The 70,422-nt window shown below is 47.0% G+C and overlaps 1 protein-coding gene, 1 long non-coding RNA gene and 1 other non-coding gene across 7 annotated transcripts; 1 reads left to right on the forward strand and 2 right to left on the reverse strand.

The window, feature by feature from the left end:
- The first annotated feature begins 18,121 nt into the window (after positions 1-18,121).
- Uspl1 (ubiquitin specific peptidase like 1) lies at positions 18,122-51,748 on the forward strand. Of its 4 annotated transcripts, XM_028878068.2 has the most exons (10): positions 18,122-18,325; positions 21,206-21,371; positions 21,903-22,031; positions 29,340-29,961; positions 34,156-34,269; positions 35,775-35,904; positions 39,507-39,632; positions 46,197-46,354; positions 49,752-49,922; positions 50,363-50,487. In XM_028878068.2, the coding sequence occupies exons 2-10, from the start codon at positions 21,276-21,278 to the stop codon at positions 50,383-50,385; spliced, it is 1,569 nt and encodes a 522-aa protein (XP_028733901.1). In that variant the 5' UTR covers positions 18,122-18,325; positions 21,206-21,275; the 3' UTR covers positions 50,386-50,487. The 4 variants fall into 4 exon arrangements, with proteins under 4 accessions (XP_028733901.1, XP_028733898.1, XP_028733900.1 ...); XM_028878065.2 differs by having other exon boundaries at positions 18,125-18,325; positions 49,752-51,748; XM_028878067.2 differs by lacking the exon at positions 21,206-21,371 and having other exon boundaries at positions 18,243-18,325; positions 49,752-51,748.
- LOC114699149 lies at positions 32,191-51,445 on the reverse strand. 2 transcript variants are annotated; one of them, XR_005089830.1, is made up of 4 exons: positions 51,433-51,445; positions 47,625-47,689; positions 41,346-41,350; positions 32,191-32,208 (listed from the first exon to the last, which is right to left on the reverse strand). It is a non-coding gene; the product is annotated as an uncharacterized LOC114699149 (long non-coding RNA). The 2 variants fall into 2 exon arrangements; XR_003735476.2 differs by lacking the exon at positions 51,433-51,445 and adding an exon at positions 50,546-50,555.
- A 7,203-nt stretch (positions 51,749-58,951) lies between the features above and the next one.
- Trnan-guu lies at positions 58,952-59,025 on the reverse strand. Its single transcript has one exon. It is a non-coding gene; the product is annotated as a tRNA-Asn (tRNA).
- Between the last annotated feature and the right edge of the window lie 11,397 nt (positions 59,026-70,422).

Consider the following 70,422-nt stretch of genomic DNA (forward strand, 5'->3'; position numbering starts at 1 on the left):
AAAAAAAATTTAAACAAAGTTAAATAAATGGGAAGAAGTAAAGTATAAGCAATTCAGGACTGGGGGCTGAAGTTCAGACTGCTATGGATAGGGTGTCTGTGTTCCCCCAAGTTCCCATGTGGAACCCTCATCAGAGGCCAGAGGGAACTGAGCTGTCCTTCTCCAACAGGGTTGGCAGCTTCTGAAGCAGAGTGAGCCCTCAGCAGGCACCCATCTGCTGCTGTTTGGATGCCCCCATCTCCCAGACTGAGCGATAAGTTTTCGTTGTTCCCCAGATAGTCAGTGTTTTGTTATAGCAGCTTAAATGAACTAGCACGAAAGTGAAGCTAGACAACAGGCTGGACAGGAAGCAGGGTCTTTTTTTTTATTTTATTTTATGTGCATTGGTGTTTTGCCTATATGTATGTCTGTGAATGTACCAGATCCCCTGGAACTGGAGTTACAAACAGTTATGAGCTGCCATGTGGGTGCTGGGAATTGAACCCCGGTCCTCTGGAAGAGCAGCCAGTGCTCTTAACTGCTTAGCCATCTCTCCAGCCCTTAACCAGGTATTTTAATAGAGGGTAAACTGTCAAAATTAGTTTGAGTGTTCTATCACAGGATTATTTTTATTAAAATACATATATTCTTTTTCCCTTTTCTTTTTCAAGACAGGGTTTCTCCGTGTAGCCCTGACTGTCCTGGAATTCACTCTGTCAACCAGGGTAGCCTAAAACTCACAGAGATCTGCCTGCCTCTGCCTTCCTGGGATTAACGGTGAGCACCATCACCCAGCTAAAATACATACATACATACATATATACTTTATACATTTTTTTTAAAGAAATAGTAGGTCTTTACTAACAGAAAAAATATTTATATCTAATGACTTAACAAAACAGACATTTCCTATCTCTGAATAAATTTATGGTTCTTTTTAAATTTCTTTCAGGTACCTTGGTGCCTTTTAAAATCATATTTCTGAAAACATAAACCCACAGCTTCATAAGAACCTACCTAGCATGTATAAAGCTCTGGGATAAATTTATAACACTGTTTAAAAAAAAAAATCAAAGCTGGCTTGGTCGTATGCTGTATTTAAATTTAGTTACTGTATTAAAAGAATAGCGCACACCTTTAACCCCAACACTTAGCAGGCAGAGGCAGGTGGATCTCCACAAGTTTGAGGCCAGCCTGGTCCACATAGCGAGTTCCAGGCTAGGTGGGGCTACATAGTGAGATCCTATGAAAAAAATATATATAACATAAGATTTAAACAGGTAACTATTACATTTTCTTTATTCTTATGTTGAGAATGCCAGGAACTTATCAACCTTTCTAGGCAATACAACTTAATTTGAAGAATAACTCAATAGTACAACCATACTCATTTAGCGACACTATGTTTATAAAAACATAGTTTTCAGTGGTATTCTTCCAGCATATTATGAGTATCTTAACTGCAGGCTTATGTTTTAGTATTTTCAGTAGCCAGTGACATTTCCCAATGAGAACCAGACTCATGAAGGAACTGAGGACGCCTTAGTCCTTGGATGAAACGAACTCCGGAAGATCCTGCCACATGGAAGAGTCTAGAATAAAGCCTGTGTCACCACAGCACGAGAAGTTGCCAGATGGCTGGAGAGCCAGCTCAGAGCTTAACAGCTCTGGCTGCCCTTGCAGAGGACCCGGATTTAGTTCCCAGCATCCACATGGTGGCTTAGAACCACCTGTAACTCAGTTCTAGGAGATCCGACCCTCTCTTTTGGCTCTGTGGGTACAGGCTTGTGCATATTGTACACATGCATATGTGCAGGCAAAACTCATTCACGTAAAATAAACAATCTTCCAATTCAGCTTCTTTCTATTTATTTATTTATTTTGGTTTTTTTGAGACGGGGTTTCCTTGTGTAGTTTTGGTGCCTGTCCTGGATCTCACTCTGTAGACCAGGCTGGCCTTGAACTCATAGAGATCCACCTGCCTCTGCCTTCCAAGTGCTGGGATTAAAGGTGTGCACCACTGCTGCCTGGTTGAGCTTCTTTTTAAAAGGTTGCCTAGTACTCAGACTTAATTTTCTCCTAGAGCAGAGAGACGGCTCAGTGTCTGCAGCCACGCCTGACAACTTGAGTTTGGTGGAAGGAGAGAATCAATTTCTGCAAGCTGTCCTCTGACCTCCTCCACACATGCACACAACAAAATAAATAAAAACGCAATTTAAAACTGTTTCCTATTTTAAAACAATATTAACACATTAATCCGTGGCCCTGCTGGGAAGGATGAAGAATCAAGAGACAAACTCAAATTCAGTGTTGCCATTTTTCTTTAAAAAGTGAATCCCTGAGCAGATCATATAGTATAAAACAACCGCAAAAACTCAAAAATTGAAGAACTATAAGAAATCTGTCTATCACACCCTCTCTGAGAAGGACTGCCATACTACAAAGCACTCAGTGTGGTTTAGTCCTTTTTAATGCACCAGAACAGGCAAAGTGCCAAGTCCACCTTTTCTTACAGATGGATGTTCCTCTTATAGCAACCACAGGGACAGCCTTCTTTGGCTGGCAAGGCATTTAGGGCATTTCCTCAACAGCACAGCTGCAGACCATCCCCAGTGGAAGCTCCTGTTCTCTGTGGCATGTCAGCCACTCTGTCATTTGACGCATACTGTGGAAGACAGTCTCTTATATCATCCTCTGTATTCCCAGTGCCCACCCCAGTGTCTGGCAGATAACAAGAACTTAATAATGTTTGTTGAATACGGTCAGCAAAAGTTGGAAGGAAACCTACTGTTTTCTCAGGAAGGTATCAATGGCTTCCTGGGAAGCAGAATTCACAATGAAGCTAAATAAAACCATGTAAGGTCACCTAAATGCCAAGAATTTTCTTGATTTTTTTTTTAAATCCAGGTGCTGAATCAAACATCTATAACAGTCAGAAAGACTGAAAATCACTGCATTCCAAATATTTTCTTGGAAGTTGATCTATAGCACATTTTTATTTCCCATTTCAACTTGTACTAATTCTTTTAACTTTGTGTTACCTGAATTTCATTTAAATTGTTCTTTTGGATAGCATACTTTTTCACATTTTTAGATCATTTAGAAGAATTTTTTAGACTATACAATTCTAATCTAATCCAAGGGAACAAATCCAGGTTCTACTTAAAAGGGGTGGGGAGAAGTATGTCCTTGTTCTTCTAAAAAAGAGTAACACCACGGGAGACATAGAGAGGCCCTGGACATAGAGTAGAGAAGCATAGGTAAGTGACCCCAAGCAGGAGCCTGTGCTGAAGGCAGAGGGCACAAAGATCACTCTTGGATTTCCTGGCAAAGCTGGGTAACCACCAGTAAAGGTTTAGTGTTACACACTGACGTTTTCAAGCATAACACATCCGAGTATTTGGGGATATGAGGGTGTAATATATTGGAATTATGCTCAAATGACTTGGAGGAAGTCTTACCGATGAACATGTGTTGCAGGTACATATGCATGCACTAGAGGAGCAAGCAAGTGGCATGTGTCCTCACAAGCCTAAGTCATGAGGCAACCAGCACCAACTCTGAATGACAGGTCAATTAGGGAGCAGGGTACAGGGATTCTTGGAGGTTTTTTTTTTTTCAAACTTGAAAGTCTGAATATTATTCAAGCAAAACACAAAAATAAGCAAGTAAACATTGTTCAGTTTTTCTTGGTTCTACTTTACATCTCTGTTAAGACTCATATAAATTTTGTTTCACTTACATACTTAATATACTTAAATACTAAGAGTTATTTTACATGGAACTGGTTCCTCTGTAGATAGGGTCACAGGACTGAAGCTGTTCTCTGGCCTCTACATGCATGCACAGCCATACACACACCTAAACAGACTTAGGCTAGAGGAGTTACAGGAAGTCTTTTTAGAGATGCATCCCTAGTTCTTTAAAAACACAAAAACCATTTGTTGCCCAGGGGACACATGAACACAGGCCCCCTCCACATCGGATTCAGAAAGTTTGCTTGAGGCTAACTAGCCCTTGGGCTCTTTTCTCAGCGTCCCAATCCAAGGAACTAACCTAAGCATGCTCCTAAAGGCCAGTCGTTAGCACCGAATAGTCTCTAAGTTAGAAGCTTCCCAGTTTTCCTTTAGACTCTCCATCGAGAGGCGTGTCTATGCAAATGACTCTCAGGAGCCCTTGCATCCCAAGCTGCTCCTAGACCTACTCTTCAGACGCTTCTTTCACATCTCACATGGTGATTGGCATCTAGGGATTTAAATCATCTACCAGGCACTGCTGCTCTAAATGGCAGGGTTAGTATACAGAAGGGCCATGGCCAGAGACAGAAAGTTCTTGGGCAAGGCTGCAAGCCTAAGGGGCCTGCTTCGTATCACTTAGTGAGGTTTAAATGAGTCAATCCATCATCACCGCAGTGCAGCAGAGGACAACAGGACTGGTGTGTCTCAGACAAGGTCCTGAGAGGCCTGGTAGCTTATACCTTTGCCTTCCTGCTGCCACGTCTCAAACCCTGGAGGGGCTGCCAATCTGGCCCAGAGGTAGAATGTTTGCCTGGTGCATGAGGTCTTAGGTTCAATTCCAAGCACCACAAACATTACAGAAAACAAAACCCCGCCCAACCCAGGAGAGCATGAGTAAAGAGAATTCAGGGGTGGGGGTGGGGGTGGGGTAGGCAGTGAGGAGGAGCCTGCTGACACCCCTCCACACAACCTTAGACATGTCACTCTCTCCAGAGTGACATGAGTGACAGAGAGCTGACTGAGACAGGCCATGGTGAGAGCAAGTTGCCAGTCTCCCACAGAGCTGTGACAAAGCATGTTTTAGCCACAGAATTTTGGGGTGGTTTGTTGCACCACGGATGGCTACTGCAGTTAGCTAAAAGCCCCTTCACTCACAACCCCAAATTAAGAGCAAAGAATGAGGGAAGAAAACACTTCCTAATCCTAAAGTTTTTCTCCAAGGACCTCCAATTGTGAAAACTAAATTTTTACAGCATAAACCCTAAAATAGCCATAGGACAGAGCTGAGTAGCCATGGCCAGCAAGCAGCTTCATTTGTCTGGTATAATCAACAACCTAATGATCCCCAAGGAGGAACTGTACCAGCTTAAAACAGAGACTAGCATAATGGAGTCCTAAAGGACAGGTGGCTAGCTGGGCAGCGGCGGCGCACGCCTTTGATCCCAGCACTGGGAAGGCAGAGCCAGGCGGATCCCTGTGAGTTCGAGGCCAGCCTGGGCTACAAAGCGAGCTCCAGGACAGGCACCAAAACCACACAGAGAAACCCTGCCTCGAAAAACGAACAAACAAACAAACAAAAGTACAGGTGACCAAATGGCCTCATATCACGTGCTTTCTCTCAGTCTTTAAAATTGATTTTTCTTTTTGGTGTATGAGTATGTTGCCCACATGTATGTACATGTGTGCCTGGTGCCCATGGAGGTGAGAAAAGGGTGTCAGGGCCTCTGGAACTGGGGTTATATGTGGTGTGGGCCCCCATGTGGGTACTGGGAAGTGAAGCCAGACTATCTGCAAGAGCAAGCAGCGATCCCAACTGCTGAGCCGCCTCCCCAGTCCCCGTGTGACTTCCGAGAGAAACACACCAGCAGGCCCCCATCCTAAGTCTTCCGTCCGTCCGTCTCTCTCGCCCCTGCTTAGCTTCCCTTCAGTTCCGACACGCAGCGTGTTCTCTCGTTTCTCTTCTTGAGTGGATCTTCTCCAATCTGTATCTGCTGTCCATATGCCTGTCCTCGCACAGCACCCTGACGGGAGACCTTCCTCGGAGGACCCTCCGGGCAGTTCCACAGCAAGTCTACCGTTTTGCTTTTCTCTGCCGGCTGGCTCTCTTCTGTTAGACTATCAGACTAATTACGTCCAGGCATCCTTTCTCTGGGAGATTCCTACGGATAAGCCTTTCATGATATTCTCAAACTGGGTTAGGAATCTGCTGTGGGCTGGTTGGTATGTCAAATTACTCTGATTGGTCAATAAATAAAATACTGATTGGCCAGTGGCTAGGCAGGAAGTGTAGGCGGGACTAACAGAGAGGAGAAATAAAAGAACAGGAAAGCAGAAGGAGTCACTGCCAGCCGCCGCCATGACAAGCAGCATGTGAAGATGCTGGTAAGCCACGAGCCACGTGGCAAGGTATTCATTTATAGAAAAGGATTAATTTAAGCTATAAGAACAGTTAGCAAGAAGCCTGCCACGGCCATACAGTTTGTAAGCAATGTAAGTCTCTGTTTACTTGGTTGGGTCTGAGCGGCTGTGGGACTGGCGGGTGACAAAGATTTGTCCTGACTGTGGGCCAGGCAGGAAAACTCGAGCTACAGGAACCACTGTAAGTCACTTAGAAACTACATGTATTACCACAACTATACTTCTCACCTTAACATTCAGTAAAACTGTTCAACATGAGAAGTGGGGAGGTGATACAGGGAGAAAAATAAAGCTGGCTGGGCAGTGTCCACCTGTTCATCTGTCCGGTATAGTCAACAATTTAATCCCTAAGGAAGGGATTATTAAAAAAGACTGCTCTCCACCTGTGTGGGCCGGGCAGGTGTCTCCATGACGGGTAAGGTGACCTGCTGACGTCCCACGCAACCCAAGTCAGAAGCTCATTTTTTAGTAAAAGGGGGACCTGTAGGGCCCTGGCCCCCGTTTTGGGTAACTGTTGCCTTGCTTGCTGACCTTGACCTTGATATCCTCCCTATGCTAATTCCCTGCCGGGTTCCACCCTCCTGAATGCTTAAGGGAAGTCCCTTGTCTGTGTATCCTGCATAATGGGCGTTAACAGCTTAGATGCAAGATTGTAAAACATTGGTAGCGAACTTCTGCCCTCCAGGGATCTCCCATTGTGCTGTAAGCCTGTATTTAAGACCTCCTCCCTCCTTCAATAAATGGCATTTGGCATATATATATAAAAGACTGCTCTCCAATTGTGTGCGACTCTGTGTGTGTGTGTTGTGTATTGGAGAGGAAAGCATTTGTAGGCAGTATAGATCCTAATGAGCTGGTAAGTCACAGGAATGTTCTAGACCTGCTTGGCTTTGTATGACACACCCATTGATGGTCTAATAATGACTGAAAGGCAAAGAGAGTACCATGAAGGACATGAAGGGGGCACTATATATAACTCAGTGGTCTGCAACGGGGGGCATTTTGCCTTCAAGAACATGTCGGTAGTGTTGTAACTGTAGAGGCGAGCTGCCCCTTGCACCTAGTGGGTGGAGGCAAAGGACGATACTCAGCATACTACCTTGCACTACACAGGATGGTCCTGCCCACATTACTGGCCCCAATGTCAACAGAGCTGAAGCTGAAAAACTGCTCTAATCTGTGATGGGATGTAGGTGGGATTGACAGTGGTGGGCTGGAGGACATGGCCAATAGCTCAGAGGAGGAGCTTGCCTAGCAGAACAAGGCCCTGGGTTCAAGCTTCAGCAAAGGAAGAGGACGAGGAGGGGGCAGTGGTGGCAGTGCACGTTTGCTGAGGAGATGTCACTTGAGCAACAAGGAGACAGGAGTCAAAGTTGACGCGAGGTTTTTCACTCGAGCAATTAGAAGAATGAAGTCCATCATACTGGAGAGGGCGGAGCACTGGGCAGGGAGCAGCTGCTCTGCCTGTGGGACGGGGGCTCACAGGACTGGCAGTGTTTCAGACACATTCCTTTTGAAATGCCAACTTAACATTAAGTGAGACTGTCAGGAAGGCAGATAGACAAGGGAGTCCAAAGACTATAGCGGAGACATGAACTTGAGTCTTAGCATCTATATATTTTTAAACTTTTTATTACTGTTTTGCTTTTCTAGACAGGGTTTCTGTGTAGCTCTGGCTGTCCTGGAACTCATTCTGTAGTTCAGGCTGGCCTCGAACTCACAGATCCAGCGGCTTCTGCCTCCCGAGTGCTGGGACTAAAGGCATGTGCCACCCTGCCCACATCAAATATATATTGAAAGCTTTAGGATAAGCTAAGACTCTTCATGGAAGCTCAGCATCCACCTCAGCCCTGAGGCATGCCAGTGTTTAAGGTGGAGGACCAGCCACAGAAAGTAGGAAAGGGAGAACACAGGAGTGTCAATCACGCTAAGGCTGCTCAGAGTCCAAGGAAATGAGGACTGGGAAGCCACCACCAGACCTAGCAACAGGGAGGCCAAAGCTGATGTGGAAACGGCTGTCCTGCAAGAAGGCAGGGCTAAGAGCCTGACTGATGGATCCAAAACGTACCCCAGAAGGGAAAGTGACCCTGGCAATGGCGTAGTATTGTGAGGCCTTTTCATACTTACAAAGACACAAAACAAGCTTGTTTTCTGTCTCCCAAATTTTTAATGTATCCAACCATACAGAAAAGCTGAAAGGGCAGCATGACTACCCTTACCTAAGCCCAGTGTTTAACGGTCATGTCCTATTTGCTGTACCTGTGTGTTCTTAGGTACCTACTACTGAAGGTAACTTTCCCTAGCAGCACACTTTGGACGTCCTAAATCTAGTCCACTGTTACATCACCACCACTAGCACATCTGTGGAAATGAAAGGGTATCCTGTTGTATTCTGCCATGGGAATTCTTCAGTTTTCCTATGTGTTCTGCAAGGCTGTAATCAGTTCTCAGTGTGTTTGTCTGCTGTGTTTCTTTGGTCTCTTTCTTACAGATGGAATCTGACCAATTCTGTTACACAATTGAACTTATTCTACTCTGGACGAGACTTTTTGAAAGCAGTGAATAGATTTACTGCTTTTGGCACGATATCCCCACAACCCCTTTTGGTTTTTCAAGACACGGTTTCTCTGTGTAGTCCTGACTGTCTTAGATCTTGTTCTGTAATCCAGGCTGGACTTGAACTCACAGAGATCTGTAGCTAGAGTTTTCCTGCCTTGCCCACAGTCAGGACAAATCTTTGTCACCCGCCAGTCCCACAGCCACTCAGTCCAACCAAGTAAACACAGAGACTTATATTGGTTACAAACTGTATGGCTGTGGCAGGCTTCTTGCTAACTGTTCTCATAGCTTAAATTAATCCATTTTCATAAATCTATACCTTGCCACGTGGCTCATGGCTTACCGGCATCTTCACATGCTCCTTGTCCTGGTGGCAGCTGGTAGTGACTCTCTCCACCTTCCTGTTCTCTCAATTCTCCTCTCTGTTAGTCCCGCCTATACTTCCTGCCTGGCCAGTGGCCAATCAGTGTTTTATTTATTGACCAATCAGAGCAATTTGACATACAGACCATCCCACAGCAGAGATCTGCCTGCTGATTAAATCTCAGCTGATTAAAGCCATGAGCCACCACCACCCAGCTATTGGCACAATATTCTAAAGTTATAATTTCCCAAGTTTTCTGTATCAATTCACCCTTTTGTTTTCAGAAAAACCTTAACTTACTCTGTTTTCTTTTTAAATTGTGTCTGGTGCCGGCCTTTAATCCCAGCACTCGGGAGGCAGAGCCAAGCAGATCTCTGTGAGTTTGAGGCCAGCCTGGTCTACAGAGCAAGATCCAGGACAGGCACCAAAACAACACAGAGAAAAACCAAAACAAAACAAAAATTGTTTTTGGTTTTTTAAATACAACCACTATCTAGTAGCTCAGAAGACTACAGTGAGAAAATCCTAGAGCTTACATGCTCTGTATTCACAAAATATGTGCTAGTACCTCTACTTACTATAAGAGCTCAGAAGAGATGTCATCATAAAGCCAATCAGCAGGAAACCAAGCATCATGTTATCGATTAATCACAACAAATCCATACTTAGAAAGTAAAATGAATTTCCCAAAATTTCTTTCCTGATTAGCAAACTAGTCCCTCCTGATACTTGAGGGTGAATGCTGCTGTCAGAACCGTCTACGTGCCTGGAAATTACCATACCCACGTGGGCTGAGTCTGTGCTGCCACGTTCTGTACACGCCACTGTGCCGTGAGCAGACTGTTCAGATACAAACACCCACTACACAAAGTATCTGAGTTTCTATTCTGGCTCACTCGCAGTCCTGTCCTTCAGGCCAAGCCTTGGTCTAGTGATCCTCCACCTCAGTCTGCAGAGTGCTGGGAGGACAGGCTGGCATTCAGCCTCTGAGAGAAATTAAAAATACCAGCAGGATCAGCAGTGCTTATGGTCACAAGAACATTATGCTACTGTCAGTTGCTCTTAGGCTACAGAAATGGAGGACAAATCAATGTTTCAAGTTTTCTCTCACATTCTAATCACTTTTTTCTTTGCCTTATTACAAAACTTAAAATTACTTAGTGTGCTATATGGAAGCAAGTTATATTCCTATCTATTTTATATCACTCACTTGGATTTCTTTAGTGGTCTGGTGTTTGCGTTTTAATCAAACCACTGGCCCTTAGAGAGATTGCTTCCAATTCCAATTCTAACGACAATTTGAATAATGTAAAGGACCTCCATCAGCCAGCTACATTTATCCACTTCATTCTGATCACTACTGAAAAACAAAACAAAATAAACCAGAACACAGGACTCAAACTTTATAAGGAACCTCTTAGGGAGACCAGAATTATTAATTTGTACTAAAATAAATATTGTAGTTCTCCTCACCTTATAATAAGCCTGCCTATAGATCACCTGAATTTCCACACTTGTCTGGAGACCATGCAAACTGAGTAGACCTTGCTTGTGTGTGTGCTACAGATTTGGGCACAGAGCTAGACAGGAAGGGGATCTCCTGCGGACACCAACTGTCAACTTCTCAGCTAGACTGCTACATGTAATATACACAAAATGCAATCATTTCAGGAAACTGCCATTAATACTTTAATAACCTTATAATGAGTAGTAAGCAGTACTGAATTACTTGCTCTGTCAAGTACAAAATATGCAATATAATTGTGGCTAGCAGCCCACAATGAATCCTGCCTCCTGGTAGTCATCCCTTTTAGAGGTCCTCCCACACTCTAGCAGGGGAGGGTGGCAGTCTACAGAATACAGCAGGGAATGATGTGCCACTTGTGAAGCGAGGTGACAAGAGGCTGTGGCTCTGCCTGTTTCTAAGATCTTTTGCTCTTTAGAGAATCAAGGTGCCATGTTGAGAGGACACAAGAGTAGCCTTCTGATGTCTAGGCCCACAGAAGACTGAACCAGAACCATCCAGCTAAACCACTTCCAGATGCCCAACCATCAGAAACTAGGTCAATTAATCCATGTCTTTGTTTTAGGCCAATTGGGAGTAATTTGCTATGTGGCATAGGATAATATTGTAATGTGCTTCACTTAACCCAAGTTGTAAAACTTAAAAAAATAGGTTAACTTTTATTTTATGGGTATGGGTGTTTTGTCTGCATGTACATCTGTGCATCGTATGCATGCAGTGCCTGCAGAGGCCTAGAAAGGGGCGTCGGATCCCTTGGGACTGGAGTTACAGATGGTTGTGAGCAGCCATGAGGGTGCTGGGAACTGAACCCAGGTCCTCTGCAAGATGGGCCACTGCCCTTAACTACAGAGCCATTTCTCCAGCCCCAACTTTCTAACTCTTAATGTAGATATTTTAAAAATCCTAACATCCTGCTGTAATGCCTTAAAGAAACAAACCAAAACCTTTACCAGGAACAGTGAGGAGGGAGGAATGACTGCCCATGCTGTATAGTACAGGATCACTATGACTGACCACAGATGAGTATCCCAACAGCTGGCAGAAAGGATGCTCAGAGACATGTGGGAGGTAATGTCAAGACTTGCCTTAGTCCGACCTCCGTGTGCGTTAGAATGGGACACTGTACTGTGTAGATAAAGCTGTGGAGGGCAGGAAGAGCCCTCACCCTGCACATGTTAACATTCATGCTGGCCTGAACGTCTGACTCCTTCCCAGGGCAGAAGGGTGAACTAGATGACAGCAAGTTTGGGAGAGGAATTCCAACTGAGCTCTTCACTGTTTCTCCTGGATCTGGAAGACTGAGGGCGTCATTTGCTGAGGGCTGCTCCCTGGCACGCTGTAAATGTAGGGGATAAGGCACGTTCCTGGAGCCCTCTGGAGAATGACTGAACTCTGCTGTTTCTGAAGTGTGGAGCCAATCAAGTCACTGCTGCTGCAAACCTCAGCAAGTTTCCAAACAACTTTTTTTCCGTGTGTGTGTGTGTGTGTGTGTGTGTGTGTGTGTGTGTGTATGTACTTACGTTTCAGACTTCATCTTATTTAACACAATTGGACCCAAATGTATGCAGAGGAAGAAAAAAGGAAAGTAGTCTCACCAGCCCCACGGAATTTACAGTATCTCCAAACTTAAAACACCTGAAGGGCTACACAATGAGACACAACGAACTGTAAGAACACACGTTTATTAACAGATAGGTGGGAAACCATGGCCATTAGCAAGCACTACATAATGTGAGGAGGAAAAAATACAGATGCTCAGTCCCCATCCAAACTGTGAGGTCAGGAGAGGACCATGCAGTTAGTTTTCACAAGTCCCCAAATCCACAGCTGACCCAGTTATCTGAGGACCCATTCACTGGGAAGTGCATCCGCATGGGCAGGAGACTGAGCAGACCTAGCAGAGGACAGCTCAATGACGGAACTAGAGTAACCCTTAAGGGCCTGTAGGCTGTGGAGGCCAGAGACTGCCATGTGCCCTGAGGGCTTACTAACTGCCGGACGCTATTTGACATATTACCTTATTTAAGATCATTTTATTTCTTATAATAGGAAACTCAGAGATGTGAAATAACTTTCCTGAGGTCACAAAACTAGTTAAATGACAGAACTGGGACTAGCAGAGATTTTCATTTTCTAGATGAAATTGAGCCTTGGAGAAGTTAAATATTTGGTCTGGAGTAAGTGGCCAGGAGAAATGAGGGTTGTGAATCTGTAGCCTATTCATCCCTGGCCCCCTCTTATTCTAAGAGTGGGGAGGTCTACAGTGCTTAGGAAAACAGAGGAAGTACTGCACAGGTAAGGAAACTGGAGTGTACCACTGAAAAGCAGGCCGGGTTCTTTTTTTTTTTCCCCTGAGACAGGGTTTTCCTGTGTAGTCCTAGAACTCACAGAGATCCACCTGCTTCTGCCTCCTGAGTCCTGGGATTAAAGGTGTTTAACCACCACTGCTCAGCCAGCAGGCCAGATTTAAAACTTGAGATTATTATTTGTTTTGCCACCTTTCCGCCACCAGAGTCCAGATTTTGACTTGTGATACAGTTCAGAGAGCCACACAGTAAAGATTACCAATGACTTAAAATTACTTTCTAAAAAATAAAGACAATTTCTTCCATTCCAGTTGTTTTAATTCATTTATTAAACAATTACTAGCCCCCAAATTACAGTAAGTTAGAATCCAGCAATAAAGCTTAACCATGATTTTACTACTTGCTGCCTATTACCAACCCAGTCAAAACAGTAAGTTTTAATTGTATTCATTTACTTTTACTTATTATTATTATTATTTGGTGATTTCCCATTTTAAACTTCTAGGCTAAACCAAATGACGGTGTGAACTCTTGGAAAGTAAGACTACCTACTTCTAAGCAGCCCTAAATTCAGTCCAGCACTTCTGATTGATAAATTCATCTTGAAGTGACAACTATGTCCCAATTAGGAAAGAGTTTCTCTCTCTGAGTTTAATTGTTTTTAATGTGGAGCACTCTTGATTGCTAATCAGCATGCTGCGTGATTACTTTGAATAAGTACTTGTAGAATGCTGTTTTCTCCCTGGAGTGTGCACACCTCATTTCTGAACCCCAGGCTGGTCTGGTCTAGGAAGAGCAGAGGCATCTCTCCACACTGAGCCTTCTCCGTCCTTCTGCAATGGGAGCGGTATGCTCAGTTCAGCTCTGGAGGGGAACAGTAGGCTGAACAAAAAGCCCGGATTGGAAATTAGAAGGTGCAGGCTTTAGTCTCGGGTCTGAGAGTCTAATGCACAAACTTAGGTGAACTGTTTCCTTCTCCTGGGTTTAGTTTTCTGTCATAAAGAAGGGGTGGTTCAACAGCTAAGAGCCTGGACTGCTCTGGCAGAGGACAACAGTTCAGTTTCCAGTACCCAGGAGGTGGCTTACAACCTCCTGTAACTCCAGCTCCCAAGAATCCAAACCGTTCAAATCCTCAGGCATATGCACTCAGGCCCCCCCCCCCCCCGCCCTCCTCCACCACACACATAATTAAAAAAATAGTAAGCGTAACTCTTTAAAAGTGGCAATACGAAGAAGCAAAGCTGTTAAAGAAAAATGAAGTTTAAATAGCATTTGATGAGCATGAGTTTGAAAGCTGGGCTGCCCATGCCTCACTGCCAATACTGCTGTGCTGCATGGCTGTAGCGTGTAAAGACATGTAACTCAGGTCATCAGGATTAGTGGCAAGGGCCTTCCCTCACTGAGCTATCTTGCTGGCTCTACTCAATACTGCCCACTTCATGAGATTGAAGATAGCTCTCTACTTCTTGACTGCACACCCAATGTGACCTGTGACTCCAGGTCCTGCTGCAGCAACTTCCCCATTAGGCGTATGAACTTTAAACTGTGAGCCAAAATAAACCCTTTCTTCCTTGAGTTGCTACTATCAGGGTATTCTATTACAGCAACAAGAAAGGCAACTGAAACAGGATCTGAAGGAAACCCAAATATCCCCAAACGGAAGAGGACGGACAATAGAAAACTACCTCTAAGGCAAACGACCGTATATATGCGGCAAACGGGCATATCATGCAACACTTCCGTTAAAGCGGGGAGGCAAACTCATTCTGACATCACTTACTTGCTTATATACGCATCTGCCCCTCAGCTTTTACTGACCCTGGGCAGGGAGCTGGGTGACAGATGGATGCAGCATCAAGACTTTCATTGTGTGAGGTCCGAGCTATGTACTACTCAATTTAAACAGTAAACTTGGACCAGCAAGACAGCAGTGTGAGATGGATGACGTCCTTAGTGGAAAACATTTTATTTTATTTTTGAGACAGAGTTTCTCTGTGTAGTTTTGGTGCCTGTCCTGGAACTTGCTCTGTAGACCAGGCTGGCCTTGACCTCACAGAGATCGCTTGCCTCTGCCTCCCGAGTGCTGGGATTAAAGGCGTGTGCCAACACCACTTGGCTCAAATTATTGTTTTAAACAAATATCTTGCTCAAGAAGAGTTGTCAAATATAAATACAACTCATAATTCTTTAAATCTAAGAGCTGGAAATTTAAAAAAGTTACAATGGGTCCTGGTAGTACAGGAGGACTATCTCAGCTACTCAGAAGACTGAGGCATGAGTACCACAAGTTCAAAGTCTGCCTGAGGCTGGGGATTTAGCTCAGTGGTAGAGAGCTTGCCTACCAAGCACAAGGTCCTGGGTTCGATCCTCAGCTCAAAAAAAGGGAAAAAAAAGTCTGCCTGAACTACAGAGTTCAAGGCTAACTAGAGCAACTTTGTGAAACTGTGTCTCAAAAAAAAAAAAAGAGTGAGTAGTAAGTAGTAGTTGTTGCAGTCACCTAGGAGTATAGCTAGGTGGTAAAGTACTTGCCCAGCACCATTGTGAGGCCCTGGGTTCACTTCCCAGAACTAGTAAAACATCACATGCCAGTGGCCAAGAGCAGCACACAGCAATCAAACCTAATGTTGTAATTAATGTAATATAACACGTAGGACAAAACCTACACATTTCACCGGGCGGTGGTGTCACACGCCTTTAATCCCAGCACTCGGGAGGCAGAGGCAGGCGGATCTCTGTGAGTTCGAGGCCAGCCTGGGCTACAGAGTAAGTTCCAGAACAGGCACCAAAACTACACGGAGAAACCCTGTCTCGAAAAACAAAACAAAACAAACAAAAAAAGGCCTACACATTTCATGGGTTTGCAACTTTTTTTTTTAAACTACCAAAGAACTTTTTGTTTTCCCAGCTTTTTGAAAACAAGATTTAGAAAAGGGATTGCAGACTGTATCATTGGGCGCTACTAGAAAGTTCCGTTGCCCAAGAACATGCTGGAGCGTGTCACAAGTGCACAAGCGGAGGACAGAGGTCAATGCTAGGTATCTTCCTTTCTCTCTGCCTCATTTTGTGAGACAGGGTCTCTGACTGACTGGGGCTCACAGATTCAGCTAGCTGAATAGCCAGTGAGGCTCTGGGATCCAGGAGGCTGCCCCTTCCCAGCATGGGCTAACAGGTCAACACAACCTGGGTCAGGCTTTTTATGTAAGTGCTGGGGATCCAATTCAGGCCCTCATATTTTAAGGCAAATAATTTACTGCTGGATTATTTCTCCAGCCCAGTAATTTTTTTAATGAGACCAGAATAAACAATCACCAGGTAAGATTTGGGGTTTGATTTTAAGACAACATCTCAAACTGTTATGGACTCATTTGTTAAATGGCCCAAGCGGGCTTCCAACCCAAGGTCTCCCTGCCTTCACCTTGTGAGTGCTGGATTACAGAGGTCTTCAACCAGACCCGGCTCGGGGGTAGTATTTATATCTCAGATTGGGACTGAAGGCTTGTTTTCAGTTAAGGTATACAACATAGAGGAGTACAGGAGCTCACAAAATGATCTGCAGGGCATAGAAAGCTTCCTTTTACTGAATGTAAGTTTCTAAGTGGAAGTAGACAGACTTCCAGCTTTTAGCCTACTAGAGGTAACTACACTCTCCCTTTGGGGCCAGTATATAAGAACCAGGCATTCTGAATACACTGGGAAGGATAAGCAGAAGCGCAGACATCTTCTCAGCTAGGGACGAGCCTCTGGCTTTTTTTCTCCACTTCCCACCTCCATTTTATTTGTCATTGTTAATTCCCCCCGCCTCCCAGGCCAAAAAAATTTTTTAAAATAAAATTCTCATTAAAGACTCCAATAATCAAATTTTAATTTAATTATGATTATAATCATGGGGGGGTGTTGCTTTACATCTCAGAAGGTGGGTTACATTTTAACTGAACCAATTAGATCGTTCAATTTATGAGCTGACATTCAGCAAGTGTTTATAGAGGGAGAGTGTACTCTAAAAATGGAAATAACATGTTGAACAAGAAATAATCCTATCACTCCTGGCTATTATTTCAGGAAGAAATACTTTCTCAAAATTTCATAATCCATACAAAAAGAAACCTAACTAGCTCGATCTTGCAATAAATACACCACTACATTAATTATGTAGTGCAAATGCAAGAAGAAAAAAAAAAGCAAAACCTAACCAGTTTATTTTTGTCTTGAGGGAGGAAAAAAAACAAACAAAACAAACCCTAACGCAGTCTCTGTTGGAGCGCTCAGCGATGTGCATTCCTCAGGACCACAAACCGAAACTTCTTTTATTGAATAAATTCCTTCCTACAGCGGCCTTGCTTCCCCGCTTAGGGCGCTCCCAAGACGAGGCGCCCTCTTGCCGGGACCGCGGCGTGCGAGCCCTTGGGGGACCGCGCAGGCCCGCAGCCGCCCACGCCAGTCCCGACGGCTGCCGTCCCGGCGACCGCCGACCCCAGGGCCTCCGCGGCCCCGGCTGTCCTCAGGACCGCGTCCGGTCACCACGTCGTCCAGAGCACCGCATGACCCCCCTGCAGGACGGCCGTCCTCAAACCTCGGCCGCTCGGGCGCCCCCTCCTCCTCCTCCTCCTCCTCCGCCCAGGCTCGCCGAGGCAGGGCTGCTGCGAGGCGCGGGCGCCTGGGCTCGGCTCTCGCTACTCGCCTTACCTCACGGCCGATCTGAGCGGGAAGGAAGGGCAGGCCCCGGGCCTCCGAGGAGGGGTGTGGGGGAGGGAGGGGCAGCTCCGTGGGTGGTGGTGCTGCTGGTGACCCTTTGTGAACACGTAACGGCGGCGGCACCGGCTCGCCGCGGCCGCCATGACGGCCGGCCCGCGGAGGGCCACGCGCGGGCCACTGCGCCTGCGCGCGGCCGGCCGGCCCGGCGACCACTCCCTCCCCGGCCGCGTAATCCCTCCGCAGAGGGCCGCGCACTCATTTTAACCACGCCCCGCCACCTGGCCGCCGGCGTCGCCTTCCAGCAGCTTCCAGAACCGTCCCTGCCCCCCCTTTCCTCCCCCCCCCACTCACGTGTAGCGGGCTCCGCAACTGTGGGCCCCGCCCCTCCTGGCGCCGCAGTTCCGATCGCGCCTGCGCCTGCGGGGAGGCCAAGCCACGCCTCTGCGGAGCCTTGCCGGAAGTGCTCTCGTTTTCCTCTTCCCCCCCTGGTGCACCAACCCCCCTCCCGCCCGCCCTGCCCTCGTGCTTTCAAGCGGGGCGCTCCTCAGGAAGGAAGGTGTTGCGGGGGGGGCCTCTTTGGCTGCGGACTCCCAAGCGGAAGTTGCTTTCCTAGCGGCGACGGTGGCGGGGGAGGAGCCGTCCGAGGGGGAACGTGGGTTGAACGTTACGGGTAGATGGTGCGGAGCTCAAGCTGGAACAGGAGTTCGGGCCGAATCTACACGAAGAAGGGGTGTGCCTCCGGCCGGTAAGGGAGAGAGGGTAATTTCCTCGGGACATGGGAATTGGGACGGCTGCAGTGCCCCGGGGTGGGCCGTGGGCACGGTGAAAGGATGGGCTGGGAAGAAGGGAGGTGCAGGCTGGGGTCGGTCCGGGCCGTTTGGGCTGAAGGGGGTAAACGCTGAAGAGAAACCAGAGTTTGTGGCCGCCCCACGGAGAGCGCGGAGATGGGCAAGGTAACGGAACCCGCGCCGCGCCGCGCCTCTTGGGCTCATCTCTCGTGGCCCTGTTCGTCTCAGATTCGGGGAGCTGGGCTGGGTACCAAGCCGACCTGGACTCTGAAAGCCGACCTCTTGCCTCGGATTTAAGTCTTTTGGCCTTGCCCTTGGCAGCTCTTCTGCCTAGCTGGGAGGTAAAGCTCCGACGGGTGCAAGGCCCTTCGAGAACCTATTATAAGTTTCCACATTACACATGACGTGAATTAGATTTGTTAACCACGTCTCTCTCGTGATTGTCTGCTGACTGGATCCATTCTGGGCTGATAACTCCCATTAGGGTCTCTGGAATGTCAGTGGCTTACCAACATTGAAGGGGGCAGGTTCTGAGAGGAAAAAGTGTTGGGGATGAAGACTGGAAAACTTGATTGGTCTCCCCCTCGTAACAACCTTTAGGTCGTAGTGAGCTGTTTGGGTGGATTAAGCAGGTGATTTGAAGCCGAGCTGTCATTTTGACAGTGATAGGAATGGAAAGACAGACGGATTCCAAACATCTCCAAAGCACTGCCCACGAGTTTAGATGACGTTTACTGTGCATACACGAGGGAGATGATAGTAGAAGAGTCAGGCTTTTCTAGTGTGTTTGGAAGCCCACCATACGGGAAGAGCAGGTTACTTTGGAGAAAAGATAATGAAGGTAATTGTTATGGGACAAATTGAAACTTAAGACCCAACCCAAGATTTTGTATATAAGACAAGAGTGAAAGACCTGGAGAGCCTACTTGCGGTATTTTAAACATGGAGAATCTTTGGGGGAGGGGAGTGTCCCAATATCGTTTGGTGTTTCTGCCACTCTCTTGGGTTGGTTTCTCTCCTTCCTTCCTTCTTTCCTTCCTTTAGACAAGGTCTCACTAAGTTGCCCTGCCTGGCCTGGGACTCACAGAGATCCATGCCTGGAATTGAAGGCTTAAAGCCGTGTACCACCATGTTGGGATATGCCTTGTCTTCCTATTGAAATAGTGGATGATAGGATCAGGAGAGCAGATTTGAAGGATTCTCATTTTTTTACTTCCTTATTGAGAAAGAACCATTCTGGACAGTTTCCTAGATCCTCGGGTAGATAAAAAGGAGCCTGCAGGTTTCTCTCTGAGAGTGAATGCAGACCGACAGAAGGGGCACTGTCTGTTTCCCTCCTGAAGCAGCATCACCTGGTAACTGTAACTTAGGTGTTAGCGTGGCTTCATTTACTTCTTAGAACAAATCTAGGTCATAGCATAGGCTTTTACACTCTGGATCGTATAAGGTTGACTTTCCTATTCCTATAATTCTTTTTTTTGTGAATATGTTGTGAGTAGAACGAGCTGAAGGTTGTGGTTATTTCTTAAGCATCAGGAAATTGAGATTCACTAATACTGACTCTCCCTCCCTCCCTTCCTCCTTCCCTTTCTTCCTTCTTTCCTTCCTTTTTCTTTCTCCCTTTCTTTCTCTTTCTTCCTTTCCTTCCTCCTCTGTCCTCTCCTCCCTTCCTCTTATTTCCCCTCCCTTTTCTTTTCTTTCGTTAGGTTCTCTTGTAGCCCAGGCAGACTTTGAATTCATTTATAGCTGTGGCTGGCCTTAAATTTTACCTGCTTCCTCCTCCCGAGTGTTGTGGTTACAGGTGTGGACATAGACTTTCACACTGCATATATGTATTTGTGTGTGTGTGTGTCTTTTTTGTTTGTTTGAGACAGGGTTTCTCTGTGTAGCCCTCTGGCTGTCCTGGAACTTGCTTGCTCTGTAGACCAGGCAGGCCTCCTTGTGTTTTGGCAAGATTTATGCTTGAAGTTTCAACTCCCTGGCTAAATGATAACCTATCTCTGCCTAAAGGTCTTTTAGATCTGGTTTTGTTGTATTTTAAGTCTATACTTAAACCTTTTTTAAGCATTTTTTTTCTTCTTTTTTTTGAGACAGGGTTTCTCTATGTAGTTTTGGACCCTGTCCTGGATCTCGCTCTGTAGACCAGACTGGCCTTGAACTCACAGAGATCCGCCTGGCTCTGCCTCCCGAGTGCTGGGATTAAAGGCGTGCGCCACCACCGCCCGGCTGTTGGTAACTTTTTAAATGTAGTATTCTGCTGGTTGTAGTTACAGGCCTTTAATCCCAGCACTTGGGAGGCAGAAGCAAGCAGAGTTCAAGGTCAGCCTGGTCTACATATATAGGGAGTGCCAGGCCAGCCAGGGCTATTTAGTGAGACCCTGTCTTCAAACAGGAAAGTATGTATTCCCAACTGGTGCAGAAGTAGGAGGGTATAAACTGTGTGGGTCCTTTCTTCTTTTCTTTCTTTGATAGAACAGTGGACTGAAAGGGTTAGGTCTTTACAGTGCTGACCTGGTTGCTTCACACTGTACAGAGGCTGAACAGCTTAGGCTCTCAAACCCATTGACTAGTTTGCTTTAAGCAGTAGCTGCCTCTATGAAAAGTTTTAATTTCCCATGAATTAGAAAAATGCATCCTGTGATCACTCTCTACCCTTTTCTCATCCATTTGTAAATAACTAAATACATTTAGGTATTTTCAAGACCACAGAATGTTTATCCAAGGACTTGTAGCTCACAAATATACTTAATATCTCTGTCTTATAAAATAGCAAAGATCTTTTTTTAGAGTAAATAGGATTTTTATTTAATTGTTTGTTGACTTTTTTTTTTTTCCAGGATTCATTGAAAAATCCTTAGTGATATTGGCATATTCCAAGTGAAATAAATTAGCCAATGACTCGGATTGATGGCTTCTCTGAAGATTGGAAATGGTTTGCCACGGGTTGGACCAGGGACTGATATAGGGATATCTTCACTCCCCAAGCTGGGGTACTTGGGAAAAGTTAGTGAACTTATTTTTGGCCTAAGTGCAAAATTGGTTTTTTTCCTCTTGTATTTGAAATTCAAATTATAAATGAAACTTAAAATTTTTAATTTCATTTTATGAATGAAGTCCTAAAAAATTCTATCTTCCACGGAAATCTTACAGTAATGGCGAAAGATTATTATAATTTGGTTACCTCTCTCTTATTGATATGTGAAAGTAGAAATATGCCTAGATCTTATGGTTTTCTGTTCTCTGAAAATATGGACAATAAGCATTTTCCTTGGCAGTTGATAGTACCTTTTTCTTGTGAATAAAACTGATACTGTTTTTAACTCAAAATTTGATATTTAAAACTATAAATGTCTTATTTGGATAATAACTGTTTAAGACTGTCCATGGTTTCTTTTGTTTGCTGTTTTGAATCTTACCAGAATCCTTCTGGTGGGAATTTGTACATTTTTCCCCTGGTTATCCTTCCATTTAACTCTTTTGTAACTTAATATAATTTAGGAATGTCTCTTTTAATTTGCTTTATTTCTCTTTTAGAATTATGATTCAGCTAAAGTTACAACGGATAGGCATTGCCCTGCTTGTAGAGCAAAAGGAAAGCTGAACACCTTAAAAACTTACCAAATTAACTTCCAAGAGTCTATCTCTCTGTGTGAGGATCTTCAGGTAAAGTATTAATGTTACATAGTTTATAAGTTTCAGCCTTCATTGTTCAAATTTTACTCATTTTGTATTTTTCAGAGTATAGACTTTAAATGCATAGATAACATCGGTTTTTAAATACCTCTGACAAACAATTTTAAATAGTTTCCTGTTTTCCAGTTGAACTCCTAAGTTATTGCTACTTGCTATTAACCTTGTGGGGGAGCCTTATTAAGTCTGTAGCATATAGTAGTTCCTTCTCCTCCTCCTCCTCCTCCACCACCACTACCACCACCCCTACCACCCCTACCCCTACCCACAGGGTCTCACTGTGTAGCCCTGGCTGTCCTGGAACTCACTCTGTAGCACAGGCTGGCCTCGAACTCACAGAGATCCGCCTGCTTCTGCCTCCCGAGTGCTGGGATTAAAAGTGTGTGCCATCACACCTGGGCATATCGTAGTTATTGATCTCCATTTTACCTGGAAGGATGTTTTGGTAATTGGTTATATCAAAAACAGTGTATATGCTCTGAGCCAACTTTTATGTACTTAAAAGCATTAAGGCATACAGGCGTGGTGCATGCCCATCCCAGTATTTGGGAGGATGGAGTGGAATTGCCACAGTTTTGAAGCTAGCCTGAGCCAGTAGACCTTCTCTCAAAAGAAGAAGCAGCTTGTCATTTAGAATGGATCAGTGGTTCCCCTGGTACAGCTCTTGTATGGGATTGATTATATTCCATAATTTGTATATTTAGTGCCCACAGTTGGCTAAGTAAAAGCAGCAGTAAGACCTCTCACAAACATAGAACCACAAACTATTTTAAACTACCCCCCCAAATCCAAGATAACACTCTCAGATCCATTTTCTTTTTTTCCTCCTCATATACAGAACATCACACATTGTATTTCTTGCCAATATAAAGCTGTCATCTTATCCCTAAAATGGCAAATAAAAAATCAGGAGAGGTGGCTCAGTGTTTAATGCTACTGCAGAGGACCCAGGTTCTGTCACCAGCACTCACATGGTGGCTCACAATCATCTATAATTCCAGTCTCTGGGTGCATCTACGTATATGCAGGTAAAACACGTATATACATAAAATAAATAAAATCTAGAAATAAAAACAGTTAACCAACGTTAATCCATCAAATATTTAAGTTTTGGTATAAATCAAACTATTTATATTAAGCCTTAGTCACTTGGCAACAAAGCCGCATGCAGAGGACAAGGTCATCACTTTATAGGCCTGCAGTCGGGCTCACTCAGGGCGGCAGAGGCTTTGGCAGTGAGGGTCGAGGACACTGAACACAGGGTAGCTCCCCAGTGTTGGCCACCCCACCACCTTTTCCACGGCGACACCCTTCATTGCAGGGGGCTCTGCTTTGGTGTTGGCTTCTGGTTGGTGGTGCTTGGGATCGAGGGTCCCGAGCATGAGCAGTTCATGCATGTTTAACACTCAGTTATTCTGCAAAATGGACATCCTCTTTTTTAAACTAACAGAGCAGATTGGTAGGTTCTGGGAACAGGGCATTGCACAGATCCGCAGAGTTGTGACTGTGGGTGTCTAGTTCCCGCTCTGTCTGCTCCAGACAGACTCAGCAAGCTCCCGGGTCTCACCCGCAGGAACTGACCTATGGAGCTTGCCTGCGGCCCCACAGTGTTGTCACTTGAGGCCTGATGACCAACCCGGTTAGGAAAATAGACCAAGTGACATAGCTGGTCACCCACACTTTGGTGGGGTGTGTTGCAGGAGGGGGTACTAACCTCGGAAGTACGAACTTCTTTGTGCATTTATTCAGTTGAATGTGTCCCTGTGTTGGGTCTACACTTACAGTACTAGGAATGTCTTGAAGACAGGAAAGACAGTAAACAGCATGCGTGTGTGCCTGTGAAGTGTTGAAAAGTACTCTGAGGTTAGTCACAGTGGTGGTCTCCTATAGTCCTCAGAGGCAGGAGGATGAGCAGGAGGATCTCGGTTCAAGGCTAGCCTGACACTCATGACCCTGTTTTCACAACAACAAAAAGTTAGGGAGAGAAATTAAGCAGTGGAAGTTGAATGTGAGGAAAGGAAGGGTTTATGATTTTTAAAAAAGATTTGTTTGTTTTATGTATATGGGTGTTTTGTCTTTATGTATATCTGCATACCAGAAGAGGGCATTGGATCTCACAGGACTCCAGTTATAGACGGTTGTGAGCTGCCACGTGGGTGCTGGGACTTGAACTCAGTACCTCTGGAAGATCAGCCAGTGCTCTTAGCTGCTGAGCCATCTCTCCAGCCTGAGTTTGTGATTTTTTTTGAGACAGGGTTTCTCTGTGTAGCTTTGTGCCTTTCCTGGATCTTGCTCTGTAGACCCGACTGGCCTCGAACTCAGATCCACCTGCCTCTGCCTTCCTGAGTACTGGGATTAAAGGCATGGGCCACCACTGCTCAGGGAGTTTGTGATTTTTAAGTAATATAAAAAAAAGTGTGTGTGTGTGTGTGTGTCAGAATGTATGTGCTACATGCATTCCTGTCCGCTGAAGCCAGAGAGGGCATCAGGTCCCTTGGAGCTGGAGTTCCAGGCAGTTCTGAGCTTCCATGTAGGTGTGGGACTCAAATCTAGGACTCCTGCAAGAGCAGACAGCGCTCATAATCACTGAGCCATTTCCCTAGCCCCAAGGGCATTTGGAATTTTTAATAGAGCAGTGGGAGGAATGCTTTATTAAGAAAGTGAAATTTGGCCAGGTGGTGGTGGCTGTGGTGGCACACGCCTTTAATCCCAGCACTTGGGAGGCAGAGGCAGGTGGCTCTCTGTTGAGTTCGAGGCCAGCCTGGTCTACAGTGAGTTCCAGGACAGCCACGGATACACCAAGAGACCCTGCCTTGAAAACCCAAAAAAGAAAAAAAAAAAAAGGAAAAAGAAAGAAAGTGAAATTTGAGCAGCCTGAGAGGAAGAGGATAGAGTCCTCTGGTCACGGGGAGAAGCAGGAAGGCTCTGGGAGACCTGAAGCTGCCAGTCATGTTTGTCTTCTGCATTGAAAGCATTGGAGTGCAAGTGGAGTGAGAGCAGGTGAATCAAGAGTGGCTGGGGACAGAAGGAAATAGTCTAATGATCCCTGGTAAGGATGGCTGAGGGAGGAGTCTGGAGGAAGTGGTGGGGGAGAGGCATAGTCCCTGTCTGTGAGCCTGAGCCTCTGGATGACAGTCTAGGTGATGGGCGGGGCTCTTAGCATCCATAATGAGCCCCTTCGACTTCCCAGTGGGTGACTTAGGGTCCTAAGACCAACGGCCAGACTGCATCTCGTCCACTGACCCTCGGGTGGGGGAGTGGGGAACTAATCACCAAATGCTGCAGAAACAGGAGTATTCAGGAGTTTTCAGACTGGTATGCTCAGATGGGACAGAGGTGCCACACCACTCTTCCCTGCCCCTTGGCCTGCCCTATATATTGCTTTATTTGTGTTCTTACTATGTTCTCTAGAATATACCAGTGAATACATTTTCTTGACTTTGAGACATCTTGATGCTCAAAGGTCATGGGAAATGTAGTTGTATCCAGTTCATTGGGAGTCCAGTGCCTGGAGTCGGCAGTTGGCTTCTCCGAGGGCTGTTTGCTCACTTGGTATCCATTTCAGAACTACTTGGTGTCCAGGTAGATAGCATGACAGTGAAGTAATAGGATGCATGGTTGGTGTCTCTAAGAGCAAACTGCTTGTGTAGAGGTAAACCCCGGAGCATCTGCTTACAGAGTGCTGCAGGGTTCTGAGAGCAGTGCAGAAAGCAAGCAGGCTGTTTTCCCTCTGGCTAGTGGAAAGGCAGGTGCAGAATTCCAGGGAGAAAGGGTGGAGGTGGAGGTGATGGGCCACGGATGGACTCCATTTCTGTAGTCCTTCTGCAGGCTGCTTTACTTTATACAAGGGACTCCCTTCTAGAAAACGGCAGAGGGTTGCATATGACCAATCTGCATCCTCCTGCATCACTTTGAAGCGCGTTTCTAGACTATTCCTAACACCTACTACAATGTAAATGGAATGTTGTGCTGTATTAGTTAGGGATATGACAAGGAAGTCTGTACATGCTCAGTACAGACACAGCCGTCATAGGCCGAACTGCATAGCTATAGAGCCCGTGGATATGGAGCCTGTGGGTGCAGAGGCCTGCTGTTCTCTGAAGGTAAAACCAACAGAATTTGCTGGAGGTTTAGGAAACAGCATGGGAGTGAGAGCAGGAATGATTCCCAGGTGTTCATTCTGATCAGTTGGATGAATTGAGTTGTAGTTGGTGAGCTAGGGAAGATGTTGGGAAAAGCAAGATTTAGGGGAAGACTAAGGTAAACTTAGACAGGTGGAGAAACAGTTGGAGCCGAACATCAAACAGCTGATGGAGAATCTGGGATTGGAGGTCAAGATTTGGTGGTCATGAATACACCATGTGGCTAACTGAACTATCCATGTGAATGGTGAGTTAGACTAGGACTTGGGGTTGAGCCCTGAGCCAATGTGAAGAGGCTGGAGACATTACAAAGACTCCAGGATCGGAGGCGGTTGGGTAAGAATAAAGCCAAGGAGACAGGCATGGATTTGGAAGGAATGAGAAGGAGCTCGAGGAGGGTGAGGACTCACTCCGCCCCGATGGGTAAAGCAGTGGTGAGGAAAGAGAACGGATTTGAGAACTGTTCCTTTCCTTTCCTTTCTTGTTTTTAGTTGGGAAAAGACCTAGACGTTGATATGCTGGTCCTATCGGTTAGGGAGGGGTAAGTGGCTCAGGCCACCCTGTGGAGCAGAGGGTGGGCATTGATGCCCAAGGGAAGGAGTTTGGACAGCACATTCTGAGCACTGGATACTAGACAAAGTGACCAGCCACCCTGGAACAATAGTCTTTAGTCAAGTCTTTGATGCGTTCCTTTTTTAAATGATAAGGAATTCTCTGGTACTCAAAGCTCTGTTCACAGTGGTTTGCTTGCTTGGTTTCTTTGTATTTTGAGGTAGGTCAGGCAGAGCGGGATTTAGGGACCCTCGGGGCATGAGGTTTAGGTCAGGCTGGTACGGACTTCACTGTACAGCTAACAGTGCAGAGATTGTGCTGAAAAACTGAAGTGCTCACAGAGAAAGGAAATTTAGCTCATGCTACATACCTGTAGCCATGAGGTAAATTACCTGAGAACATCCTAGCTTCCTAGGTCATGGCTTGATTGAGTCTCAGTATTCTTGGGGTCACCAGGCAAGGCTCCTGATGCATATGATAGTGTCTGCTGAACAGCCAAGCGCTAGCCGTGGTACTCGATGCTGCCGAGGAGCTCGGTGCAGACAGGCAGTCAGGAGCCTTACTGGCTGCTTCCCTGCACTTGATGTACCTGATGTCCCCCAAAGCTGGAAACAGCCAAGCACAGTCTGGAGGACTGACTGAGGGAGGTGTGGCTGTTCAGTTCACCGGAGGACACCAGTCTACCATAGTGGTGTTGAACGCATTATTTATTTACTTATTTTGGCCTTTCAAGACAGGGTTTCTCTGTGTAACAACCCTGGCTTTGTCAACCAGGCTGACCTCAAAGAGAACCTCTTGCCTCTGCCTCCCGAATGCTGGGATTAAAGGCGTGTGCTACCATGCCTGGTAAGAAGGCACATTTTTTTTTTTTTTGTTTTTGTTTTTGTTTTTTCAAGACAGGGTTCCTCTGTGTAGCTTTGCGCCTTTCCTGGAACTCACTTGGTAGCCCAGGCTGGCCTCAAACTCACAGAGATCCGCCTGGCTCTGCCTCCCGAGTGCTGGGATTAAAGGCGTGCGCCACCACAAGAAGGCACATTTTCAAATGAGATATTTGCAAGCCTTGAACTTGTTTCAAATGCAGGATCCAGGGACTGGAGCAATGGCTCATCGGTTAAGAACAGGTACTGCTCTTGCAGAGGACTTGAGTTCAATCTCAGTACCCACATTAGGCAGTTCACAGTTGCCTGTGACTTCTACCTCCTAGGCATCCGACATCCTCTTTTGGCCTCTAGGCATCCACATACACCACATTCACTCAGAAATAGACACACATCAGTAAGGATAATAAAAATAGATCTTAGAACATATAAGATGCATAGAAAGTACTTGGCAAAATTTTATGTAAAAAATATTTTCCTAGTGGGGCATGGTGGCACATACCTTTAATTCCAGCACTCTGGAGGCAGAGGCAGGTGCATCTCTGTGAGTTCAAGGCCAGCCTGTCTACAAAGTGAATTCCAGGACAGCCAGGAATGTTACACAGAGAAACCCTGTATTGAAAAAAAATAAACAAACAAGCAAACTTTCTCAATTTTTAATGCTGTAAGTTGCTTCTCTCTCCCAAAGTAGCACACAGTCTTTCTTTACATTGCTGAAAGTTTTTATTTACTTGACAATCTCTCTCTCTCTCTCTCTCTCTCTCTCTCTCTCTCTCTCTCTCTCTCACACACACACACACACACACACACACACACACACACACACACACACACACACAAACACACACACACACTTTAATTAAAGTCAAAATAGTGTTTTCTTTCAGCCTAGTCTATTGTAACTTAAAGCCTTACCCCCTTTGAGACAGGATTTCTCTATGTAGTCCTGGCTGTTCTGGAACTCACTATATAGTCCAGGCTGGCCTCCAACTCAGAGAGACCCACATTACTCTTACTTCCTAAGTGTTGGGATTAAAGGCATATATTATCACTCTGCCAGGCTTGCAGGATTTGATGATGCAAATTAACTAGGGGGAGTATTCTTTGGGGTGGGGCAAACTTTGATTAATTACCTCTAGTTCTTTGAAATTTAGGTTGTGAGAAATACTCTCATGTCGCATGAATGCTAAAATTGTGTGTGTGTGTGTGTGTGTGTGTGTGTGTGTGTGTGTGTGTGTGTGTTTTCTTTCGAGACAGGGTATCTCTGTGTAGCTTTGCACCTTTCCTGGATCTTGCTTTATAGAGTAGGCTGGCCTTGAACTCACAAAGATCTGCCTGCCTCTGCCTCCCGAGTGCTGGGATTTTAAAGGCGTGCGCCACTACTGCCTGGGGAAATTGTGTGTGTGTGTGTGTTTTAATTCATTGTTCAGTGATTTCTTTATTTTATTTTTGTTTTTTGGTTTTTCGAGGCAGGGTTTCTCTGTGTAGCTTTGCACCTTTCCTGGAGCTCACTTGGTAGCCCAGGCTGGCCTCGAACTCACAGAGATCCGCCTGGCTCTGCCTCCCGAGTGCTGGGATTAAAGGCGTGCACCACCACCGCCTGGCTGTGTGTTTTTTATGACACAGGAATCTAAGGTAAAACTTCAACTGATTTGGATTATTATTGAGGTTTTTTTTTTTTCTTAACAATTTTATTTTTTTCTTTCTAGTGCATTTATCCTTTGGGCTCTGAATCACTTACTAATTTAATTTCTCCTGATTTGGAAGATTGTCACACTCAAAATAAGCCTCAAAAAAGAAAGAGATTGGAAACCAACTGTAAGAATTCACCGCTTCCAGTCCATTCTAAAAAGACTAGAAGTCACCTTGTCACTGGTGAACAGATTGTGAATGGAAAATATAATGGAAAAGTGTGTGGTGACACCTCATCAAGCTTACCAGAGAACATTGGTCACCAGAATCCTGTCAGGACAGTTGGTTCCCTGGAGCAGAATGAGGCTTTGGAAGCTGGAAACATGGACGTGGCTCCTACAGAAGATCCTGCCACAGTTACTGTCTCTGGAATGCTCCCCCGAAGTGAAGGATCTGGGCTGAAAATGCCATCCAAGAGCAGATGTTTATCCTTTGGCCAGACTCTCTGTGTCCAGTGGAAAAACTCTCAGGCGCTCTGCTGGCTAGACTGTATCCTCTCGGCCCTGGTGCACCTGGCGGCGCTGAAGACCACTGTGGTGGAGACGTGCTCCAGGGAGGAGTGTGTGTTTGGGAGGCTGTTGGAAGCATACCACCAAGCAGATACGCTCCTGCACACCCATCACTTGCACGCTGTCACAGGTTCGTGCTTATTGTTCCTCTAAGTTGGAAGATGTCGGTGTTGTTTTGCCTCACCGCTTGTGGAAGAGAAGCCATGAGCAGTCATTATTCTATGCAGAGACCTAGGCGGGGAGCCTAGATAGAGATAGTGCGGGCGGGGTACAGCACGTGACCGCCTGCAAAGCTGCCGCGAAGAAGAGAGCGGCGGCCATGGTATGCCTTAGCTCCTCAGGGTGGTAGCGGTCGTCGTAGAATCCACCAAAGAGATGGAAGCAGTAAATGAGAGTCACCTGTGATATCCCCAACACCCTGCCCTTGACTACCAGGGGTGTGCAACTGACTTGAGCACCCTTGGATTTTGGTGTATCTGTGTGTATAGATGTACATACACACACATTTATTTATACAGATGGTGTGTTTGATTCGTTTTGATTTTGAGACAATGTCTTTCTATGTTGCTCAAGCCTGGAAATTGCTTTCCTCCTGCGTTAGCCTCTGGTGTGCTACAATTATAAGCATGCACCATTGCACCCTATTTTAACTTCTATAAAATGGGGTACTCATGAACCTTAACTTCCGACCCAAAAGCATTAACACGTTCTCGGGCCCTTGAGATGGCTCAGTGGGTAAAAGTGCTTGCCACCATGCTTGGTGATGTGGTGTCCACCCCACCACCCGTGTGGTGGGAGGAGAGACAGACTCCTCACCAAAGCATCCGTTCCCCCTCCGAGCACACCCGAATGAGTGAGTGAAATAATAGTAGAAACATCGGAACAGTCTTCCCTTGGTGTCTGTGGAAGCTTAGCTCTAGGACTTCTGCAATACCAGGGTCCTCTGTGAGAAATGGCGTCATGTTTGTATAATGTGAGTGCATGTTGCCCCATATAATTTACACTTTAATGCACTTAGGGTTGACCTACTTAGGCCTGCTGCCCATGTTGAAATCATGTTCAACGTTATTTTACTTTGTGATGCTGAGATCAGTCCCAGGACTTTGCACATGCTAAGACAGAGCTCCACCCTAAGCCCATCCCATGCATTTGAAACCATCTCTACATTACTTATTCCTAACGCAGTGTAAATGCGATGCAAATACTGATTAGTGTGTGTGCAATACTGATCAGGAGGTCTGTTTGTTTAGTGCAGATGATGTTTTTCTTTCTCCCAGGTACTTTGAGTCTGTGGTTGGTTGGGAATGGGATGTTGGGACCTGCTGGTCTAGAGACCAGTTGTGTGTTTCCTCGCCTGTCAGTGGGCAGTGTCAATCCTACTCCAGTATCAGATACTTCCCAATCCATGTACTCTCTGGGATGTTTTCACACCGAGAGTTAGTTTTGCTGTTAGTGCATGAAATGGTCTTCAGACTGGCTTTGCCTCTCTCAGAATTGGAAGAACTTGATGTGTTGCCTCTTGGTGTATGTATTGACATGGTCTTTCCTCCCCTCTACCCTTCTGTGGAATACCTGTTGGTTCTGTCGATTGTCCTGTTCTTGTTTGGATGAGTTTTCTTATGTCTTTGTTGCTAGTTTATGTCAGATGTGTTGCTGATTCCTAGTTTACAGCCTGTATTTTACTTAGAAAATATTTTATGCCAGGCGGTGGTGGCGTATTATGCCTTTAATCCCAGCACTCAGGCAGAGGCAGGTAGATCTCTGAGTTCAAGGCCAGCCTCATCTACAAAGTGAGTTCTAGGACAGCCAGGGCTACACAGGGAAGCCCTGTCTCGGAAAAAAAATACATATTTGGTTGGTGTGTGTGTGTGTGTGTGTGTGTGTGTGTGTGTGTGTGTGTGTGTGTGTGTGTGTATGTGTGTGTAGATCAAAGGACAGCTTGCAGGAGTCTGTTCTCTCCTTCTACCATGTGGGACTTTGGGATTGAACTCAGGTCATCAAGTTTGATAGCAAGGGCCTTACTCTCTGAGCCATTGTACTGACCCTTTTTTACTTTAAAGTCTTGATTTACAAGAAAGTATTTATTTTTCTTTTAGAATCTAGTAGTGTTTGTGGCTTTTTAAGGACAATTTTCCTTTTATTCATTTAGGAAGTCCTTCACTGACTATGTTCTTTGAGAAGTCATAGTCTACTTTCTAACATTGAATTGCTTTGTTTGTTTGTTTTTGTTTTTGTTTGTTTGTTTTTTGAGACAGGGTTTCTCTGTGTAGCTTTGGAGCCTGTCCTGGATCTCACTCTAGACCAGGCTGGCCCACAACTCACAGAGATCCACCTGCCTCTGCCTCTTGAGTTCTGGGATTAAAGGCATGCCCCACCACTGCCTGGCTGAATTCTTTTATACATTTTTATTTCGTGTGTGTGTGTGTGTGTGTGTGTGTGTGTGTGTGTGTGTGCGTGCGTGCGCGCGCGCGCGAGCTCAGGCCAGAGGCCAGAGATCAGCTCTCTGGAGTCAGTCTCTCCTGTCATCTGGTGGGTCCTGGAGTTGAGCTCAGAGTGTCAGCCTTGCAGTGAGTGCTGTCACCTGCTAAACCAGCTTGCTGACTCAGGATACTCAAGTTCTTAATTGTGGATGGCATGAGGTCAGAGCCCATTTTCTCTTCCTTTTCAGACTTTTTCTGGTGCCACTTTTGTCAGGCACCAGCATTGCATAACCCTGTTCCTTTTCAGGTTGCTGTGGTCACCTGGTCTTCCCTGTGGTTACACTTAGATTATGGCTCTTGTGTCTTCTGTCTGTCAAAGCAAGACTCCTCACCTTTTGGAAATTGTTTGAAGTCTCTGTGTGTTTTTATCTGATTTTGCTTGCACCTAGGTTGTTTGGGTCTTTGGTTTGTTTTTATTCTTTGACAGACTTGCCATTGTTGCAAGCTTTCTTTCTTTCCTTGTTAATGCATTACAAGGTGTGATGGAGGATCGCACGGTCATTTGTGTGGGTGCTGTGCATTGCTTCCCTGTGGGTTTGCCATGATGAGTTCACAGGACCACAGCCACAGAGCTTTTGAAAACCGTGCAGATTAGTATCCTGGAAGGGCATTGAACGTGTGTGTTGACGTTTTGCTGAGTGGCTTTCCAAAAGAATGGTGAAGATAGCTTCAGGGCTGGAGAGATCCACAGCAGTTAAGATCCACCTGCTGCTTCTGCAGGGTTCAGTTCCCAGCACTCATGGTGGCTCTCATCTGCCTGTGAGTCTAGTTCCGGGGATCTGACACCCTCTTCTGGTCTCCACAGATACCTGCACACATGTGATAGATATCTATACAATCAGGAATACACTTGTAGAGATAAAATAAGTGTTTTTTTTTTTTTTTTTGGTTTTTTCAAGACAGGGTTTCTCTGTGTAGCTTTGCGCCTTTCCTGGAACTCGCTTTGGAGACCAGGCTGGCCTCGAACTCACAGAGATCCGCCTGGCTCTGCCTCCCGAGTGCTGGGATTAAAGGCGTATGCCACCACCGCCCGGCCGATAAAATAAATCTTTAAGAAAAAAAAGAATATGCTGCTCTTTTTATTATATGGAAAAATATATCTCAGATGCTTTAACCACCTTTGGGACTAAAATATTTAGAAGTTAGGATTTTGTAAAGTAAGACTTTTTTAAATTTGAGTTTGAGACTGAATTTTTTTCATGCATCAGTCATTTGTGGGTTTCATGGTTTTTCACAAGCATTGTTACCTTTAGCTCACCCCCCTTTTTTTTTCTGCATGAACCTTGGTGCCAAGTAGGTGACAGTTCTCTGATGATTTGAGAAGAGCAGAATTTGAATTTGACATTTTTACTTTTAGTTTATATCAACCACATACAGAATAGTTAGTTTCCTATCTTGTTAACTGTGTGGGCTGCATTGTTCTGTATTGTATATTTTCCTTCCTTCCTTCTGCTTCCCAGAAACAAATCACATGAGCCTTGCTTGATGCTCATTTCTTTGCGAATGTAAGCTTTTTCGAGTGTGATGAAGCTGTAGGAATGATTTCCAAAGTCACACTGGCATGTCAAGCTCTCGTCGTTCTAAAGTGTGTGTTAATTACTACCTCTGTTGTTGTTGAGCAGGCTTTCCTTGAGATTTGGTCCAGGTAGTGAGGGCAGGTGATGCTCTCCTGACGACAGGTGTCATCAGAATGGATGGCATATCGCAGGGCGGGCATAATAAGAAATGTGTTTGGGTTTTGTCTCTGCAAAATGTACTGATAAACTTTCATTCTTATTACCATCTCAGTTTCTTTTCTGGAAAAATGCGTTAATGAGATGATAATGTTCTGGCTTTTTTTGAAGGTGAAGATTGTAAAAAACTGACGTCAGAAATACTTGCAGAGATAGAGACCTGTCTGAATGAAGTTAGAGAAGAAATTTTTTTTAAACTTCAGCCTAAGCTTAGATGCACATTAGGTAAGTAATTGTGTAGCCTGACTGATCCGCTGTAGAAATACATACAGCATAAGGAAATGCATTGTTGTAGTGCTTGGTAAATATGTATTAGAAGTCAGGTGTAGTGTCATTTGGAGGCACTTGGGAGGCAGAGGCAGGTGAGTTCGAGGCCAGGCAGGTCTACATAATGAGTTGAGAACAGCCATAATGACACAGTAAGATCCTACCTCAAAATGAAAATAAAATAAAATATATATCTAATTAATGTATGTATATATATATTAGAACATATGTTAGATGTGAAGATTTGATGCTGTTGTGAATTGTAATTTGTTTGCCTTCTTAGTGAATATTTAGTTACAGCAGAGTTGAAATTTAAAGTCTATGACTTAATCACAAATGTGTACTAAATATCTACAACTATACACTTGCCATTTCTAGCAGGAGGATTTTTCTTTTTCTTTATAAGAAATACATTATTTTGACTTAACATTTTTATATAAAAATAGCAATGGCCGGGTATGATGATACATGTCTTTAATCCCAGCATTTGGGAAGCAGAGGCAGGCAGATCTCTGTCTACAAAGCCAGCCTGGTTTACATAGTGAATCCTAGGACAGCCAGGCCTACATACTGAGGTCGTGTCTCAAAAAAAAAAAAGGCAATGGGATCCTATCACAAAGATGCTGTTCAAATAGCCTTTGCAGTTGCAGGTGTTTGCAGCACATGCCGGAGTAATGAAACCTGTTGTCCACCTTCCAGTCCCTCCCTCACAACAGTTGCTGGAAAGTTTTGGGCAACTGTAGTTCCAGGCTAGGGAAGAGCAGGGCCCTGAGAGCAGGCTTGGTCTAAGGAGGAGGCGGGAGGCAGTCTGCAGTTTGTCTCCTGGACCTTGGAAGCCCTGAGGATGAGAAGGAAACCACTGTAAGGATGGGATCCCCTATTACACAGCCTCCTTCATCTCAAAGCTGGCACTTAGGGTCATGGTTTTGTTTAAGGACAGCAGAATCCTACCATCTCTAGTCAAAGTGGCAGGAGTTTAATTATTCAAGGATTAGACTAAAGGTTGAGATAAATAGGGGGGTTCAAAATTGATCCTTTACCCTTGTGTATCAAATCTGTGCCACTGTAGAGTTGGTAGATCTGAACAGAGGTGGCATTTGAATGGTTATGACCAATTCTGATGCGCTTTTCTAGCGTTTTCACTGATTTTCAGTGGTTTTTGTTTTCATGTGCAGGGTTATAGCTCTGAGGCCTTTCCCTTCTGAGAAGGAAGGCAGCATGGGTGTCATATGTTCTTAGGTTCTCATGACATTTACAAAACAAGAGGCCAGCGTGGGAGCTGAGTTGATGCTGGCCGCGTGTGGAGGTTGTTCCACCGTCCTCCAGATCCACCGTGACCGACGGACTGCCAGGCAGGGCTCACACCTAGGTGCTGGAGACTTGCAGGGTGTTGACCACTTGCCTTCCCTGTACAGTTGACAGTCGCAGCTTTTGACCTCTCCTTTTCCTTTTCTCTTCTGCAGGTGAGATGGAAAGTCCTGTGTTTGCATTGCCTGCTCTCTTAAAACTAGACCCCCATGTGGAGAAGCTCTTTACATACTCTTTTTCTTGGAATTTTGAATGTTCCAATTGTGGACACCAGTATCAAAACAGGTCAGTTTGGGGTTTTTAATGGATTCTTTCGGCTGAATGGTTCATAGCGTAATTTAAATAACACATTTTGCACCTCTAGTGAGTGTACTCTGTCTTGGGACTTCCACCCTTGATACACCCCCCACTCCCAGGCAAGGTTATAGGATAGCCCAGGCAGGACTTGCCGTGTAGCCCAGGTTAGTCAAGACTTGAGACTTTCCGCCTTGGGATCCAGAGTGTAGAGTAGAAGCTGTGTCCGCCTGTCTTGGACCCCAGCACATCTCTTTTTTCTTTTTCTAAGATAGGGTCTTGCTAAGTAGCTCAGGCTGACCTCAGATTTGCCACTTTCTTGCCCCAGCCTTCTGAGTTCTGCAAATGGAGGCATGGATCACAGCTGGCTTCCACATCTTAACTCCGCCCACTAACGCTAAAGGAACAGTTTGCAACACAAGACTGTACTCTAGTTGGCTTGCTGCTGTGAGTTAGCTAAAACAAAGCAAAGGCGTTCTCTTCATTTCCTTAGTGCAAGTTAGAAACAGAGGAGAATAGCGCCCTTGACGCTCTGGAAAGCCCTTAGCTGGCCTTCTGCTCACAAGTCCTTGGAACTGTTTTGTTTACCCTTCTGTTAAAGATAAGGCTTTTGTTTGCTGTAGGCCTCTGTCATGGAGCTGCTCTTAGTGGATGGTAGCATCCAGCAGAGGTTACCTCTGTTTTCTGGTTCAGGAGTGCAGCAGAGAGGGTAGGTACTTATCTGACGTGCCCCCTCTTGAGCAGACCAGGGAAGCTGCTAGCTGGCTATTAAAAGATGACCTACCAGCCGGGCCGTGGCAGTGCACGCCCTTAAACCCAGTACTCAGAGGCAGAGGCAGGCGGATCTCTGTGAGCTTGAGGCCAGCCTGGTCTACAGAGTGAGTTCCAGGACAGCCAGGATACACAGAGAAACCCTTCTCTCTCTCTCTCTCTCCTCTCTCTCTCTCTCTCTCTCTCTCTCTCTCTCTCTCTCTCTCTCCCTCCCTCCCTCCCTCTCCCTCCTCTCTCTCTCTCTCTCTCTCTCTCTCTCTCTCTCTCTCTCTCTCTCTCTCTCTCGTTTTGCGCCTTTCCTGGAACTCACTCTGTAGCCCAGGCTGATCTGCCTCTGCCTCCCAAGTGCTGGGATTAGAGGCGTGCGCCAACACCGCCAAAAACAACAACAACGAAAAGACAACCTGCTTTGTGGGTCATTCTTCATAATATTACAGTAGAGTCAGTCCTTACCACTGCAGCTCACCTGTGAGCAAGCTTCAAAAGTTAGAAGGTAAAATGTGAGGAAATTGTTACACAGCTAGCCATGGTCTCAAAAGGATATCTGGACAGTAGGAAACAGTCAGAGAGGTGAGTCTGGAAGAATGCTGCAGGAGTGAAGGCAGCAGAGGGTGCTTTTTGTTTTTGTTTTTCTAGACAGGATTTCTCTGTGTAGCTTTCGTGCCTGTCCTGGATCTGGCTCTGTAGACCAGGCTGGCTTCGAACTCACAGAGATCCACCTGCCTGGCTCTGCCTCCCGAGTGCTGGGATTAAAGGCATGTACCACCACCACCGCCTGGCTCAGAGTGTACTTTTTAATCAGTTGCTCTCAACTGCTAGGAAAGGGTGAAAATTCACACTGTGACTTGAAATATTTGTGTAAGCAAGCGAGTATTCCCTTCCTGGGTTTCCACTGATTTGTACAAATGGTCTGGTTTTCTCATAGTAACTCAGTAGTAGAATCAGGAAACCTCTGGACTTGTTTCATGGCTCCATGGCTCCCTTGCTCACTGTGCTAAACTCCCTAATCACTACCTGTGTTTTAATAATATAAACAGAGCAGATGATTAAAATCAGCTTAATTACAGCTTTTCTAGAATTCACAGGTAGCACTTTGACAGCTTTTCATCGAGTGTGTTCTGTGTGCCAGGAGCTCCCCAGCCTCTGGGAGTGATTTTTGTTGTGGCCAGTTCAGATGACTAGTTGCTTAGGAGAGCAGTTCTGAACTCAGTGCAGAGGGCTGGTGGCTCAGCAGTCAGCGCAGGCTTTTGGCAGATGGTCAGTGGGCTTGGACAGCGCTTGCACAGAGCTCAGAGAAAGCTCCAGGGACGCCACCAGCCACTTTGGTTTGCATCTGGTTTTTATTTCTTTAAAAGTAGTTGTTAGCCGCGAGTGGTGGCACATGCCTTTCATCCCAGCACTCAGGAGGTAGAGGAGGTAGAGGCAGACGGATCGCTCTTGTGAGTTTTGGGTCAGCCTGGTCTACAAAATGGATGCCAGGACTGTTACACAGAGAAACCCTGGATTGAAAAACCACACACAAAAAAACAGTGATTGTTTAAGTTTCTTTAGAGTGTTCTTTCATTCTAAAAATAAAAGCAAATGCGGAGTCAAAGCTAAGATGCAGTGGCATTTAGTCAGTGTACGTGAGGTCACAAATACTCACTTGTACTTGCTCTGACAGAGACTCTCAGCTAGTCCTTTCATGTGGTGCCTCTAGTCCTTGTGCCAGTGTAAGGCTTTTATTTGACTCAGTAGTGACTTCCTGGAGAGGCTAGAAACTGGTCTGTAGAGGCTGGGGGTCCTGATGCAGACCCAGTTTGTCTGCCTCTCATTGTCTGTACAGAGGCTGGAGCACTTACCGCTTGAGGGTTGGTTGGCAGGGGAGTGCCACGTTCCGTGCCTAATGGTCCACACACTGAGTGCTCAGAAATGTCACATTAACATTAATGGAGACAAAATCCTTATTACTATCTCAGAACTAGGAGTCTTGACTTAATCATGTCTTAAAGAATGGTGCATAGTCTGGGCACACAGGTCTGGGCATACAGAGCAACCTGTGTGTTGCTTTGCATTTAAAAGGTTAGCTTTTCTGCAAAACAGTCATTGTTAACTGCCAGTGCTCTCTTTGCTCAGGTACCATATGCCAATATTATTTGTTATTTAGAGGAGAAAAGCTTATGTTTCTTTGGCAGTATGATACTTGTTTTAATAAAATATTTTTCTTAAAGTTGATGCAACTAGGATTCATTATACACCGTTGAAGGTCATCTTGACTGATGCTGTCAGGATTCAAGCTAAAGTGAATCCAGTGATTGAGCCACCTGTGTAGAAGCAGAAGCGCTCTACAAGGGCGTTTTTCTAATAGTAAGAAAGTTAAGTTGTGCGGATTTAAAAATAGCACCCTCTCGTTGGCAGTGATGGCTAGTCTAGTTTGCGCTGCATACACTGAGTGTGACATTTGACAGCCTTAGAGAGGGATGCTCGCCAAGAACCTCTGATGCTTCTTCCTCTTGGGGTCCCTGGCGGTGTTTAGAGACACTGGCTGCTGCGGCTGGGGACTGATCCTGGAATGTGATAAGTAGAGACCAGGAGTGACCCTAAACCTCCAGTGTGCACAGTGGGGCCTCACAGGTCTTTCTCTGGAGTAAAGTGTCAATGGCGTTGGTGCTGGGAAACTGCCGTCCACCCCTCTGTGCTCCTCCCAGCTGAAAACCAGTCAGTGTGGAGTCGGCAGTCTCCAGCTTAGCTAGAGAGGGCAGGCCATCACTGGACTAACACATGCTGGGAAACGAGCACAAATGAGTTTAGCAAATGCCTTCAAGTTGTACCTGTTTTTGCAGGTGTTTGAAGAGTCTGGTCACCTTTACAAACGTTGTTCCTGAATGGCACCCACTCAATGCTGCCCATTTTGGTCCGTGTAACAGTTGCCACAGTAAATCACAAATAAGAAAAATGGTGTTGGAAAGGTGAGTTTAAATTTACTTACAATTTTTAGGATGTAGTGAAGATGGATTTACATTTTTTATGTATTGGGAAGGGAATAGTGACTACAACCTACCTTTCAGAAGTTTGAGTGAACACATCCTTATGAACCGCCAAATGCTAATCATTTAAAAGAACTCCGGTAGACAAGCTATACCAGGGGGAGTACCACAATAGGGGTGCTGTGGGGTGGTCGGCCCCTCTCTTGTAGTTGTGTGTGTGTGTGTGTGTGTGTGTGTGTGTGTGTGTGTGTGTGTGTGTGCGCGCGCGCGCGCTTTGGTAGTATTAAATTTTTTCCTCTTCCATGAAATGCCTAAAGTCATTAGAGTTCTGGATTTTCTTGAATTTCAAGAACTAAGATATACAGAGTCATGCTGGTGCCTTGTGTGTCTATGTATACATATGCATATAATTTATTTTTATTTTATGTGCATTGGTGCTTTGCCTGCATGTCTGTCTGAGTGAGGGAGTTGGATTCCCTGGCACTGGAGTTACAGACAGGTGTGAGCTGCCATGTAGGTGCTGAGAATTGAACCCGGGTCCTCTGCAAGAGCAGCCAGTGCTCTAACCACTCAGCCCATCACTCAGCTCCACCTTGTGTGTCTTAATGTCTGTCTTCTCCCAGATATCAGCCGGCTCATTCTTCATCGTCTTAGAAGCTTTTCGCTGAGGTTGAGCAAGTGTTTTCATTGTATTTGCAAGCTGTTGGCTTTGTTCTAAGTGACTGCTTCCTCTGGTGGGTAGAGGCTAGGGAGGTGTTAGACATCAGCTTTCTGCAGCGAACAACCCCGTCAGTGAGGGGGGGTGTGTTCTGGAGCCTTCCCGCTCAGGCTGGCTGCAGTAAAGGGTGAGCTGTAATCTGACGGAAGAAGCAACCAGTGACATTAACCTCTGCTGCCTTCAGAGCTGCAGCAGTTCCTCAGAGATTCCTCAAGGCTTGTTCTCATTGCATTACTAGATTCTCCGGGAATGTAATAGTGCTGTAGCTCGCGCTGAGGTGGGTGTCTGCCTCCTCACCCCCTCCAGGCTTCCCCTTCAGCCCTGCGGCTCCGGAGGCTGCTGCTCTGCAGTCTGGACTCCCACCTCGGCTGGTGGTGGTAGTGTGCTCTTGGTTTCCTTTTAGACGCTCTTGCTCAGAGTTGCTGCCCTCTGCCGCCCCTGGCAGGTGCTGGTTAGCGTCCACTGGTTCCGCTCTCTGTCTGGAGTGCTGTGGGCCCCTGGTCCTGACGTAGCCCCGAGCAAGCGTCCCGCATTGTGAGTAAGTGCTTACCCGGTCTAAACCGGCACTGAGTTTGCACTATTGTTGGTGGACACGTGTCCTTCCCTCAGACAGTGTGCACAGCCGCGGAAGGGTTTGCCGTTTGGTTTGCTTTGTTTGTTCACTGGATGGTTTCAGTGCATAACACCTCTTGACGTGCAAATGCTTCAAGTCTGTGGGTCCTCGCCACACTGGCCCTGGTTTACTGGAAACTTTGGAAGCTGCTGACTTCCGTCCTCCTCGCCAGTTTCCCTCTGTGGCTCTTCTCTGGGCCTGTTACCTCGGGCCGTAGCCTGACCCTACACTCAAGCATCTGTTGCATGTTAATTGACTCTGAGCATCTGTGGACGGCACCTCTGTGTGGTCCTCTCGTCACTGTCTCCTCCATTCTGCTATGCTATCCTGTCTCTGTCCCCCACCCCACCCCACCCCACCCCACCCCACCTCATCCGAGACAGCATTTCCCTGTGTAGCCCTGGCTGTCCTGGATCTCGCTCTGTTTACAGGCTGGCCTCACACTCACAGAGATCCGCCTGCCTCTGCCTTCCAAGTGCTGGGATTAAAGGTGTGTGTGTGCCGGCCACCACGCCTTGCTCCCTGTCTGTCTTGGAAATACTTGCTGGCTTCAGGACTGTAGCTTGTTTTGTCCTTCCCTACTCCTGACACTCAGCAGCTTCTGAGGGAGGCAGAGTGAGGAGGAGCAGCAGCTGCCTTGCCCGGAAGTCTGTTGTGTGGCCCGGGGACCAGGACAGTAAAGGCAGCAGCGGTACACGGCTGCCTATTGTGGGATTACCTGGGCATCTTGGTGTTTGTAATCACATCTGATGGCCGTATCGGCTTTCTCTCCGGCTGGGGGCTGAGGATTTACTCCTGTATTATGTTGTTTGATCTGCTAAGTGACTGCATTGCAACATACACTTTTTAATTGTATAAATATGTTGCTTTTATTTACTTAAAGATTCGTGCTCTGATCAGCAAATGTTACCATTATGTACAGTCATGTTTGAGTTTAAAATGTGTTTTAAATTCCAGTGGATTAGTTAATAAGCCAGATTTATGATAAGGACATTTTCTATTTTCTTCAAAGGTAAATTAAATTTATGTAAAATTACACTTAAATTTTAAATGCAAGGTATTTGTATAAGACTGTTTTGCTCCAAAATTAGTACAATTTGACTTGCTAGTATTTAATAGAACTTAGGGATAATAGGACATTCATCAGCTGAATGTGATGATGCCAATACCCAGGAGGCAGAGGCAGGTAGGTCTCCTGAGTTCAAGTGTGGTTTGGTCTACAAGTGAGTTCCAGACCAGCCAGCATAGAAAGGTAGGTAGGTCAGTCGGTCAGTCAGTCCATCAAACAAATAAATTGATCATGAGACTCTATTCAGCTATATATCCTTCTAAAATCTCATGTCAGTCCCCCCAGGGCCTCGTCTCAGATCACCCACATGTGTAATACATAGCCCTTAGGAATCGGGCAGTAAAACATGCCTGCTGAGTCCAGCTCCGCCACTTCTCTCTCAGTGAGTTGTTTAGGAGGTCTAGCCTGGGTCTGACGGTGTGAGCACTGCCTGCCTTACTGAGATGAGTGAGTTGTTTAGGAGGTCTAGCCTGTGTGGCTAGAGTTTTCCTGCCTTGCCCACAGTCAGGACAAATCCTTGTCACCCGCCAGTCCCACAGCCGCTCAGACCCAACCAAGAAAACACAGAGACTTATATTGCTTACAAACTGTATGGCCGTGGCAGGCTTCTTGATAACTGTTCTTTTATCTTAAATTAACCCATTTTTATAAATCTATACCTTGCCACGTGGCTGGTGGCTTACCGGCGTCTTCACATGCGGCTTGTCCTGGCGGTGGCTGCAATGTCTCCCCCTCAGCCTTCCGCTTCCCAGAATTCTCCTCTCTCCTTCTCCCACCTACTTCCTGCCTGGCCACTGGCCAATCAGTGTTTTATTTATTGACCAATCAGAGCAATTTGACATACAGACCATCCCACAGCAAGCCTGAGTCTGACGGTGTGAGCACTGCCTGCCTGCCATCATCTCAGGCCCTTGCTGGTTGTTGTCCCGGTTGTTGGAGACAGGCACGGGGTCTCTTGGCTGGTGAGACAGGGTTTGCCTTGTGGTTTAGGCTGACCTGGTTTGTGTATGTAGCTCAGGCTGGCCTCAGACTTAAGCCCCGACCTCCCTCCAGAGTTCTGGCATTGCGGCACAGCCACTGTGGCCTGAGAGTCCACTTAACTGAATCTCTAGCTGGGCAGGAAATGCCTTCAGGCTCCTGAACCAGCTCCAGACAACAGTCGTGTCCCTTGTGGGGCACTTGGGTTTGCTGAAGATGGTTGTCTTCTGACCATTTGACCATTTGAGTTCCAGCTGATTCGACTCGGGTGTTTTCTTAGCGTCTGAAAGATGGGGGTGATACAACCCAAAGTGAACCATGGCTTAAAAATAATGTTTACAGACCTTTGTTTTTGCCTGAAACTGACATTACTGTAGTACAGATATGGAATTGTTAAATTTGCATCCTCTAAGATTTGAGTTATTAGAGAAGTTCTGATGAAAATTGACTTTGTGATCCAGCTCTTAGTATAAGATATGACTGTCCTGGTGGGGAGGGATTGGTAGTCCTGCTGTCCTTAGGTGGCAAGGGGAATGTATTCTCTGTGCTATTCCTGAGGTTCATCCTTCCAAGAGAGGTGCGCCTCTGTGACCCAGATGCCGATGACTCTTAGTCTTCAATTGACTCTAGTTCCAGGGTTGGTGGTCCATTCTGTTTCCTATGGTTACAGTAGAGCCTAAACTAACTGGCGCTCCTCAGATTTGAGCATCCTCTGTGGCTGACGTCCTGGGTGGGGTGGGGTAGGAAGAAGCCTGAAAACAAAGCAGGCAGGGCTCAGTTCCTGAGAGGCTGGATGGGACAAGCTGAGGTTTGGAGTTGTAGGGCACTGGAGTCTAGAGATCCAGACGCAGCGAGGAGTGGAGGACACACATGCCGAGGTTGTAACTTGTGCCGCTTTTTTTGTTTTGTTTGTTTTTTGTTTTTTCCAGACAGGGTTTCTCTGTGTAGTTTTGGTGTCTTTCCTGGAACTCACTTGGTACCCCAGGCTGGCCTCGAACTCACAGAGATCCACCTGCCTCTGCCTCCCAAGTGCTGGGATTAAAGGCGTGCGCCACCACCGCCTGGCAACTGGTGCCCTTTTTAAAGCAGACGCTGCCTGATGAAATGTCTGGTGGTGGAGGCCAGACATTTCATGACTTTGGACATGGTAAAGCACAGGGGGTTGGAATTGTCTTCTAGAGCTTCCCTGATGACGGAGAGAAGAGCTGGGTGGGGGTGTACTCAGCGCTGCAGCCCACTCAGCGCCTGGGAGGCTCAGGGGTAAGGAGGACACTCTGAGGGTTCGCCCGCCTGTGTGGCTGAAGTGGAAGGGCGTCCTGTCAAGATTGTGACATTGTTCAGCCAGCCCCTCTCCTTTAAGCCCTGGAGAACTGAGACACATGGTCAGCCTCTTTGCAGGGGCTTGCACAGGTAGCTACTTTAGAATTTGTGTAGCCTGGCCATTCTCTTTCCCCTTCCTGTGTAGTGACATTTCGGTCCTGTGTGATTTCAAAGCAGCTTCTGGGGCCTCTGCTTGCGTTCAGCTAGAATATGAATGTGGGTCCATCTTGGCTCATTGACTCACTCACTGGCTACTGCTTCAGAAGCCTTAGAATGTATAAAAAGCAAGCAGTCTGGCAGGTGCTCTCACATGTATTGGGTCATTTACTCTTGTTCTCATATATATATATATATATATATATATGTGTGTGTGTGTGTGTGTGTGTGTGTGTGTGTGTGTGTGTGTGTATATATATATATATATATGTTTATAAATAAATATATATTTCCTAAAATGTTCCTGTGCAGACGTTGAGGTTTTCTAGTATAGACTCAAGAGGTTTTAGGTAAGTAGCCTCAGAAGGTACTTGGAGTGGTAAGTGTCATACCTGTGAGGCTCAGGGAACCGAATACAAGACTTGAATACTGAAATAATTTATTAGTAATAGAGACTCCGAATCTATGGCCTGCCTGTCCAGCTGTGAGAATCTCTGTTTTACTGTGGATCACTGAAAGACACATACTTCATAGCCTAACAGTTGATAGTATGTATACTTCACTGGCACATTTTATGGTCAGCAACATCTTGGAATTGGTAAATTAAGTCAGATTTTAAAAACCAGCACAAGCCAGGGACAGTGGTGGTGTACACCTTTAGTCCCAGCACTTGGGAGTCAGAGGCAGGTGGATCTCTAAGTTTGAGACAACCTGGTCTACAGAGAGAGTTCCAGGACAGCCAGGGCTGTTTCACAGAGAAACCCTGTCTGGAAAACCAAAACAATTCAACCACCACCAGGACAAAGAATGTGGTGATATGGATGGTTTGGAGGACTTTCAGGTTTTTCAGTTTTGAGGACTTCATTACCTCTAACAGCATAATTGACAGGGAATGATTCACATGCCATTCCTTGTCAGTTTGAGTAATCTTACAGTTTGGACATTGATTCAAGTTCATTTTCAGCTGAATAAATTCTGATAAGGAAGTAGATTTGACCTCTGTTGAAATGTTAGGATTAACTATTAGGGTATCCACCATTTCTTAACCCAAGAGCTTAGTTACATCTAGTTATTTAAGGCCTGTCTCTAGGTTTGTTTCCAGTTTGACATGTTTATAATAGTAAATTGTACTTTTGAATTTTGAGCATCTTATAGTTTATAATAAATCAACTAGTGTATTTTATTTTCTTCTCCCTCCACTTAAGGACAAATTAAGTTTTTCTTAAGTGTAAATTTGAATTTAACGGATCTCTTTACTCCCTAAGAAGAGGGAGAAATTGGCCAACTCAGTGTCTGAATTATCTTAGACATGAGATTTTTCCACTAACTGCTCTTTCTTCTGAACAGAAGTGATTGATTAGGCACCTGAAACCAGAGAAAACCCTGAAGGCGCTGGGCTCCTGCCACCCTGGCTCCGCAGCAGGGGTCTCTGAGCTCCGAGCTGCTGGCAGGGCCAGTTTTGTCTGCGGGTCCTGCCAGTCTCCCTGCACAGGTCCAGCTGCTGCGGGTGCCCTTCCAAAGGGCTTGGTGTCCGTCCCATGCTTCTTAGAGCCGCCTCTCCTGGCTGATTGCGGTGCACATGGGAGGTGCTGGAGCAGAGTTGGTGCAGCCGGCCTCATGCGTGCCACTGGACGGTCCTGAATGGCGGACATGTGGCATGAAATTGGTTTGACTTGTGCCTCTTTTCCACAGAGCATCGTCAGTATTCATGCTGCACTTCGTGGAAGGCTTACCTCGGAAGGATCTGCAGCACTATGCATTTCGTTTTGAAGGCAGTCTTTATGAAGTCACATCTGTGATACAGTACCAAGCAAATAACCACTTTATAACGTGGATTTTAGATGCTGATGGTAAGTGTTGGAAGGTTTTATGATACTGAGCGTGGGAAATAGAGCCTCCTGGGTTTTGTTTTGTTGTAAAGACAGACTTCCCCTAGATTTTTTAAATTTTATTTTAAATGTGGTGTTTTGGAGTATCCTTCGCAACTCTATGCCGTGGATCTGTAGGATTTACCTATTTACTTGTATTTCTTACTTCATTGGTTATTCATGTAGACACTTTTCTCACTATGCTTCCCAGCCTGGTCTTTTGTACCCCTGATGTGTGGGTCATCCACTGAGTTTTTTTGTATTAGCTATTTTTCTGTCTTTACTGTGTGTGTTAACTGGCATGGAATGTTAATTCAGCAAACCTAGAATAGTGCACTGTTACCCCAAGGCTCATGATCCACCCTTGGTGCATTGTCCACCTTCTGTGTGCATTGGTAGGTGTGTGGCTGTACCAACATGTATCCACCATTGTAGCACCACACAGAGTAGTTTTCTGAAACACCACTGTCCTCCACCTCCACCCTTCCTCAGTTCCATTGCCTTCCTCCTAGGGGTCAGGCTCTTTCTAAAACGGTAAATAGCTTCCATTATACACAGGGCAGCCTTTTCAAGTGCAGTGGTTTGGCCTAGTAATGTGAATTTAGTGTTCTTCCACTGCGTTTCTCAAGTGACATCCCCTTGTGTCTGAATGCGGAAGCCTGGGTACTTTGACCTCCTAAGGAGAAGGCGTGCGTCTTGGGGCCGGGGAGATGGCTGGGTCAGCAGATTCCTTGCCGTGCTGCAGGAGCTCCTGAGCACTAGTTCCCAAACCGCAGACAAAAGGCAGGGCGCAGTGGTGCACACTTGCGGTCCAGAGCTGGAAAGGCAGAGCCCTGTAGCTTGCTGGCCAGCCAGCCCAGCTCCTTAGCAAGTGAGAGACCCTGTCTTCAAAGTGAAGGTGGACAGTGCCCAAGGAATGCCACCTGAGGTTGTCTTCTGTCTGTGCCCTCCTAAACACACACACAAGAAAAGCCATCCTGATTGCTTCCATGTTTAGACAGACATAAGTGACGGATGGCTTCAGGACCTACAGTTACAGACAGACTTTGCACTCAGTTTGTGCAAATACCAAGGAGTTTGGTTACTAGATCAAATGGCAGTTTTGTTTGGTGAGAAACTATGATGCTGTCTTTTAAAGGGGCTAAATTTGCCATCTCCCATTCACACAAACAGTGAAAGGGAATTGTGATTGTCCCCAGCATTGCTGGCACTTGGCAGTGGTGGAGACTTTGGCCATTCCAGTAACAGTAACGGAATCGAGAAAGAGCTATCAATCTGTCAATCCTGTCCGTGTCCGGGCCGGGTGAGGTTTCCCGTCTCCTTATACATGCATACATGTGTCCCCACACTATATTATTTAGGCAGAACTGTGGGGTTCTTTGTGACATTTTGCCTGTATACAATGTGCTTTGACTGTCTCTGCTTACCTATAACCCACATTCGCCTCTCTCTCCAGCTCTTGCTGGTCATGTCCACTTCACTGATAGTATTTTAATTTTGTTTTAATTTTTCTCTTTGAGGGATTTAAAGAAAAAAAATTATTGGGCCTTAGGCCTCTATTTGTTTAGTTACTACTGTGATAACTTAGAAATTGACCAATACATAAGCATCTAAATTGGTCCGAAGCTCAGCTGCAGAAAGGACTTTCTCCTTTCTTAACCTCCCTGTTTCCGTTTCTCAAAATTAGTTCTTTTTCTTTTTTGTCTCCCCCCGAGACAGGGTTTCTCTGTGTAACAGCTCTGGCTGTCCTGGGTCTCACTCTGTAGACCAGGCCGGCCTTCTACTCAGAGATCCAGCTGCCTCTGTGTCCCAGAGGCTGGGATTAAAGATGTGTGCCACCATACCTGGCTCTTGAAGATTAGTTCTTCATGGGCCCTTTAGCTTGAGGGGGAAGTGTGTTTTCTGTGTGTGCTGTGTGAGGATGTCTCCAAGCATACTGTCACACTGTAAGAGAGTACTGTAGGCTGGGGTATCCCCACTGCTGCAGAAGTGCATGTGATACTTGGCTCCATGCTTTCTCAGGTCACTGCATCTGTCTGTAGATGGAGTGAGCTGTGTGTTTGCTTTGTCACAATTCCCTTGTTAATTAATTATTGAAAAGCTATTGTTCATCCAGACTTGTAGTTGTTAGCTTTTCTCAAATTACCCTGTGGCATAACTAAAATGTAAATAAATGTGAATGACTCCACCTCCCTTTAACACCCCACCCCTGCTGTCTTTTGTCTGTTTTCTTTCCTTTCCAGCCATGGTTTCTGTTTGCTTAATTTTTTTTATTGTAGCAAAATGGACATAATATAAAATGCTCCATTTCAGTATTTTAAGCTTATAGGGCTCCTTGGCGTTAACTTCATATACAGTGCTACAGATCCATCTCCAGCACCCAGGTCTGCAGCTGCTCATCACTAAAACAAGCTGTGCTCACCAGACACAGTTCCCCATCTTACCTCCCCTGGCTCTTTTAGCCACTGAGCTACCTTGTGTCTCTGAATGTTACAGCTCTGGGCACCTCATGCAGGTGGAACCAGAGGATTTGCCTTTTTGTGTATGGCTTATTTTATTTAGCACATTTTCAGGGTTTATCTCTGTCAAATTGTGCCAAATCTCCTTCCTTTCTAAAGCTGAGTAATGGCTCCATTCGTGTGTTTGGGGGCACTGATGGGCAGACTCTTAAAGCCCCAGTGTCGCTTCTCTGGGGTGTGTACTCAGGCGCACTCTCTGAATGGCTAGATTATTTCTGTGCATTTTATAATCCCTCCAGCAATACACCAGGTTCCAGATTTTTCCCAGCCCTGCCAGCATTCATTAGCTCCCTTAAAAAAAAAAAAAAAAAAAAAAAGCTATCTTTCTAAGGTGTCCTTTTTTCTTCTCCTTTAAGGAATAGTTTAATAGTTGCTTCCTTACTCCTAGTCTGTGTTTGTCTCCTTCATACGTCCTCTACCATGCCACACCTACCACATCCCTGAAATTGTGCAAGTGGAAAGGCCTGCCAGTGCCCCAGCTGCCATGTGATGCGCCCTGAGCCCGTTCCCTAGAGTGCTGCAGTGTTGATCCTTAGACTTGCTGTGTACGTGGAGCAACTTACTCTGTGATTGATGTTGAGTATGTTAGCAGGTCAGAAGTCCAAGTGATTCCAGTGTGATTTAGTGTGTGTTTACTAGAGTGTACACTGTCCTGCAGACCTCCCTGAATTTCCGATTGCTGCACTGTGTAGCCTGTAACTTGTGAGGTCAAATGGAAAGTAGCACCTGACAGAGTAGAGCCGAGGAGAAGGCTGTGCTTCACGGCGCTCCTCCTGTGGGTGCGGGGTGATGGAGCTGCGGGGAAGGGGCATGGTGTCGGGGAGGTCTCACCTGTGACTTTGTGTTTTATTTACTTCCAGGGAGTTGGCTGGAGTGTGATGACTTAAAGGGTCCATGTGCTAAAAGACACGGGACATGTGAGGTGCCGGCCTCAGAGGTGCACATTGTTGTTTGGGAAAGAAAGTCCCAGGTACCGACTGAGCCAGCCGCCTGCCTTCCACGCACAAAGCCGAGAGCGCAGCAGGCGTCAGGTGAGGAGCAGCCAGCTTCGCCAGCACTGTGTTCTGTGGGTGGGACTGCCACCTCAGAACCCTCAGTCGCCCACCCCACTCATATGCCAGTTGCTCCTCAGACTTTTCCAGAAGTCCAAGCTGTAGCTCATGGCAATAGTGTACTTGCGGGAACAAAAGGCATGCTCGAAAGTGCCTCTGTTTCTCAGAGTGACTCCAGAGATGGCCTGTTAGAAGACAAGCCTGTGGTGGCGAGTGCAGGACTGGGCGGAGCTCTTCCTTGGCCGCCAGGAGACTCGCTGATGACTTCCCTACTGTCTAGCCCGGGTGAAGGACAGCTAGTCACCCCGCCAGTTGTGAGCACAGCTGTGAGCACAGCCCCGCAGGAAGGACCCGTGCAGGCAGGACACACGGTAGTTCCTAAACCTGTGACTGATGCCCCTGTTCCTATTCCTGCTCAGGAACTGAAGTCCGTGGCAGCTGAGAAGGACACTCAGACACAGTTGCTGCCACTTACAGCCGAGAGGCTAAAACCCGCACAACCTGGTAACTCTCAGGCATCCAGTCTGAGAAAGAGAGAAACTGCAGCATCTTCTAATGCTGCGGGAACAGCCAGGTCACCACAGACTCAGCCTCGGAAAGACGATCAGAAGAAAGCCTTCGTGGGAAGCTGGGTGAAGGGGCTCTTGAGCCGGGGTGGTGCCTTCATGCCGCCCTGTGTTTTGGCTCAGAATAGAGCAGTGACTGACCTGCAGCCCTCCGTTAAAGGGGCCAATAATTATGACGGCTTTAAGACGAAAAGTATAAACCGGAAGGCGAAGAAGAGGACGTCCAGGAGGACGGCTAAGCACGTGGACGAGCCGTCTCCAGGCAGCAGCTCCCCACCCTCAGGGAGCACAGCTGCTGTGCCCCATGCTGGTGGGACAGCCTCGTCACCCCTGTTGAAGGGGCAGGAAAGCTCTCGGGCAGCCCCCCTCACCCACAGTTCCCATGGCAGTGAAAGCGCCATCTCTCCAGCCAGCTGTGGAGATGCAGCTGAAGATCAGGTTCATAAGCTTCGGCTCAAACTTCTTAAAAAATTAAAGGCAAAAAAGAAGAAACTAGCTGCTCTCATGTCTTCCCCGAACCGTGGGACATCTGTGAGTGACCACTCAGAGCCAGTGTCCCATTGTGGGTCTCCAGATGACTGTGAGTCCATAGAGGATCTGTTGAATGAGTTACAGAATCAGATTGACCTCGCGGACAGCAATTCTGGGTACGCCACTGCTCCTGGTGGCGCCTCATGCGACGGCCAGAGTCAGGAGGAGATTTTAGCAGAACTGCTGTCGCCTACGGCCCTGTCAGAGCCCTCGGCGAGTGTGGGGCCTGACCTGAGGTCCTTGGAGATGGGGGACAGCACACTAGCACCTGATGAATTGAGTGCTGTTTCCCAGAACACCTACCTGACACAGGACCATAACTACTGCAGCCCCGAGAAAAACCAGGGTGAAGCCGAGCTTCCTTCTCTCCCAGACAGCGCCTGTATAAGAACGTTGAACTTGGGGAGCCCCATGAAGACTGATATTTTTGATGATTTTTTTCCTACTTCAGCATTGAATTCTTTAACAAATGACACATTAGATCTACCTCATTTTGATGAATATCTGTTTGAGAATTGCTGAGCTGTTGTTAACGTTTTAGTTTAACACTGACCACTACTGCAAGAGGCCATGACTTACGGGTAGTGCTGGCTGACATGCACACCCTTGTGTCCTAGCCTTGGGGAAGGTGGAAGCTCCTGGGCTCTCCCTTTGGTTCTTGTGAAGCGTGGACCTACTGCAAATTAAAACCCTTGTTTTTGTCAGTTTCGTTTTGTGAGTACAGAGTGGTAGATTGTACACTTGGCTGCATTAAATTTCCAGGTTTTGGCAATTGGGTGTTGGGGTATGGGGAGATGACTCGGGTGGTAAAGCCTTCAAAGGCCACTTCAGGGATGGTGCCACATTGTCCTGGCCTCAGAAGATGCCTTTTGATAAAGCCATAGCCTGGGTTCGGTTCCCAGCACTGTAAAAAGCCAGACCTGGCTTTGTACACCTGTGGTCACAGGTCTGAGAACCCCAGAAGCTGGCCAGCCAGTCGAGCCAGAGTGGTGAGCTCCAGCTGCAGTGAAGACTCAATCTCAAGGAATGAGGTGGGGTGGGCTGACATTGGCCTCTGGCCTCTAGACCGCGCACCTGTATCCACACAAACATGCACACAGAGAGATAAAATGACCTTTGAAAACATGGATGTTTGGTTCAGGAAAACCCAAGCTCACACAATGCACGTGTGAGTGCCTTGACAGTTGCTTCCGATCACCCCAAGCCTGCTGCTTCTGGTGGGACCCTCAGTGCCACCCGTCTTCTGTCCTCTCCTCACAAAGGGTGGCAGGAAGCCCCGTCCTTAGAACTTGGAGCAACGTTAAGTGAGCAGTGTGATGGGTTACAGGAAAGAGTCGTCTACGATGTGCTTAAGGTTTAGATTGCTGTAAACACCATCTTTCTTCCCAACGCAGTTTCTGTACCAGCTGGGGCACCCCCGATCTTACTGCTTCGAAGAGAGTGGTAGTGTTTACAAGCTAAATTCTATTATATGTAAAGTGTTAATTCATTTAAAACTCAGCCTTCCCATGAGTGAGGTAACAGTTGGGGTTTACAGATGAGCAGAACATGCCTGTTAAGTTAGATGGATCAAGTTAGAAGTATTGGACTAGTCAACCTCAGTTTCCAGATAAAGGTGGTTGTTCAAAAGCAGCTCTTGGTGGTGGCGGCGGCACGCACCTTTAATTCCACCACTTAGGAGGTAGAGACAGGTGGATCTCTGTGAGTTCGAAACCAGCCTGGTCTATAGAGCGAGTTCCAGAACAGCTAGGGCTCCACAGTGAAACCCTGTCTCAAAAACCACAAAAAACCAAAGCATCCCTGGTGATTTGAGTAAAACTTGAGTTTTTAGGGTGGCTGGCAGTCAGCACTTGGCCAAGGCACTGTGTTGAATCATCTAACCCCCATATTTACTCCTGAGACTTTTTTCTCTGATTCTGTAAATAATGCATGGTCTAAGGAAGTGTTGTGTGTATTTTGTATTAGGGCAGGGCACACCTGTGGGTAACGTGTGTGTGGATCCCCAAAGTTGGCTTGAGAGTATTTCCCCGTCACTCTGCACTTTCTTCACTGAGGCAAGGTCTGTCTAGTTAGTCAACCTCCGTCCGTCCGTCCGTCCGTCCGTCCGTGTGTGTGTGTGTGTGTGTGTGTGTGTGTGTGTGTGTGTGACGCACCTGTCCATCTCTGAGATTCAAACTCTGACCTCAATGCTCGCACAGCAAACACTTCCCCTGTTGAGCCTTCTCCCCAGGTCTGGGAGAACTTTTTTCCTCTTTGAAATAGCATCTCGTGTAGCCAAGGTTGGCCTTGAACTCATTGTATCCAAAACTGACCTGGAACTACTACTGCTCCTCGGATCCCTCTACATTCGGAGTTCGGGGTTTCAGACTGGAGCCACCACGCCTGGCTAAGTAACTTTTGAATAACTGCCTGATACTCAAAATAATAATGATGGTAGCGTTGGGGAAGGCTGTGGGACTCAGGAGGTAGTGCCTTGATGGAGGAAGTGCATCACTGCACCCAGCCTGGGCTTTTAGAGCTGGCAGCATTTCCGGCCCACTCAGTTTCCTAACTGCGGGCAGCGTGACCACTGCCTCGTTCCTCTGCTTCCATGCTTGCCTGGCGTGTTGGGCTGTATACCCTCCCACTAGGAGCCAAAATAAATCTCAAGTTGGTATTGGTGGGTGTGCACACACAGTTACCTGTAACTCCAGCTTCAAAGGATCCAGCATCCTCTTCTGGCCTCCGTGGGCACTACACTCACTTGCACATATCTATCGCTCCACCTGTAGGAAGCATGGAGGCCCTCGTGCTCACAGATAAGCACTAGGGAAACCAGGAATGTTCGACATGTTCCTCAAAGGGAAATTCGTATAACCTGTTTTCCAACCAGAAGGCTGGAGTAGCGGTGGAATGCTGTCAGTGTGGCCAGGCCACCCCTGGCTCCCCCAGACCCTCAGCACAACATTGTTTACCTTGAGCCTGCATCCTTAATCTGTGGGTCCATCTCTATGGAAGAAGATGTCACTTGGACTTGACAAGAGTTTGATGCAGGCATGTCTTAAGCTTTGTTGTACACATGGGATTGAGTTCATTATCGCTAGGAAACTTCTTTTCCCCAAATTGTGCTGTATTTAAATATGCCTAAACTACCCAGTGTGGAAACTGGCGCAGTTCTAGTGTGTGGTGTCACTGAAGGAAGCCAGAAAGCGAGGAATGCAAATCAGTTATCTGCCGATGTAAATCTCCACGAAGTCCCTCTGAAAGGGTCACTGTTACAGCCCTTCCACCCAGTCACTCCATACTGTAACAAGGCGCACTGTGTTCAGCCCTCAAGACAGCTCTTAGTGTCCCAAACCTTTTGTTAACAGTTGTAGTTAAGGAAAAAAAAAGATCAACTGGCTTTTTATTCAGGTTTTTATGTTGCCCTAAAATCCTTCATCTTAGTTGTTTTCCAGACCTAAAGGAAAGACAGGGACACTGAGTCTTTCCGGTGGAGGGAGATGGCCTCCCCAGCACCTAGCTCACCCACTCCTGAGAGTCTGCAAGCTGCAACACTACTGATAACAAAACCGTTTTCCCAGATAGCTCCGTGTCAAGGACGATACTGAAGCAGGCCTGCTTTGGACTGGAGTGTTTACAGCCTTGTGTTCACTCCCGTTTGCTGGCCACTCAGTCCTGAGTAATAATACACCCCAGAAAACCGCCTTACCATCCCATTTACTGAGGTGGCTGCTGAACAATCAGCAAAGTAGCTCATTCTTTAAAAAAAAATAAAATGTAACCTTAATCATGACACCTGAGTGATGTAATAGCCACAGGCTCATACATAGTCGTAAAGAGACTTTAGGGCAGCTCGCTGGAGCCCACCCCAAGTCTTAGGGCACGAGCTACCCTGTGCCTTTCTGTCCAGATCTGTAATCAACCTAACTGTCTCACTGACTTATCGGCCATTCTTTGCTGTGTAGTCAAGGATCCAGCGTTCCAGGAGTGAAGACACCTCAGGTGAAGCTGTGGCCGCGTGGAGGCGTCGACACTTTTGGACTTGACAGGCCTATGGCCTTTGTTAGAACTCTGAGTGCAAACTCCATAAATAAAAGCCAAGACTCTCGGGAGGCAGAGGCAGGCGGATTTCTGTGAGTTCGAGGCCAGCCTGGTCTACAGAGCAAGATCCAGGACAGGCACCAACTACACAGAGAAACCCTGCCTGGAAAAACCTAAATAAATAAATAAATAAATAAATAAATAAATGCCTGGAAAAACCTAAATAAATAAATAAATAAATAAATAAATAAATAAATAAATAAATAAATACAAGCCAAGACTGCACTCAAGCTTTGGAGGTAAGAAGCATATTTCAGAAGTCTGTGGATCCCATGGACGTCCACACAGAATTCCATCACAATGTGTTTGGGGAAAGTCCTTACCTTCCCATTTGGAATTTTCTCAGGGCTCCCCAAAACCCTCTGGTAGTCTTTCAGGAAGCTTGACTTGAATAAATGAAGTTTAACTTAAATTTCAGAGGACAATGAATTTAAAAGGGGGCAGGCCTGGGGAGGACAGCCAAGTTGGTTAGGACGGTTGCCTGGCCTGCATACAGCCCGGGTTCAGTCCTCGGTGGTCGCGGCCTGGGCAACAGGAAGCACTCTCCGGAAGAACAAAGTGAGGCTTGGAGGAGCCCGCACCTCTGTGTGTCTTACTCTCCTCCCAAGCGTCTCCCTGCCTCTCAACCCTTGTGTTTAAACTGTCTTTAAAGAAAAAGACTTTCTGCAATTAGGTTTTGAGTTTTAGTAGAACTTCATAACCAAGCTTTGTGGTGCACGCCTGTGACCTCAGTGCTCAGAAGTGGAGGCAGGAGGATCACGATTATCAACTACAGAGTGAGTTCAAATTTAGCCTAAGCTTTTTTTGTTTTTTTGTTTTTCAAGACAGGGTTTCTCTGTGTAGTCCTAGCTGTCCTGGAACTCGCTCTCTAGCCCAGGCTGGCCTCGAACTCACAGAGATCCTCCTGCCTCTGCCTCCTGAGTGCTGGGATTAAAAGCATGCGCCACCAAGAGAACTCCATGATGGAAAATTAGACAAAACTGAAGTAAACTCAACATGGACAATTGACAATTTTTCATATATTTAGGTTTCTCAGCGACTTGGGAAGATCACTGTAGTCCAGTATGTGAGAACGACCAGAGCAATCTCGAAACCAAGTCTAATAAACATTCCCCACCCCCACTGCACTTGCCCCGATTCTGAGTGTCCCCCACAAATGTCTGCATCTCCCCACGAATGCTGTAATGCAGGCCCTACCCCAGCCATTCATTCCTGTGTCAGCATCCAGGAAGACTCATCACATCCGTTTTTTTAAGTACTCTACCGAACCCTGAACTGCCTCTCCTCCCCTCTTACCCTTGGCATGCCATTGCCTCTCAGCCATCCCCTGACCTCTTGTTTCTTGGCATTATGGCCAAGCTAGCCACATGACCTCAGTTTTACCTTGTTCCCAAAGCAGAGACCTCTGGCAGTTAGCCCCTGACTTCACTCAGCGACGTGCAGCCTCGTGCTGGGGTCTCCAGGGCGTGTCCTACAGCCAAAGGAAGGACATCTGTCCTATGTGCTTGTCCCCACCTGCTCACTTGCTTGGAGTTTTCCAGTCTTAAGTGCTCCTCCTGTTTGATCCGGGAGACTTGTTTCACGTCCATCGGGAGGACACAGCTCCAGCCATGTTGACTGCCCGCTTTACAGCCTGGGAATAGTCTTCTGTGGGCCTCGTGCTCAGTACCCGTCACTTGCGGTTTTCTCTCTCTCCATTACCCAGCCGTGAGAAAGCAGGGTTCCTTCTGTACCGGTCGGGTGCCGAGCCACAGGCCTGTGTTCCATGGACAATGGCAATGAAGCTTTGGTGTGTGCCCTCCGAGAGTTCACACTCCAGGGCTAGCCACAAGCAGCTGGCTAGTTTCAGGGTGGTCTTGCCGTTCACAGAAGGAGATGGCCGAGCCGGTAAACTGAGGTAAATGGGGTCAAGGTGAGAAGGGCACATCGGGAAAGGGGCTGGGGGGCTGGGAGGCAGCAGGGCCCTGGAAGAAACCTGTAGACGGTGCGTGTAACCTGGGAAAATTTCATGGGGGAGCACAGGACAAAGCCCGGTGCCCAGCTCAAGCGCTGGGACGACGTCCATGAGCCTTAAAAGGTCATCACCACAGAAGGCAGGCCCCACCCTATGGAGCTCGAAGCTTATGGTAATTGTGTTCAGTTTCAAGCCGCGCTTTCTAAGCCCTCCTAATTCTAGAAATAGCAGGTGTTATGCTAGATAAAATTTACGGTATAAGCCAGGCGGTGGTGGTGGACACCTTTGATCCTGACACTTGAGAGGCAGAGGCAGGTGGATCTCTGTGAGTTCGAGGCCAGCCTGGTCTACATAGTGAGTTCCAGGACAGCCAGGGCTACACAGAGAGACCCTGTCTCAGAAGACAAAACAAAACAAAACAAAACAAAACAAAAACAACCCAAATCCAAACAAACAAAAAGATTTATAGTGTAGACAACTCACTAACTCACTGTTGCATCTACTAAAAGGCATACACCAATGGGTGGTGTGGGGTCTTCATACCTTGTGTTTTGGGGACTTCAGGAAGGCTTCAACCTAAGAACATCTTGGGAAATTCCCTAGCAGCCCAACCTCCTTTAAGAATTTTTTTTTTTTTTTTGACAGGGTTCCTCTGTGTAGCCTTGGCTGTCCTGGAACTCACAGAGACCCACTTGTGTCTGCCCCCCCCCCCCCAGTGCTAGGATTAAAGGGATGGGCCACCACAGCCTTTAGGATTTTTTTTAAGTCACCAGTTACTTGGTGAGAGCTTTTGCAAAGAGACACCTCAGGGTCTCAGGTTTTCAACCTTCCTAATGCTTGTGATCCTTCAATATAGTTCCTCATGTTGTAACGACCCCCAACCAAAGAATTATTTCGTCGCCACTTCATAACTGTAATTCTGTTACTGTTCTGAATTGTAATTAAATATCTGATCTACAGCCCCTAGAGGGGCCGCGACCCGACCCACGCCCCACGCGTTGAGAGAACACTCCTGTAGACTCGAGATCTCTTAATTCTGTTGTGAAGATGTGGGTCCCAGAGACAAAGCCCTTACTTCACTACCTCAGTCTTGGAAGAAAAGTTCGTTATTACAGTAGCTGATTTCTTGTTTTTATGAAAAAAGTCTTCAGTCAAAACCCATAAGACGTCCTCTGTGGCACTCAAGGTGAAAATGTGCTGTTCAGAACTTTTTATATTTTTTTGAGCTAAAGACTCTGTATGCAGCCCTAGCTATCCTGGATCTCGCTCTGTAGACCAGACTGACCTCAAACCCACAGAGATCCGCCTGCCTCTGCCTCCCGAGTGCTGGGATTAAAGGGATGCGCCACCATGCCTGGCTCTCTTTTAAAACCTCTTACCAGGAACCCGTACAATTCCCGTTTTTGTCAGCAGCCTAAGGTTAAACACAATGTGTTTTCCTAGATTCAAACCCATTGTCCAAAAGTTGGACTACATTCGGCATGGCACGCTCTCCCAGACTCTGCATACAGTCACCTCCTGCTCCTCCGTTTGGAAGTAGCTGCGACTGTACAGAGCAAACTGCATTTTAAAGTTATTTGGTTTCACGGTGTTGGTGTTTTTTTTTTTTTTTTCTCTGAGCCACAAGAGTGGTGTTCCATGTTCCCTATTCCTGGGTGGTCTGAGTTGCTGGTTTCCATTGCAAACGCAGCTGTTTGTGAGCAGATGTGGACCAAGCTCCAGGAACACACTTGCATTTATATCCCCTCGAAAAAGGGTGGAGACAGGACCGCGGCCGCGTGAGCCTTAGGCTGGCTCGTAGAGCAGCCCTGTTGCTGTGTCTCCCAGAGCGGTGGACGCATTTTCTAAAAATGTTTTGGGAAAAGAAGCGCTGCCGTCCCTGGGTGGGCTCGAACCACCAACCTTTCGGTTAACAGCCGAACGCGCTAACCGATTGCGCCACAGAGACCCAGCTGCTCGAGCGGCCGTGCGCTGTGTACACATTGCCGCGGCCGGCCTGGGCGTCGCCGCCCTGGACTCCCGGGAGGCGCCGGGGCCTGCAAGAGCCCTGCGGGCTGAGGCTGCGCGAGGGCGGGGAGGGGCGGAGCCTGGGCCTCGGGAGGGCGGGGCGGGCTCGCAGGCTCGCAGCCTGGGCCCGCTTCCCAGCCCTGCCCGCGTGCGTTCGGGGTGGTGATCGCCCCCGCCTCGGCGTGGTCTCACCCCCTCTCACGGTCAAAACAAACCCTTCACGAGGCCCGTGCGCTCCGTGGAGCTGTGTGCCGGCCGTAGGTAGTTTGCATTTTATCCGTTTAACCACAACAACAGTAAGTTTTTGTTGTGGTTTGTTTCGGTCTCCTCCCGAGAACGAATTCACACCGGAGCCTCCCTGGAGCACGCGTGGCCTAGGGGGTCAGCAGGAGGAGATGTACGGCAATTAAAATGTGCCTTTAAATAGTCACTGGTGGCTAGGCCTTCCCCGGGCGTCTAAATTTAACCCACTGACACCAGGCGGCCTCGGGAGGGTTGAGGTAGGCAGCATGCGCGCACCCGGAGCAGGGAGGAGGAGGAGGAGGAGGAGGAGGAGGAGGAGGAGGAGGAGGAGGAGGAGGAGGAGGAGAGGAGGAGGAGGAGGAGGAGGAGGAGGAGGAGGAGGGAGCTGCCTGTAATAATTCTCCAGGGCAGGCCCGCCACAGCCCCTGTCAGACCTCCCCCTCCCCCAGCACCCCACAGACTGGGAGACAACTCCACCAACCCCAGGTCTTCAAGCTGCCACATCCTTCCTCCTCCTCCTCCTCCTTCTCCTCTTCCTCCTCCTCCTCCCCCTCCTCCCCCTCCTCCTCCCCGCCCCCCTGCTTGGCTCTTCCCACTTTCCGCTCTCCTTTTCGTATTTTACAGATTGATTTGAACTATGCATCTGGGTGATGGTATGTGTTATCTGAGTGCGGTGCCCTCGGGTCCCCCAGGAGCCGGTCCACGAGGTGCTGGGAACCGAACCCCTGCACTCGGCGAGAGTAGCACCCTTGACCACCTAGCCATCTCGCCGGCTCCATTTGAACCATTGCATAAGGCACGCGGTTCACCTGGCGTTAGGTGCACCACCACCAGCCCACCCACTTCTTCTCCCGGGAAGCCTCTTCCTGTCTCCTGCCTTTATCGCTTGAACTATTCCTAAGTGCTCGCCTAGGTGCAGTTATCCGTTCTTGGCGCGTTTGGGACCGGCTGGTGTGATGTCCTCGTGACTTGACCCCTACCGTAGCGCTAACCACGACTTCCTTCTCCTCCCGCCTGAATACGTCCACACCGCGCTCGGTCGGGCGTTCAGCTCTGCATGGCTGCCTTCTAGGAGCAGGGCTCACCTGTTGGAGGCCCTGCTTCTGGTTTTGGGGGACGTATCCAGAAGCGGAATCTTTGGGTCTACCTGGTTGTATATTCTCACCAAGAACTCACAAGTTTCCAGTTTCTCCGCGTTTTAAAAACTAGTAACTGTCCTAATGGATGTATTTTACGTTTCCCTACTTTTGGTACCGTGTCTTTTCTGGATCCTTCTTTTGAACTGTAGAACCTCTTATTTTTCTTCCGTGTGCTTCCACCCACCGAGAGCCAGCTCTGCTTCAGCGAGGAGGTGGCTGGGCTGCTGGGGTTCAGCACCTGATGTAAACAGAGGAGGGCAGGGGCTGGGGAGATGGCTAAGTGGTTAGGAGCACTGGACGCTCCTCCAGAGGACTGGGGCTCAGTTCCCAGCCACCACACAGCCGCTCACAGCCACCTGTAACTCCAGTTCCAGGGCATCTGGTGCCCTCTCCTGGCCTCTGTGAGCACTGCATATACCTGGTGCCCAGACACACGTAAAATAAAAATAGAAGAAAAAAAAGAGAAGGTCTTTGCCGGGCTGGGCCTGTGTGTGCAAAGGGGGAGATGCCTCAGTCTCCACCTCAAGAGCCAGGTTCATGTGTGCTGGGTGATGTTTGGAGCCAACTGTCTTTATTTTGGCTCTTCAGAAATACCTGTGTGGGTGGAACTTGTGATGGATGGTGTGTGTGAAATAGAACCAATGGTCTTTACCTTGGAATATTGAAATAATGTTTTCCTAGTTGTAATTTTAAAAGTTACCTTAAAATTATGCCAATTTAATGAAGAATTTGTCTGTCCCTTGCCCACTCCCTTCCTTCTGTCCCCGGTCCAGGGTTGAGCTAGGAAAAAGGGGAAAGCTAAGAAGTGAGCAAAAGGTAGAGGCCTTAGCTTCGATCATAGTTGGATTTCTAATGCTTAAAAGGGAGGCTGTCTGCTGCTATTAAAAAAGGGGGCCAGGGAGAGAGCTCCTTCTATATCGTGCTTGCCTGAGCAAACCCGAGGAGCTGGCTTTGATCCCCGGAACCCAGGGAATGAATAAATAAGTAAACAGATAACTAAGTATCCAGGCATGGTGGCACACGTTTGCAATCCTAGTATTTCTAATTTCGGCACTCAGGAAGTGGAGACAGGTGGATCTCTGGGGCTCCCTGGGCAGCCAGCTTCATCCATTCCTGAAGCCCCAGGCCAGAGAGAAAGCCTGCCTCCAAAAACAAAACAAAACAGACAAACAAACCAATGTGTATGGCACTTGGGAACTTTCACCAGAAGTAGTCCTCCGGCCTCCACATGCGTGCGCACACGCACACCCCCCCACTCGTGCATGTGCACCTGTACACACACACACACACACACACACACACACACACACACACGGCAATCAAAAGGTTATAGCATGAGTAGCGTTTCCGTGGAGAAAATAAAAGCTAAAGAGTAGCAGAAGGAAGAGATAGAAGGCCCATTTTTAGGCACAGCCTGTGCGTCTGGCAATGTCCAGGCCATTGTCATGTTGCACATGCACATACACCTCACGTGCTACTACCAGGGTAGGGGTCCCCGCTGAGAGACATGATCATATGTGCTTGTTTGTATCTGTTTTCTAATATTATCATAATAAACATACGATTTTGTTAACAGGAGACTGTCACCATAAATGTCTTAATTAAAAATGTTGAACACAAATCTTTCTGCCTTCCAAGCCCATGCCCTTCCAAATACCCAAGGCAGCCCTCCTTGGCTCTCACTGCCCAGGCTTGGCACATGGGGTTGTTGTTGGGGGATTTTTCTCTTTTTTTGGGGGGGGGGGCGCCACCCAGCTCCTAAATAAATCACACACACAGGCTTATTCTTAATTATCAATACCCGGCCTTAGCTTGGCTTGTTTCTCTCCAGCTTTCCTTAACTTATCTAGTCTCTTTTACCTCTGGGCTTTTCCCGTTCTCTTACTTCTGTGACTCTGTGGGGGATTCAGACTCTGGCTAACCAGCAACAGAGAAAAAGAACAAGCTGTTGGAGTGGGCTGAGGTCTGTCGGTGTGAGGATGGTGTACGTATCCCATGTCCCTCGTGGTGTAAGATAGCAGATCAGTGGTCAGTTTGTCGTTGGCCTTATCCTGTACCTGGTGGGTAAGGCGATAAGGGGACAAAGGACAGACACATTTTATAGATTTTTGACGGGGGAAGGGAGAAACTCTCGGTGGATAGCCACGTGGTATGGATTAAGGACAGGAAAGCCCCTACCTCTCATTCCCGTGAGGGTCTCTCTCTCTTTCAGCAGCGGCTTCCTCTCACCATGCTGTGTAAGCAGACTGCTTCTCCCAGAACCATCTTGGCATGGCATTTTATCATTTGTATTGATTTTTCTTAATTTAATACACCCATAATGTGTATCTTCCATTTGAAAAAAAAAAACAATTGCATTTCTTTAATTGCTTTGGGGGCAGCGTTTCTGCTGATTTACTCTCTCAATAAACACGCAGTCCTGTGGTGAGTGCATTTTACTTGTATAATCAACCAACGTTTTTTTAACAAAAGGAACCACTACAGGCTGGAGAGAGGGAGGGCTGGCGCTCTGACTGCCGGTGACTTCAAACAAGGTCTTGGGATGAGGAGCTGGTGGTGAGGGGACACTATGGCCATTGTGCAGCCCAGGGTCACTAAGGCAGAACTGTCTGCTCTTTTTTATTTTAATTATTTGTTTACTTTTATTTTATGTGTATGGGTGTTCTGCCTGTATATGTGGCTGGTCCCCATGGAGGCCATCAGGCCATTAGGGGTCACCGCGTGCATTCTGGGAACTGAACCCAGGGACTCTGCAAGAGTGGAGCCAGCTCTTCCGAGCGTCTCTTGAGAAGGTCTGTTCTGGCTGGTGTGTTGCTGCTCCGAGGTAGAACAGCTCTTGCACAGCAGAGGCGAGCCCGTAGGTTTCATCCGGGCACCACAAACGTCAGTGGAGGCCCGTTTCTCAGGCACCGGCTCCAGAGAAGCCTGGAGAACACGCTTCTCTGCAGACTCATTTGTTCTCTTCCTTATCAAATGCAGTTTGTAGACATGCACACAGGAGCCTGCAGAGGTCAGAAGAGGGCACTGGATCCCTGGAACTGGAATTCTAGATGTGAGCAGCCATGGGGGTGCTGGGAACAGAACCTGGGTCCTCTGCAAGAGCAGCCGGTGTTTTTAACCACTGATCCATCTGTCCAGACCCCTGTGATTTGATTTTTATTTTTTAAACTGCAGGTAGGGTAGGATTAGGGACTTTAAGATCCTTTTTGGTTTTTTGTTTTGTTTTTTTGAGACAGGGTTTCTCTGTGTAGTTTTGGTACCTGTCCTGGATCTTGCTCTATAGACCAGGCTGGCCTCGAACTCACAGAGATCCGCCTGCCTCTGCCTCCCGAGTGCTGGGATTAAAGGCGGGTGCCACCCGCCGCCGCCGCCGCCGCCACCACCACCACCACCACCCGCCCGGGTCTTTAAGATCTTGTTCCTTGTTTATCAAGATCCCTCGGGGTCACTGTGCAGTGTGATGGCTGCTACCTCTGTAGGTGAACACTCTGGAGAAGGCAATGTTAGCTTGGCAATAAAGGGTCATGAAGGAGAAAACTTCTGGTCGAGAGGACAGAATCTCTGGCCTGTGTGGACAGGGTCAGTGACCTGGCTGAGGGACTCCCCCCGGAGGGCAGTTTCACCGTAAGCTGTGCTAAAGGGATGGGTGGGACAATTATTACTTTAATGGGATGCTGTACTTTTCCTTTCCAGAATCCCTAACACACACACACACACACACACACACACACACACTGCTGTGGGATGGTCTGTATGTCAAATTACTCTGATTGGTCAATAAATAAAACACTGATTGGCCAGTGGCTAGGCAGGAAGTATAGGCGGGACTAACAGAGAGGAGAAAAGAAAGAACAGGAAGGCAGAAGGAGTCACTGCCAGCCGCTGCCAGGACAAGCAGCATGTGAAGATGCCGGTAAGCCACGAGCCACGTGGCAAGGTATAGATTTATGGAAATGGATTAATTTAAGATATAAGAACAGTTAGCAAGAAGCCTGCCACAGCCATACAGTTTGTAAGCAATATAAGTCTCTGTGTTTACTTGGTTGGGTCTGAGTGGCTGTGGGACTGGTGGGTGACAGAGATTTGTCCTGGCTGTGGGCCAGGCAGGAAAACTCTAGCTACACACACACACACACACACACACACACACACACACACACACACACACACACGGCAGTCCTTATGAACGGAGCCACCCTGAGGTTCAGCCGGGTCTACCCATCTTGAGTCAGATAGGTGTAACTTCGTCTTTTTCCTCTCTCTGTCTCTTTGGGATGCCAGGCAGGATCTAAGAACGCTTTTTCTGGTTCTTTGTTAGTGATAAGTTTTTCGCTCCCCAATAAGCCTCTCCGCCGACGCAGCAATCCAAATCAAACCAAATCAGACCGGATTAGAAAAGCCCCGGTTTAATGGATAGAGCATTCTCAGGTGTTCCTCCGGCCCGCAGCAGAGAGGAGATGGGGAGGAACACCAGAAAACCTCATGTCTGTTTTGGGGGGATGCAGGTTACATACCCTGTGGGAGTGGTCTTGAGCCTCTCTGGGGGAGGAACTGTGTTTGGCGGGCTTTGAAGCGGGGTGGGGGTGGGGGTGGGTGGGGGGTTGGGAGGGTTGGGGAAAGAGATGGGGCAGGGGAGTTGAGGTGAATCTTCCATCAGAACATTCCAGACTCTTAGGGTATAGGATGCCAGGGTGCCAGGGGCTGAGGTGGAGCTCCTACTCAAGCAGTTAGATGATGCCAGTAGTGTACCTAATTCACAGGGTGCTGGTGTTGGTTTTAATGCGGGAAGACCCTGCAGACAATGTATGTAAAATACTTGCAACAGGGTCGACACTTCATAAATACCTAGAAAATACTAGGAGCTTATTATTAATAATAAGCTGATATATATTTCTCAAGCAGGTGGTAAATACATGGGTGTTCTTTTGATTAGGTTTTCAAAGGCACATAGATCTACACATACTTTTTATGTGTATGTGTGGTGCATATTACTGTGCATGAAATTGCATTAAAAATAAATGAGCGTGCACGAGGATATTTCAGGAATCCTTATTAGAGATAAAGCAAAACATCCCATCCCGTTATTGAACCTCTGTGCCAAACCATAGGACGGTCTGTGTCCTGAGTCGTGGTTCAAAACTCATGTGGTTCCTATAGGGCTAGTGTTGATGGCCTGTGAACTACAGAGTGTGTTCTTCTGTCTCTTCTTCCTGGGGCTGGGGGTTGAACAGAGGGCCCAGTGCATGATAGGAAAGTGCTCTACAGTTAAGCTATGTCCGCAGTCCTGTCTTGCAGGGTTCCTGACGCTGACCTGGAAGTTTCTGTGTAGCTCAGGTTGCTCTCAAACTCATAATCTTCCTGCTCCTGCCCCCGGGTGCTAGGGTTACGGGAATATGCTACCATGCCTGGCTTTTCCATTCTTCCTAGGCCTCAGGTTGTAGATTCAGTGGAGTCACGAGGGAGGGTTAACCCACCGGTGTGCCTGTGCTCTGTAGGATGGCCGCCCAGTACAGGAGAAAGGTCAGCTGCAGGGCAATTCCAGAGGGGAACTGATTCATCTTTGCATCAACTCCTATGCCAAGGACCCTTCCCCTAGCAAATGCTGAAGTACTGAACTTTCTATTTTCTTTATTGTCTTCTTTTAATTTTCCTACATGGAATAGTGTGAATCCTAATTGGTCTTAATAATAAAAAACCAGAGCCAGACATCTGGGTAAATGCTGAAAGATCCGAGAGACAAAGGAGCAAGTCACAGCCACTTCTTACCTCGCCAGCTCCTCAGCCTGAAAGGGGCTGAGCTCCTGTCTCCTCCTGCCTTATATCCCTCTCTCTGCCCAGCCATATCACTTCCTGTCTCCACCTCCCTAGTGCTGGGATTTAAAGGCATGTGCCTCCCAAGTACTGGGATCAAAGGCATGAGATCCCAAGTGCTGGGATTAAAGGAGTGAGTCTCCACCCTTGGCTCTTTTAGACTGGATCAATCTCGTGTAGTCTAGGTGGTTTTGGACTCCTGATCTTCGTGCTTCCTCCTCCTGACTGCTGGGATTAAAGGTGTGTGCCACCACTGCCTGGTCTCTCTGGTTAACTAGTGGCTAGCTCTGCACTCTGATCTCCAGGCAAACAAAATATCACCACAGAGGGTGATGGGGGCAAAGGTGTTTGATTTTGGTGGTCAGGAAATAGTGCCAAAATTTTGAGGGGCAAAAAATGAATGCACCTTATCGCGTTTCTCTAGTGTCCATTATGGTGTCATGTACTGGTGCAGCACAGGTAAGGTCCTGACCAGAAGAAGCAGCCGTGGCATCATTGCTGGGGTCTGTGCCATTATGCTGGCCCTCTTCGAGTGTGGGCTGCTGGCCAGCATCCATCTGTGAACCTGGTCATCCCTCTGCAAGTGTCTTGTTCAAAGGCGTGTGCCACCACTGCCCGGCCTTTTTTTTTTTTTTTTTAAAGATTTATTTATTTATTTATTATGTATACAAAAGAGGGCGCCAGATCTCATCACAGATGGTTGTGAGCCACCATGTGGTGCTGGGAATTAAACTCAGGTCCTCTGGAAGAGCAGTTGGTGCTTTTAACCTCTGAGCCACCTCTCCAGCCCCCGCAAGTGTCTTGTTAATCTTTGAATCACTGGTGAATGACTGGACGACTGAATTTGGAAGAAGGGATGCCCTTGCACTTCTAGGGTCAGGTTATAGCAGACTAGTCACTTCCTTCCTGTCTGCTGCAGGAAGCCAGCTGCCTTGTCATGAGGATACAGAAGGTCTCAGGAGAAACTCGCATGGCGGAGGAAGTAAAGTCTGATGCGACTTGCTCTACATGTGAGCGAGCCATATTAGCAGTGATTCTTCTAGAACAGACCAAGGTTAAGGATAGCTATCACTACAGCCGATCTCTTGACCAAACCCTACAGAGACCTGGAGCCAGAAAGTTCAGCTAAGATTTCCCCGGAGTTCTGACCACAGGAATACTGAGATGATGTTTTGTTGTAGTTTGTTTGTTTTCTTTTTAATATTAATTAATTAATTAACTAATTAATTAATTAATTAATTAATTTTTGCAACAGGGTTTCTCTGTATGCAGCCCTGGCTGTTCGTGAACTCACAGAGATCTCTCCTGCACCTCCTCCCAAGTGCTGGAATTCACGGCATGCGCCACCACTGCCCGGCTGTTGGTTGTTGTTTGTCTTTAATCTTTAGATTTGGTTATTTATTTGTATGTGCATGAGTGGTGGCCTGCATTTATTTATGTATGTGCACCACATGTGTGTCTGGTACCCACAGAAGCAGAAGGCGGTTGTGAGCCACCATATGGGTTCTCTGCAAGATCAATAGATGCTCTTAACTGCTGAGCTGTTTCTCCAATTGGAGAGAGAATATTTATTGTTATAGCAAGTCATTCACTTTGTGTGTATGTGTGGGGGTGTGGGGGGTAATGTGCCACACAGCAATGAGTAACAATGAGTAACAATACAGACATGGAGGGGTTGTACTCTGTTTTGTAGACAATGGGGCAATGGATTGTAAAAGATGCAAAGCCAAGGCTGGGTGAATTCTGTGCATGTCTGGGTTGTCAGGTTGTCAGATGCAGGGGCGTAGCTCAAGCATTCCCTGTAATAGTGCGGGCAGAGACCATGGAAAGCCTGTTTCGTGAAAATGGAAGCCATGTGAGTTCGAGGGCAGAGGCAATCCGAAGGAACAGGAAAGGTGTCTGTTAGGTTTCAAGTTCAAGAAGAGTAGTTTTAGCTGAGTTTTGTTGCCCTTGTTTTGGTAAAACTCCAACCGTATATGTCTGTGGGCATGGAGAGTTAGGGTGTTATGAGGGCAGAGCTAGGGTAACCTCGGGCTATTTAGCCCTTTAAAAAGTCAGTCTAATTACCTGCCCGTGTGTCTGACAACATTCTTGTCCCAGGGGTCAACACCTGACTTCTTCCTCTAACAGGAGGCTCCTCTCTAACCCCGTAAAACCCCACATTCATCTTAGAAGAAGGCAGGCTTGAGATGACATCCACTTTCCCTCATCTCTTCCTCCACCTCCCTTTTCTAAAATAATTTTTCCCATTTCATTTTCACATAAATAAAAAGGCTGTGTGTGTAAGAACCCCAGACCTAATGCTGCTCAGGTTGCGCCCATCTACAGTCCTCCACCCTCAGAGTGGATTCTGGTAATCCTACTGCTTCAGGGAGAGACACCCTACCAAGAGCCTGTCTATGAATTCTTTATTTTATTTTATATGCATTGGTGTTTTGCCCGCATGTGTGTCTGTGTGAGATGTCAGATCTCGGAGTTACAGACAGTTGTGAGCTGCCATGTGGGTGCTGGGAATTGAACCAGGGTCCTCTGGAAGATCAGTTCGTACTCTCAACCGCTGAGCCATCTCTCCAGCTCTTGTCTATGAATTTTAAACAGACTACCTGGGGCATCAAAAGGCCACTGGGCATCATCACCACCATCCACACAATGGGCATACCTCAACTAGATGGGTCTTTACTTTCCCCACATCTTCTGAAATTCCTTCTCTGGAATTTCCTCTTCTCTCCCTGCCACCCGGGAATCAGGGACAGCCTGCCTGCAGGCTAGGACTGTGAGACATCCTTCCTCTGATACCTGTAAGAAGATGGCCTCAGAGATGGCTCAGCAGTTAAGAATGATGGCACCTAGTTTCTCCCCCAGTACCCACGTGGTCAGGTGACTGACAACCCCCTGTGCCGGCAGCTCTGGTGGATCTGACACCCTCTTTTAGACGCTGTGAGCACCTGAGAAACCTGAGAATCTCGAGAGAAAAACCAGTTTCTCAATTTTGAGCCAAATTTGAAGCAAGCTTTAAATACTGGCTAGAATGATGGATTCTCGCCAGGTCCATTTGGAGTTCCCAGAAAATGGCAATGAGTCACGTTTTGCAGAGGCTTAAAAAGGCAAAACCACAAGGCCACCATATTTCCCATCAGGTCCAATCAGGGGTAAGGCTACATCCTGACATTATTTCCTGCTTATGTACCCTCCTGCCCACATCCAATCAAACACATCCAGGGCAAATAACTTGTTTAGGGGAGTGAAAATATGTGGCTTGTTATCTCACAAGAACCATAGTCCCAGCATTCCAGGAAGTTATCTGTCCTTGGGCAGGGGGGGCTTACAGCTTGACTTTGGCTCTCTCTCTCTCTCTCTCTCTCTCTCTCTCTCCCTCCCTCTCTCTCTCTCTCTCTCTCTCTCTCACACACACACACACACACACACACACACACACACACACACACACACACACACACGCGCGCGCGCGCGCGCGCGCGTGCGCGCGCAAACATACCCACATACATACACAGATAATTAAAAAGAAATATTTCCTTTAAAAAAGAAAGAAAAGAAAAGAAAGCCCTTATGGGCTAGAATTTTCCTCAGAACCTTGCCATGGTGTTATCTGTATGCCTATGATGGTAATACTTCTTTTAATAAACTTATTTTTTAAAGGTTTATTATTTTAAAGTGTGTGTGTGTGTGTGTGTGTGTGTGTGTGTGTGTGTGTATGTGAAGGTGCTCTCAGAGGCCAGAGGAGCTGGAGTTGTATGAGAAGCTGTACTGGAGTGAGCTGCTTAATGTGGGTGGTGGGAATCGAACTCTGGTCCTCTTGAAGAGCAGCACATGCTCTTAATTGTTGAGCAGTCTCTCCGGCCCCCAGTAAACTTCTTACCCGAAAGGACAATCTGCCCATTTATCCCCTTTGAATCCCACACTTGGGACCTTTCACTTTTCTGTCTCCGAACCCACTACCGGAGACAGAGTCATTTGTTTATTTTGGCCGATGGCTCTGGAGCCTGGGACATTGCAGCCATATCTGGTTGTTGAAGGTTAGGTGCTGTTTCAACCCATGGGGGGAAAAGGGGTGGAAGCTGCTGGTGTCCACAGAAGAGGCAAAGAGAGGAGACAGTCTCTCTTTCTCACAACTTGATGGGCCAGTA

This window comes from Peromyscus leucopus, chromosome 23, assembly GCF_004664715.2.
Source record: "Peromyscus leucopus breed LL Stock chromosome 23, UCI_PerLeu_2.1, whole genome shotgun sequence".
Lineage (NCBI taxonomy): Eukaryota > Metazoa > Chordata > Mammalia > Rodentia > Cricetidae > Peromyscus > Peromyscus leucopus.

Bases quoted from the DNA above. Each gene is read 5' to 3' on its own strand.
- Uspl1 (XM_028878065.2), top strand. From the start codon at position 21,276: ATGGCTTCTCTGAAGATTGGAAATGGTTTGCCACGGGTTGGACCAGGG. The intron at 29,962-34,155 runs GTTCGTGCTTAT...CTTTTTTTGAAG, and splicing joins TCACTTGCACGCTGTCACAG to GTGAAGATTGTAAAAAACTG. The intron at 46,355-49,751 runs GTAAGTGTTGGA...ATTTACTTCCAG, and splicing joins GTGGATTTTAGATGCTGATG to GGAGTTGGCTGGAGTGTGAT.